At 42.5% G+C, this 72,089-nt stretch overlaps 2 protein-coding genes across 2 annotated transcripts; both read left to right on the top strand.

Annotated features, from left to right (window-relative positions):
- Nucleotides 1–13,758: 13,758 nt before the first annotated feature.
- LOC311134810 (NLR family CARD domain-containing protein 3-like) lies at nucleotides 13,759–62,016 on the top strand (the record flags this gene model as incomplete). The annotated part of the gene is made up of 10 exons (XM_084168592.1): nucleotides 13,759–13,891; nucleotides 16,460–16,576; nucleotides 51,267–51,383; nucleotides 54,120–54,236; nucleotides 54,554–54,638; nucleotides 54,768–54,996; nucleotides 55,421–57,176; nucleotides 57,466–57,639; nucleotides 59,660–59,833; nucleotides 61,827–62,016. The coding sequence occupies exons 1-10, from the start codon at nucleotides 13,824–13,826 to the stop codon at nucleotides 62,014–62,016; spliced, it is 3,027 nt and encodes a 1,008-aa protein (XP_084024718.1). The 5' UTR covers nucleotides 13,759–13,823.
- LOC311134786 (stonustoxin subunit beta-like) lies at nucleotides 22,845–30,703 on the top strand (the record flags this gene model as incomplete). The annotated part of the gene is made up of 4 exons (XM_084168571.1): nucleotides 22,845–22,894; nucleotides 27,442–27,615; nucleotides 28,015–28,061; nucleotides 28,592–30,703. The coding sequence occupies 4 exons, from the start codon at nucleotides 22,845–22,847 to the stop codon at nucleotides 29,113–29,115; spliced, it is 795 nt and encodes a 264-aa protein (XP_084024697.1). The 3' UTR covers nucleotides 29,116–30,703.
- Nucleotides 62,017–72,089: the final 10,073 nt, after the last annotated feature.

Raw genomic sequence — 72,089 nt, 5'->3', positions numbered from 1 at the left:
GTAGAGAGTGTTCCAGAGTAAAGAGAGTGTTCCAGAGTAGACAGTGTTCCAGAGTAGTGGGTGTTCCAGACTAGAGAGTGTTCCAGAGTAGAGAGTGTTCCAGAATAGAGAGTGTTCCAGAGTAGAGAGTGTTCCAGAGTAGAGAGTGTTCCAGAGTAGAGTGTTCCAGAGTAGAGAGTGTTCCAGGGTAGACAGTGTTCCAGAGTAGACAGTGTTCCAGAGTAGACAGTGTTCCAGTGTGAGAGAGTGTTCCAGAGTAGAGAGTGTTTCAGAGTAGAGAGTGTTCCAGAGTAGAGAGTGTTCCAGAGTAGAGAGTGTTCCAGAGTAGAGAGTGTTCCAGAGTAGAGAGTGTTCCAGAGTAGAGAGTGTTCCAGAGTAAAGAGAGTGTTCCAGAGTAGACAGTGTTCCAGAGTAGTGGGTGTTCCAGACTAGAGAGTGTTCCAGAGTAGAGAGTGTTCCAGAGTTGAGAGTGTTCCAGAGTAGAGAGTGTTCAAGAGTAGAGAGTGTTCCATGGTAGAGAGTGTTCCAGAGTAGACAGTGTTCCAGAGTAGAGAGTGTTCCAGAGTAGAGAGTGTTCCAGAGTAGAGAGTGTTCCAGAGTAGAGAGTGTTCCAGAGTAGAGAGTGTTCCAGGGTAGAGAGTATTCCAGAGTAGAGAGTGCTCCAGAGTAGACAGTGTTCCAGAGTAGAGAGTGTTCCAGAGTAGACAGTGTTCCAGTGTAGAGAGTGTTCCAGGGTAGAGAGTGTTCCATGGTATAGAGTATTCCAGAGTAGAGAGTGCTCCAGAGTAGAGAGTGTTCCAGAGTAGAGAGTGTTCGAGAGTAGAGAGTGTTCCAGAGTAGAGAGTGTTCCAGAGTAGAGAGTGTTCCAGAGTAGAGAGTGTTCCAGAGTAGAGAGTGTTCCAGAATAGAGAGTGTTCCAGAGTAGAGAGTGTTCCATAGTAGAGAGTGTTCCAGAGTAGAGAGTGTTCCAGAGTAGAGAGTGTTCCAGAGTAGAGAGTGTTCCATAGTAGAGAGTGTTCCAGAGTAGAGAGTGTTCCAGAGTAGAGAGTGTTCCAGAGTAGACAGTGTTCCAGAGTAGAGAGTGTTCCAGAGTAGAGAGTGCTCCAGAGTAGAGAGTGTTCCAGAGTAGAGAGTGTTCCAGAGTAGAGAGTGCTCCAGAGTAGAGAGTGTTCCAGAGTGAGAGAGTGTTCCAGAGTAGAGAGTGTTCCAGAGTGAGAGAGTGTTCCAGAATAGAGAGTGTTCCAGAGTAGAGAGTGTTCCAGAGTAGACAGTGTTCCAGAGTAGAGAGTGTTCCAGAGTAGAGAGTGTTCCAGAGTAGACAGTGTTCCAGAGTAGAGAGTGTTCCAGAGTAGAGAGTGTTCCAGAGTAGAGAGTGTTCCAGAGTAGACAGTGTTCCAGAGTGAGAGAGTGTTCCAGAGTAGAGAGTGTTCCAGAGTGAGAGAGTGTTCCAGAATAGAGAGTGTTCCAGAGTAGAGAGTGTTCCAGAGTAGACAGTGTTCCAGAGTAGAGAGTGTTCCAGAGTAGAGAGTGCTCCAGAGTAGAGAGTGTTCCAGAGTAGAGAGTGCTCCAGAGTAGAGAGTGTTCAAGAGTAGAGAGTGTTCCAGAGTGAGAGAGTGTTCCAGAGTAGAGAGTGTTCCAGGGTAGGGAGTGTTCCAGAGTAGATAGTGTTCCAGAGTAGAGAGTGTTCCAGAGTAGAGAGTGTTCCAGAGTAGAGAGTGTTCCAGAGTAGAGAGTGTTCCAGGGTAGAGAGTGTTCTAGAGTAGAGAGTGTTCCAGAGTAGAGAGTGTTCCAGAGTAGAGAGTGTTCCAGGGTAGAGAGTGTTCCAGAGTAGAGAGTGTTCTAGAGTAGAGAGTGTTCCAGAGTAGAGAGTGTTCCAGAGTAGAGAGTGTTCCAGGGTAGAGAGTGTTCCAGAGTAGAGAGTGTTCCAGAATAGAGAGTGTTCCAGAATAGAGAGTGTTCCAGAGTGAGAGAGTGTTCCAGAGTAGACAGTGTTCCAGAGTAGAGAGTGTTCCAGAGTAGAGAGTGTTCCAGAGTAGAGAGTGTTCCAGAGTAGAGAGTGTTCCAGAGTAGAGAGTGTTCCAGAGTAGACAGTGTTCCGGAGTAGAGAGTGTTCCAGAGTAGAGAGTGTTCCAGAGTAGAGAGTGTTCCAGAGTAGAGAGTGTTCCAGAGTAGAGAGTGTTCCAGGGTAGAGAGTGTTCCAGAGTAGAGAGTGTTCCAGAATAGAGAGTGTTCCAGAGTGAGAGAGTGTTCCAGAGTATAGAGTGTTCCAGAGTAGAGAGTGTTCCAGAATAGAGAGTGTTCCAGGGTAGAGAGTGTTCTAGAGTAGAGAGTGTTCCAGAGTAGAGAGTGTTCCAGAGTAGAGAGTGTTCCAGGGTAGAGAGTGTTCCAGAGTAGAGAGTGTTCCAGGGTAGACAGTGTTCCAGAGTAGATAGTGTTCCAGAGTAGAGAGTGTTCCAGAGTAGAGTGTTCCAGAGTAGAGAGTGTTCCAGGGTAGACAGTGTTCCAGAGTAGATAGTGTTCCAGAGTAGAGGGTGTTCCAGAGTAGAGAGTGTTCCAGAGTAGAGAGTGTTCCAGAGTAGAGAGTGTTCCAGAGTAGAGTGTTCCAGAGTAGAGAGTGTTCCAGAGTAGACAGTGTTCCAGAGTAGAGAGTGTTCCAGAGTAGACAGTGTTCCAGAGTAGAGAGTGTTCCAGAGTAGAGAGTGTTCCAGAGTAGAGAGTGTTCCAGAGTAGAGAGTGTTCCAGAGTAGGGAGTGTTCCAGAGTATAGAGTGTTCCAGAGTAGAGAGTGTTCCAGAGTAGACAGTATTCCAGAGTAGAGAGTGTTCCAGAGTAGACAGTGTTCCAGAGTAGAGAGTGTTCCAGAGTAGAGAGCGTTCCAGAGTAGAGAGTGTTCCAGAGTAGAGAGTGATCCAGAGTAGAGAGTGTTCCAGAGTAGAGAGTGTTCCAGAGTAGAGAGTGTTCCAGAGTAGACAGTGTTCCAGAGTAGAGAGTGTTCAAGGGTAGACAGCGTTCCAGAGTAGAGAGTGTTCCAGAGTAGAGAGTATTCCAGGGTAGACAGTGTTCCAGGGTAGAGAGTGTTCCAGAGTAGAGAGTGTTCCAGAGTGAGAGAGTGTTCCAGAGTAGAGAGTGTTCGAGAGTAGAGAGTGTTCCAGAGTAGAGAGTGTTCCACGGTAGAGAGTGTTCCAGAGTAGACAATGTTCCAGAGTAGAGAGTGTTCCAGAGTAGAGAGTGTTCCAGAGTAGAGAGTGTTCCAGAGTAGGGAGTGTTCCAGAGTAGAGTGTTCCAGAGTAGAGAGTGTTCCAGAGTAGAGAGTGTTCCAGAGTAGACAGTGTTCCAGAGTAGACAGTGTTCCAGAGTGAGAGAGTGTTCCAGAGTAGAGAGTGTTCCAGAGTGGAGAGTGTTCCAGAGTAGAGAGTGTTCCAGAGTAGAGAGTGTTCCAGAGTAGACAGTGTTCCAGGGTAGAGAGTGTTCCAGAGTAGAGAGTGCTCCAGAGTAGAGAGTGTTCCAGAGTAGAGAGTGTTCCAGGGTAGAGAGTGTTCCAGAGTAGAGAGTGTTCCAGAGTAGAGAGTGTTCCAGAGTAGAGAGTGTTCCAGAGTAAATAGTGTTCCAGAGTAGAGAGTGTTCCAGAGTAGAGAGTGTTCCAGAGTAGACAGTGTTCAAGAGTAGAGAGTGTTCCAGATTAGAGAGTGTTCCAGAGTAGAGAGTGTTCCAGAATAGAGAGTGTTCCAGAGTAGAGAGTGTTCCAGAGTAAAGAGTAGAGAGTGTTCCAGAGTAAAGAGTAGAGAGTGTTCCAGAGTAGAGAGTGTTCCAGAGTAGACAGTGTTCCAGAGTAGTGGGTGTTCCAGACTAGAGAGTGTTCCAGAGTAGAGAGTGTTCCAGAGTTGAGAGTGTTCCAGAGTAGAGAGTGTTCCAGAGTAGAGAGTGTTCCAGAGTAGAGAGTGTTCCAGAGTAAAGAGAGTGTTCCAGAGTAGACAGTGTTCCAGAGTAGTGGGTGTTCCAGACTAGAGAGTGTTCCAGAGTAGAGAGTGTTCCAGAATAGAGAGTGTTCCAGAGTAGAGAGTGTTCCAGAGTAGAGAGTGTTCCAGAGTAGAGTGTTCCAGAGTAGAGAGTGTTCCAGGGTAGACAGTGTTCCAGAGTAGACAGTGTTCCAGAGTAGACAGTGTTCCAGTGTGAGAGAGTGTTCCAGAGTAGAGAGTGTTTCAGAGTAGAGAGTGTTCCAGAGTAGAGAGTGTTCCAGAGTAGAGAGTGTTCCAGAGTAGAGAGTGTTCCAGAGTAGAGAGTGTTCCAGAGTAAAGAGAGTGTTCCAGAGTAGACAGTGTTCCAGAGTAGTGGGTGTTCCAGACTAGAGAGTGTTCCAGAGTAGAGAGTGTTCCAGAGTTGAGAGTGTTCCAGAGTAGAGAGTGTTCAAGAGTAGAGAGTGTTCCAGGGTAGAGAGTGTTCCAGAGTAGACAGTGTTCCAGAGTAGAGAGTGTTCCAGAGTAGAGAGTGTTCCAGAGTAGAGAGTGTTCCAGAGTAGAGAGTGTTCCAGGGTAGAGAGTATTCCAGAGTAGAGAGTGCTCCAGAGTAGAGAGTGTTCCAGAGTAGAGAGTGTTCCAGAGTAGACAGTGTTCCAGTGTAGAGAGTGTTCCAGGGTAGAGAGTGTTCCATGGTATAGAGTATTCCAGAGTAGAGAGTGCTCCAGAGTAGAGAGTGTTCCAGAGTAGAGAGTGTTCCAGAGTAGACAGTGTTCCAGAGTAGAGAGTGTTCCAGAGTAGATAGTGTTCCAGAGTAGAGAGTGTTCCAGGGTAGAGAGTGTTCCATAGTAGAGAGTGTTCCAGAGTAGAGAGTGTTCCAGAGTAGAGAGTGTTCCAGAATAGAGAGTGTTCCAGAGTAGAGAGTGTTCCATAGTAGAGAGTGTTCCAGAGTAGAGAGTGTTCCAGAATAGAGAGTGTTCCAGAGTAGAGAGTGTTCCAGAGTAGAGAGTGTTCCAGAGTAGAGAGTGTTCCAGAGTAGAGAGTGTTCCAGAGTAGACAGTGTTCCAGAGTAGAGAGTGTTCCAGAGTAGAGAGTGCTCCAGAGTAGAGAGTGTTCCAGAGTAGAGAGTGTTCCAGAGTAGAGAGTGCTCCAGAGTAGAGAGTGTTCCAGAGTGAGAGAGTGTTCCAGAGTAGAGAGTGTTCCAGAGTGAGAGAGTGTTCCAGAATAGAGAGTGTTCCAGAGTAGAGAGTGTTCCAGAGTAGACAGTGTTCCAGAGTAGAGAGTGTTCCAGAGTAGAGAGTGTTCCAGAGTAGACAGTGTTCCAGAGTAGAGAGTGTTCCAGAGTAGAGAGTGTTCCAGAGTAGAGAGTGTTCCAGAGTAGACAGTGTTCCAGAGTGAGAGAGTGTTCCAGAGTAGAGAGTGTTCCAGAGTGAGAGAGTGTTCCAGAATAGAGAGTGTTCCAGAGTAGAGAGTGTTCCAGAGTAGACAGTGTTCCAGAGTAGAGAGTGTTCCAGAGTAGAGAGTGCTCCAGAGTAGAGAGTGTTCCAGAGTAGAGAGTGCTCCAGAGTAGAGAGTGTTCAAGAGTAGAGAGTGTTCCAGAGTGAGAGAGTGTTCCAGAGTAGAGAGTGTTCCAGGGTAGAGAGTGTTCCAGAGTAGAGAGTGTTCCAGAGTAGAGAGTGTTCCAGAGTAGAGAGTGTTCCAGAGTAGAGAGTGTTCCAGAGTAGAGAGTGTTCTAGAGTAGAGAGTGTTCCAGAGTAGAGAGTGTTCCAGAGTAGAGAGTGTTCCAGGGTAGAGAGTGTTCCAGAGTAGAGAGTGTTCTAGAGTAGAGAGTGTTCCAGAGTAGAGAGTGTTCCAGAGTAGAGAGTGTTCCAGGGTAGAGAGTTTTCCAGAGTAGAGAGTGTTCCAGAATAGAGAGTGTTCCAGAATAGAGAGTGTTCCAGAGTGAGAGAGTGTTCCAGAGTAGACAGTGTTCCAGAGTAGAGAGTGTTCCAGAGTAGAGAGTGTTCCAGAGTAGAGAGTGTTCCAGAGTAGAGAGTGTTCCAGAGTAGACAGTGTTCCGGAGTAGAGAGTGTTCCAGAGTAGAGAGTGTTCCAGAGTAGAGAGTGTTCCAGAGTAGAGAGTGTTCCAGAGTAGAGAGTGTTCCAGGGTAGAGAGTGTTCCAGAGTAGAGAGTGTTCCAGAATAGAGAGTGTTCCAGAGTGAGAGAGTATTCCAGAGTAGAGAGTGTTCCAGAGTAGAGAGTGTTCCAGAATAGAGAGTGTTCCAGGGTAGAGAGTGTTCTAGAGTAGAGAGTGTTCCAGAGTAGAGAGTGTTCCAGAGTAGAGAGTGTTCCAGGGTAGAGAGTGTTCCAGAGTAGAGAGTGTTCCAGGGTAGACAGTGTTCCAGAGTAGATAGTGTTCCAGAGTAGAGAGTGTTCCAGAGTAGAGTGTTCCAGAGTAGAGAGTGTTCCAGGGTAGACAGTGTTCCAGAGTAGATAGTGTTCCAGAGTAGAGGGTGTTCCAGAGTAGAGAGTGTTCCAGAGTAGAGAGTGTTCCAGAGTAGAGAGTGTTCCAGAGTAGAGTGTTCCAGAGTAGAGAGTGTTCCAGAGTAGACAGTGTTCCAGAGTAGAGAGTGTTCCAGAGTAGACAGTGTTCCAGAGTAGAGAGTGTTCCAGAGTAGAGAGTGTTCCAGAGTAGAGAGTGTTCCAGAGTAGAGAGTGTTCCAGAGTAGGGAGTGTTCCAGAGTATAGAGTGTTCCAGAGTAGAGAGTGTTCCAGAGTAGACAGTATTCCAGAGTAGAGAGTGTTCCAGAGTAGACAGTGTTCCAGAGTAGAGAGTGTTCCAGAGTAGAGAGCGTTCCAGAGTAGAGAGTGTTCCAGAGTAGAGAGTGTTCCAGAGTAGAGAGTGTTCCAGAGTAGAGAGTGTTCCAGAGTAGAGAGTGTTCCAGAGTAGACAGTGTTCCAGAGTAGACAGTGTTCCAGAGTAGAGAGTGTTCCAGAGTAGAGAGTGCTCCAGAGTAGAGAGTGTTCCAGAGTAGAGAGTGTTCCATAGTAGAGAGTGCTCCAGAGTAGAGAGTGTTCCAGAGTGAGAGAGTGTTCCAGAGTAGAGAGTGTTCCAGAGTGAGAGAGTGTTCCAGAATAGAGAGTGTTCCAGAGTAGAGAGTGTTCCAGAGTAGACAGTGTTCCAGAGTAGAGAGTGTTCCAGAGTAGAGAGTGTTCCAGAGTAGAGAGTGCTCCAGAGTAGAGAGTGTTCAAGAGTAGAGAGTGTTCCAGAGTGAGAGAGTGTTCCAGAGTAGAGAGTGTTCCAGGGTAGAGAGTGTTCCAGAGTAGAGAGTGTTCCAGAGTAGAGAGTGTTCCAGAGTAGAGAGTGTTCCAGAGTAGAGAGTGTTCCAGAGTAGAGAGTGTTCCAGGGTAGAGAGTGTTCTAGAGTAGAGAGTGTTCCAGAGTAGAGAGTGTTCCAGAGTAGAGAGTGTTCCAGGGTAGAGAGTGTTCCAGAGTAGACAGTATTCCAGAGTAGAGAGTGTTCCAGAGTAGACAGTGTTCCAGAGTAGAGAGTATTCCAGGGTAGACAGTGTTCCAGGGTAGAGAGTGTTCCAGAGTAGAGAGTGTTCCAGAGTGAGAGAGTGTTCCAGAGTAGAGAGTGTTCGAGAGTAGAGAGTGTTCCAGAGTAGAGAGTGTTCCACGGTAGAGAGTGTTCCAGAGTAGACAATGTTCCAGAGTAGAGAGTGTTCCAGAGTAGAGAGTGTTCCACGGTAGAGAGTGTTCCAGAGTAGACAGTGTTCCAGAGTAGACAGTGTTCCAGAGTAGACAATGTTCCAGAGTAGAGAGTGTTCCAGAGTAGAGAGTGTTCCAGAGTAGACAATGTTCCAGAGTAGAGAGTGTTCCAGAGTAGAGAGTGTTCCAGAGTAGACAGTGTTCCAGAGTAGAGAGTGATCCAGAGTAGAGAGTGTTCCAGAGTAGAGAGTGTTCCAGGGTAGAGAGTGTTCCAGAGAAGAGAGTGTTCCAGAGTAGAGAGTGTTCCTGAGTAGAGAGTGTTCCAGAGTAGAGAGTGTTCCAGAGTAGAGAGTGTTCGAGAGTAGAGAGTGTTCCAGAGTAGAGAGTGTTCCAGAGTAGACAATGTTCCAGAGTAGAGAGTATTCCAGAGTAGAGAGTGTTCCAGAGTAGACAGTGTTCCAGAGTAGAGAGTGTTCCATAGTAGAGAGTGTTCCAGAGTAGAGAGTGTTCCAGAGTAGACAGTGTTCCAGAGTAGAGAGTGTTCCAGAGTAGAAAGTGTTCAAGAGTAGAGAGTGTTCCAGAGTAGAGAGTTTTCCAGAGTAGAGAGTGTTCCAGAGTAGACAGTGTTCCAGGGTAGAGAGTGTTCCAGAGTAGAGAGTGTTCCCGAGTAGACAGTGTTCCAGAGTAGAGAGTGTTCCAGAGTAGACAGTGTTCCAGAGTAGAGAGTGTTCCAGAGTAGAGAGTTTTCCAGGGTAGAGAGTGTTCCAGAGAAGAGAGTGTTCCAGAGTAGAGAGTGTTCCTGAGTAGAGAGTGTTCCAGAGTAGAGAGTGTTCCAGAGTAGAGAGTGTTCGAGAGTAGAGAGTGTTCCAGAGTAGAGAGTGTTCCAGAGTAGACAATGTTCCAGAGTAGAGAGTGTTCCAGAGTAGAGAGTGTTCCAGAGTAGACATTGTTCCAGAGTAGAGAGTGTTCCATAGTAGAGAGTGTTCCAGAGTAGAGAGTGTTCCAGAGTATACAGTGTTCCAGAGTAGAGAGTGTTCCAGAGTAGAGAGTGTTCCAGAGTAGAGAGTGTTCAAGAGTAGAGAGTGTTCCAGAGTAGAGAGTTTTCCAGAGTAGAGAGTGTTCCAGAGTAGACAGTGTTCCAGGGTAGAGAGTGTTCCAGAGTAGAGAGTGTTCCCGAGTAGACAGTGTTCCAGAGTAGAGAGTGTTCCAGAGTAGAGAGTGTTCCAGAGTAGAGAGTGTTCCAGAGTAGAGAGTGTTCCAGAGTAGAGAGTGTTCCAGGATAGAGAGTGTTCCAGAGTAGACAGTGTTCCAGGGTAGAGAGTGTTCGAGAGTAGAGAGTGTTCCAGAGTAGAGAGAGTTCCAGAGTAGAGAGTGTTCCAGAGTAGAGAGTGTTCCAGAGTAGAGAGTGTTCCAGGGTAGAGAGTGTTCCAGAGTAGAGAGTGTTCCAGAGTAGACAGTGTTCCAGAGTAGAGAGTATTCCAGAGTAGAGAGTGTTCCAGAGTAGTGAGTGTTCCAGAGTAGAGAGTGTTCCAGAGTAGAGAGTATTCCAGAGTAGAGATTTTTCCAGAGTAGAGAGTGTTCCAGAGTAGAGAGTGTTCCAGAGTAGACAGTGTTCCAGAGTAGAGAGTGTTCCAGAGTAGAGAGCGTTCCAGAGTAGAGAGTGTTCCAGAGTAGACAGTGTTCCAGAGTAGAGAGTGTTCCAGAGTAGAGAGTGTTCCAGGGTAGACAGTGTTCCAGAGTAGAGAGTGTTCCAGAGTAGACAGTGTTCCAGAGTAGAGAGTTTTCCAGAGTAGAGAGTGTTCCATGGTAGAGAGTGTTCCAGAGTAGAGATTGTTCCAGAGTAGAGAGTGTTCCAGAGTAGAGAGTGTTCCATGGTAGAGAGTGTTCCAGAGTAGAGAGTGTTCCAGGGTAGAGAGTGTTCCAGAGTAGAGAGTGTTCCAGAGTAGACAGTGTTCCAGAGTAGAGAGTATTCCAGAGTAGAGAGTGTTCCAGAGTAGAGAGTGTTCCAGAGTAGAGAGTGTTCCAGAGTAGAGAGTATTCCAGAGTAGAGAGTGTTCCAGAGTAGAGAGTGTTCCAGAGTAGAGAGTGTTCCAGAGTAGACAGTGTTCCAGAGTAGAGAGTGTTCCAGAGTAGAGAGCGTTCCAGAGTAGAGAGTGTTCCAGAGTAGACAGTGTTCCAGAGTAGAGAGTGTTCCAGAGTAGAGAGTGTTCCAGGGTAGACAGTGTTCCAGAGTAGAGAGTGTTCCAGAGTAGACAGTGTTCCAGAGTAGAGAGTTTTCCAGAGTAGAGAGTGTTCCATGGTAGAGAGTGTTCCAGAGTAGAGATTGTTCCAGAGTAGACAGTGTTCCAGAGTAGACAGTGTTCCAGAGTAGAGAGTGTTCCAGAGTAGAGAGCGTTCCAGAGTAGAGAGTGTTCCAGAGTAGAGAGTGTTCCAGGGTAGACAGTGTTCCAGAGTAGACAGTGTTCCAGAGTAGACAGTGTTCCAGAGTAGAGAGTGTTCCATGGTAGAGAGTGTTCCAGAGTAGAGAGTGTTCCAGAGTAGACAGTGTTCCAGAGTAGAGAGTGTTCGAGAGTAGAGAGTGTTCCAGAGTAGGGAGTGTTCGAGAGTAGAGAGTGTTCCAGAGTAGAGAGTGTTCCAGAGTAGAGAGTGTTCCAGAGTAGAGAGTGCTCCAGAGTAGAGAGTGTTCCAGAGTAGAGAGTGTTCCAGAGTAGAGAGTGTTCCAGAGTAGAGAGTGTTCCAGAGTAGAGAGTGTTCCAGAGTAGGGAGTGTTCCAGAGTAGACAGTGTTCCAGAGTAGACAGTGTTCCAGAGTAGAGAGTGTTCCAGAGTAGACAGTGTTCCAGAGTAGAGAGTGTTCCAGAGTAAAGAGTGTTCCAGAGTAGAGAGTGTTCCAGAGTAGAGAGTGTTCCAGAGTAGAGAGTGTTCCAGAGTAGACAGTGTTCCAGAGTAGAGAGTGTTCCAGAGTAGAGAGTGTTCCAGAGTAGAGAGTGTTCCAGGGTAGACAGTGTTCCAGAGTAGAGAGTTTTCCATAGTAGACAGTGTTCCAGAGTAGAGAGTGTTCCAGAGTAGAGAGTGTTCCAGAGTAGACAGTGTTCCAGAGTAGACAGTGTTCCAGAGTAGAGAGTGTTCCAGGGTAGAGAGTGTTCCAGAGTAGAGAGTGTTCCAGAGTAGAGAGTGTTCCAGAGTAGAGAGTGTTCCAGAGTAGAGAGTGTTCCATGGTAGAGAGTGTTCCAGAGTAGAGAGACCCACAGTAGCAATAATTGAGTACTGACAGTGTCTGCTGTGGCAGGTGGGAATCTCTCAATGTTCTAATCTCTCAATATTCATCTCAAAGTGCATCAAATTCCTGCATTTATCTGTTGAAATGCCCTGGACCCCCCATACTGGCTTTGTCTTCAAATCCTAGAAAAGCCCCTGGACATGCCTCACTCCAGTCACAGCTACAACCACCACCACCGACCACCACTACTGTTACCTCTGGGAGAGAGGAACTTCTACCCCTGGGGAGAAAGGAGCTGCTACCCCTGGAGAGAAAGGAGTTGCTACCCCTGGGGAGAGAGGAGCTGCTACCCCTGGGGAGAGAGGAGCTGCTACCCCTGGGGAGAGAGGAGCTGCTACCCCTGGGGAGAGAGGAGCTGCTACCCCTGGAGAGAAAGGAGTTGCTACCCCTGGGGAGAGAGGAGCTGCTACCCCTGGGGAGAGAGGAGCTACTACCCCTGGGGAGAGAGGAGCTGCTACCCCTGGGGAGAGAGGGGCTGCTACCCCTGGGGAGAGGGGAGTTGCTACCCCTGGGGAGAGAGGAGTTGCTACCCCTGGGGAGAGATGAGTTGCTACCCCTGGGGAGAGAGGAGTTGCTACCCCTGGGGAGAGAGGAGTTGCTACCCCTGGGGAGAGAGGAGTTGCTACCCCTGGGGAGAGAGGAGTTGCTACCCCTGGGGAGAGAGGAGCTGCTACCCCTGGGGAGAGAGGAGTTGCTACCCCTGGGGAGAGAGGTGCTGCTACTAGGAGAGACTGCGACCCTGCTCGGGAAGAGCTTAACGATTGGTGATTGTTGGGGCACGTTTGGCAGGACCTTCAGTGATGAAAACTGCTCAACTTGCCGATGTTTCACGATGTGCCATGGCCGTCTCAGTCACCAGGTCCCAACCCAATTGAAAACTTATGGGAGATTCTGGAGAGACGCCTGAAACAATGTTTTCCACCACCATCAACAAAACACCAAATGATGTCACATCCCTCCAATAGAGTTCCAGACACTTGTAGAATGTATGCCAAGACACATCTACACCAAGGAGCATTGTTCTGGCGGCTCGTGGAGGCAAAACGCCCTTTATTCACAAGGCACATTGTAAGAGCTATAAGGAGACAGGGAGTGGAGAACAGGTAGAACCTGATATGGAAATTAGTTGAGCAACCGAAAGTAACTTTCGACGACCGAATGATTATTCTAGACTCTGCTTCTGTTGAGAGAGAAATAAAAGGTAAGACGACGATTGTTATGTCTTTTAATATAGTTGATGATAGTGTCAGGTGTTTTAATATAGTTGATGATATTGTTATGTGTATTAATATAGTTGATGATATTGTTATGTGTTTTAATATAGTTGATGATATTGTTATGTGTAATAATATAGTTGATGATATTGTTATGTGTTTTAATATAGTTGATGATATTGTTATGTGTTTTAATATAGTTGATGATATTGTTATGTGTTTTAATATAGTTGATATTTTTGGTAGACAGAGTGTTATAATTGGCCTACTCTCCTTAAAATGTATTTGAAGTCAGTTTGATGCGGAAATGGGGGTGAATTCGTTCCGTGCCCTCCTGTGTTCCCTAGGATGGTCTCCTACTGTATCATAGACCTATAGACTGTGTTCCCCAGGGTGATCTCCTACTGTATCATAGACCTATAGACTGTGTTCCCCAGGGTGATCTCCTACTGTATCATAGACCTATAGACTGTGTTCCCCAGGGTGATCTCCTACTGTATCATAGACCTATAGACTGTGTTCCCCAGGGTGATCTCCTACTGTATCATAGACCTATAGACTGTGTTCCCCAGGGTGATCTCCTACTGTATCATAGACCTATAGACTGTGTTCCCCAGGGTGATCTCCTACTGTATCATAGACCTATAGACTGTGTTCCCCAGGGTGATCTCCTACTGTATCATAGACCTGAGTCTCTCTGGGGAGAGAGAGGAGGGGGGCCCTGCCTCTAAAATGAGTCTCTCTGGGGAACATGACACCAAAACTAAGAGGTGAGTTTACAGTTTTGTTTAAGAATTATTAATTACATTTCCAAAACTATATGTCCACAATTTTGTCACATTAGTTTTTTCATCAGAAATTATTGCTTATGGATACCTTCAATATTACGCTTTGAACACACCGACTGCGTCATTGATAAAACAGTAGCAGCATCATCTAAATATGTGTGCAACAAAAGTTCAACATTCACCTTCTGCTACCATTTCTGTCAAGCCGTCTACGCAGATAGTTTGACGCATACGTTCGATAAATCCAAGGTATGCACCACAAATTGGAAATGAATGGACTTCTGGTGACCAAAATGCAATGACGCAGTCGGTGTGTTCAAGGCGTTACTGATCTCAGATTTTTTATTAATCGATTTTAGAGGTGTATGAAAATGTGTTTTTTTGCAAAACACTATATATCCAATGTTTAGCTGGAATGGGATGTTCGTATCCTGTATATTTGATTGTGATATGTGGTTGTCTCACTTAGCTATCTTAAGATAAATGCACTGTCACGCTCGTTGAGTACAGGATTGGACCAAGGTGCAGCGTGGAATGCATACATGTTTATTCACGAAGTTAACACAGGACAAAACAACAAAAGCAACGTAACGTGAAGCTCACAATGGCTACACACAAACAAGCCAAACAAGATGCAAGATCCCACAACATAGGTAGGCAAAATGGCTGCCATGATTAGATAGTGAGAAAACACAACCATTTATTTGATAATTTCTTTAAACAATAGAAGTTCATTTACGAACATTTCTGAAAATGGATATATAGCGTTTTGGAATGAAACTCTTCCTCTGTTTCCCCATCTGAGCTCAGAGTAGATGAGAGACGTAATGTTTGTCTCTGTTGTGTTGAAGTCCAATCAAGCAGGAGAGACCAGCCTCCCCTGTACCCAGCTGTGTGTCCATGAAGAGTGACCAGTCTATGCAACTTCCTTTAATGTTTAGAGAGGGAGACTTTTCTACTGAACAAAGGTAAGAAGAACTCATGGGTCATGGTCAGTGAGTTAAACAACACTGTCTCTAGTCATTTCTCCTCTCTCATTTTCCCATTTATTTTTGATGTTTTTATAATCCATTGGTGAATCCTTTTTTCAATTTTCATAGTCCTAAAACAATATTAAACAAACACTACATTCCCTCCCTGTGTGTGTTAGTGCTTGTGTGTGTGTGTGTGTGTGTGTGTGTGTTAGTGCTCGTGTGTGTGTGTGTGTGTGTGTTAGTGCTCGTGTGTGTGTGTGTGTGTGTGTGTGTGTGTGTGTGTGTGTGTGTGTGTGTGTCTGTCAGTGAGTGTGTCTGTCAGTGTGTGTGTGTGTGTGTGTTAGTGCTTGTGTGTGTGTGTGTCTGTCTGTCTGTCTGTCTGTCTGTGTGTGTGTGTGTGTGTGTGTGTCTGTCAGTGAGTGTGTGTGCACTCCCTGGATGAGGAGATGTAATCTCTATCCTGATTGCCTAGTCACTTTTAACCCTACCTACATGTACATATTACCTCAACTACCAACACTGCTGCTACTCTGTTTATTATCTATCCTGATTGCCTAGTCACTTTTACCCCTACCTACATGTACATATTACCTCAACTACCTGGTACCCTGCACGCTGACTCAGTACTGGTACTCCTTATAGCCTCATTATTGTTATTTTAATGTGTTACTATTTCCTTTTTTTATTTAGCTAATTTTGTTACTTTTTAACTGCATTGTTGGGAAATGGCTCGTAAGTAAGCATTTCACGGTAAAGTGTACCCCTTTTGTATTCGGCGCATTTTACTTCTTTGACTTCTCAAACCCTAAACCCTAGCCTGGTCTGCTTAATATGAGTACCCAATAATAATTTTTTACATCCGCAGTTGTCACAAAGTGCTTATATAGAAACCCAGTCTAAAACCCCAAAAAGAGAAACCTAGAGAGGAACCAGGCTCTGAGGGGTGGAGGGAGAAACCTAGAGAGGAACCAGGCTCTGAAGGGTGGCCAGTCCTATTCTGGCTGTGGCGGGTGGAGATTATAAGAGTATATGGCCATTAAGGACAGATCGTTCTTCAAGATTTTAAAATGTTCATAGATGACCAGCAGGGTCAAATAATAATCACTGTGGTTATAGAGGGTGCAACACGTCAGCACCTCAGGAGTAAATGTCAGTTGGCTTTTCATAGCTGAGCATTCAGAGGTCGAGACAGCAGGTGTGGTAGGGAGAGAGAGAGAGGGTCGAAACAGCAGGTTCGGGACAAGGTCGCACGTCCGGTGAACAGGTCAGAGTTCCATATCCGCAGGCAGACCAGTAGAAACTGGATCAGAGCACGGCAAGGTATCACGTCCGGTGGAGCATGTATCGATACTGATAGGATCGAAAGAAGGGGAGCGCTGCTCTCGGATCAGTTTTCTCCATTAAAATCTTTCCTTAACATTATAATTATTTCACAATGCTGACCACGGATCAGCTTCTAGAAAGATATTACTACCTACGGCTGCAAATATTGAGGTAGTTTATTCTAAAAATGCACTAAATCACAGATTTGGCACATCATTGTTCACATGTTAGGCTACATATCATGAAATATATTGAGACAAATTACAGACAGTAGCCTACTAGTAGCAAAATAAAACTAAATATATTGAACATTGAATATATTTCAATATGATTGAAATAGGCCTATAGCCTGCTGTTTATATTTTAATGCAGTCATCTCAGTTTTCATTTGAAGCAAATTTGTGTACTTCCCTTGTTTGAATCAATTGCAAAGACATTGTCAACTTTGTATTTGTACTCAACTTTGTTCTGAATCTATCGGCATCACAGAGAGACGGATAAACCATGTGATTCTATGTTTAGCAGAGATCTTCTGTGGATAAAGTCACGCGGAAGGGCAAAAAAGCATCTAACGACTCACTCAGCTGTTCTACGAGTGGTCTGAGGCAGGTGTTAGATTACGAGCGTTTTCAAGTGCAACATTAATAACGATGGTTTTTTGAAACCGCTCAGAGATTTAACAATGCTCCTAGAAGATTCTAATGATGAACTTGGCCATAAAATGATTTTGGGAATCCGGACCCTGGAAAAAATACATCTGCTAAATGTCAAATGTAAATGTTTTACATACAGATCTCATATTACTGTATTGAATTACTTTTTTAAAATATTTAAATATTGATGTCACAAGTGTATCATTTGTACTTTATTAAAAATGTAGTTATTTGTTACATTTCATTTGTTACATTTAACTGTGTAAAATCTATCAGTACTACTTGTTTCTCTGAGAGTGAGGGAGGTACATAGCATTTTGCAAAAACAACATTTGTCTCTCTGAAATGAAGCCTTTAAGTGATCGATTTTAAACAAACACATGTCTGTCTTTGAGAACCCCCTGCCATGATTAGATAGTGAGAAAACACAACCATTTATTTGATAATTTCTTTAAACAATAGAAGTTAATTTACGAACATTTCTGAAAATGGATATATAGCGTTTTGGAATGAAACTCTTCCTCTGTTTCCCCATCTGAACTCAGAGTAGATGAGAGATGTAATGTTTGTCTCTGTTGTGTTGAAGTCCAATCAAGCAGGATAGACCAGCCTCCCCTGTACCCAGCTGTGTGTCCATGAAGAGTGACAAGTCTATGCAACTTCCTATACTGTTTAGAGAGGTAGACTTTTCTACTGAACAAAGGTAAGAAGAACTCATGGGTCATGGTCAGTGAGTTAAACAACACTGTCTCTAGTCATTTCTCCTCTCCCATTTTCCCATTTATTTTTGATGTTTTCATAATCCATTGGTGAATCATTTTTTCCATTTTCATAGTCCTAAAACAATATTAAACAAACACTACATTCCCTCCCTGTGTGTGTGTGTGTGTGTGTGTGTGTGTGTGTGTGTGTGTGTGTGTGTGTGTGTGTGTGTGTGTGTGTGTGTGTGTGTGTGTGTGTGTGTGTGTGTGTGTGTGTGTGTGTGTGTGTGTGTGTGCACTCCCTGGATGAGGAGATGTAATCTCATGTTTTGTCCACAGAAACCAACAGGAGAGATCAGAGTCAGAGATTCTCAGTGGTCAGTCTTCCCAGAGTCATCAAACAGACCTGGCCTCCATATTCAGTGTATGTGGTCCTGTTATGTTCATGTGTTTTTGTTTACCTCAAGTAAAGTTGATCTGTCAATCATTCATTAATGTGTTCATAAGAAAGCATTTCTTCTCTTGCTTAACTTATTTACTTTATTTATTTCAGTTGCTTGAAGAGAATATTATGACATTTGTAAAGAACGAGCTGAAGATGTTCAAGAGGATTCTTAGTCCAGAACTCCCAGAAGGCTTTGAGAGTCAGAAGCAGGATAAGGAAGTGGTGGATGCTGAAGATGAGAAGCAGGAGAGCAGTGCCAGAGAGGGGGCTCTGAAGATCACACTGCACGTCCTGAGGAAAATGAACCAGAAGGAGCTTGCTGACACACTGGAGAAAAGTAAGAGCTGTCTGCCTCATGTTGAATGCTGTTTTATAACAAACATTTAAACGTTTTTAGCTAAAGTACAGCCAAAGTAGCTGTGTAACTCAATGATATTGTAGCAGCCTTAACACAACACCTAGTGACCTCATCTTGTAGCAGCAGGGATGTGTTTTGTTGATTAATTTAGACAGAGGGAGACAACATTAATGATGCCATCAATAATACGAATAATAATAATAATAATAATGATAATCATAGAATCAGTCACTCCAGTGTGGAATGCATTATGAAAACATTTACACATTTATACTGTCAGTTAAGAGAATAAATGATTATAATTTACAACTTTATAACACAGTCTTACAATACTGTAGGCATTAAAACAGACGTAATATTAATATCCTCTGTGTTATTTCTTCATTCAGATGAGCTTGCTATGATTTGCCAACGTGAACTCAAATCTAATCTAAAGAAGAAGTTTCAATGTGTATTTGAGGGGATCGCTGAACAAGGAAACCCAACACTTCTCAATAAGATCTACACAGAGCTCTACATCACAGAGGGTGGAACAGGAGAGGTCAATAATGAACATGAGCTGAGACAGATTGAGACAACAACCAGGAAACAAGCAAGACCAGAGACTGCAATCAAATGTAACGACATCTTCAAACCCTTAACTGGACAAGACAAACTTATCAGAACTGTGCTGACAAAGGGAGTCTCTGGCATTGGAAAAACAGTCTCTGTGCAGAAGTTCATTCTAGACTGGGCTGAAGGAAAAGCAAATCAGGATGTCCAATTTGTATTTTCATTCCCTTTTCGGGAGCTGAATTTGATGAAAGGGGAAAAACACACTTTGATTGAACTTCTCAATCACTTCTCAATGGAAACCAAAGAATCAAGAATCTCCAACTACGACAAGTACAAAGTTCTGTTCATCTTTGATGGTCTGGATGAGTGCCGACTGCCCCTAGACTTCCAGAAGAACAAGATTTGTTGTGACGTCACAGAGTCAACCTCAGTGGATGTTCTGCTGACAAATCTCATCAAGGGAAATCTGCTTCCCTCTGCTCTCCTCTGGATAACTACCCGACCTGCAGCAGCCAATCAGATCCCTTCAGGGTGTGTTGACCAGGTGACAGAGGTACGAGGGTTCAATGACCCACAGAAGGAGGAGTACTTCAGGAAGAGATTCAGTGATGAGGACCTGGCCAGCAGAATCATCTCACACATAAAGACCTCAAGGAGCCTCCACATCATGTGCCACATTCCAGTCTTCTGTTGGATTTATGCAATAGTCCTTGAACACATGCTGAAACATAAGAGAGAAGAGATGCCCAAGACTCTGACTGAGATGTACACACACCTTGTGGAGTTTCATACCAAACAGAAGAATGAAAAGTATCTTGGGAATGAAGAGACAGGTCCACACTGGAATGAAGAGATCATTCTGTCACTGGGAAAACTGGCTTTTCAACAGCTTGTGAATGGCAATCTGATCTTCTGTGAAGAAGACCTGAAGGAGGCTGGCATTGATGTCAATGAAGCCTCAGTGTACTCAGGATTTTGCACACAGATCTTTAAAGAGGAATGTGTGCTTTACGAGGACAAGGTGTACTGCTTCGTGCATCTGAGCATTCAGGAGTTTCTGGCTGCTGTATATGTGTTCCTCTCATTCATCAACAACAATGAGAATCTAATGGCCGAACCGCAAGTTACTGAAGTTACTGTCTACAAGAGTGCTGTGGATAAAGCCTTACAAAGTGAGACAGGAAACCTGGACCTTTTCCTCCGCTTCCTTCTGGGCCTCTCACTGGAGTCCAATCAGAAGCACTTACGAGGTCTACTGACAAAGACAAGAAGCAGCTCACAGAGCCATGAAGAAACAGTCAAGTACATCAAGGAGAAGATCAGGGAGAATCCCTCTCCAGAGAGGTGCATCAATCTGTTCCACTGTCTGAATGAACTGAATGACCATTCTCTAGTGGAGGAGATCCAAAGCTTCCTGAGATCAGGAAGTCTCTCAGAAGCCAAACTGTCACCTGCACAGTGGTCAGCTCTGGTCTTTGTGTTGCTGACTTCAGAAAAGGAGCTGGATGTGTTTGACCCGAAGAAATACTCAAGATCAGAGGAAGGTCTTCTGAGGCTGTTGCCAGTGGTCAAAGCCTCCAGAGCTGCTCTGTGAGTACATAACATGACATTTAAGTACTAATCATCAGGAAGAAATATTCAGTTTAGAGAAATATATGTATTATAATTTGTATATCATATATCATATTAAATTGAAAAGCTTGCTGAATCAGTGCATTGGTGTTCACATTAGTATAACAATATGACCATGCAATTCTAGGAGACGAAAGATGAATCTACAGTGGGGGGAAAAAAGTATTTAGTCAGCCACCAATTGTGCAAGTTCTCCCACTTAAAAAGATGAGAGAGGCCTGTAATTTTCATCATAGGTACACGTCAACTATGACAGACAAAATGAGAAAAAAAAAATCCAGTAAATCACATTGTAGGATTTCTAATGAATTTATTTGCAAATTATGGTAGAAAATAAGTATTTGGTCAATAACAAAAGTTTCTCAATACTTTGTTATATACTCTTTGTTGGCAATGACACAGGTCAAACGTTTTCTGTAAGTCTTCACAAGGTTTTCACACACTGTTGCTGGTATTTTGGCCCATTCCTCCATGCAGATCTCCTCTAGAGCAGTGATGTTTTGGGGCTGTCGCTGGGCAACACAGACTTTCAACTCCCTCCAAAGATTTTCTATTGGGTTGAGATCTGGAGACTGGCTAGGCCACTCCAGGACCTTGAAATGCTTCTTACGAAGCCACTCCTTCGTTGCCCGGGCGGTGTGTTTGGGATCATTGTCATGCTGAAAGACCCAGCCACGTTTCATCTTCAATACCCTTGCTGATGGAAGGAGGTTTTCACTCAAAATCTCACAATACATGGCCCCATTAATTATTTCCTTTACACGGATCAGTCGTCCTGGTCCCTTTGCAGAAAAACAGCCCCAAAGCATGATGTTTCCACCCCCATGCTTCACAGTAGGTATGGTGTTCTTTGGATGCAACTCAGCATTCTTTGTCCTCCAAACACGACGAGTTGAGTTTTTACCAAAAAGTTCTATTTTGGTTTCATCTGACCATATGACATTCTCCCAATCCTCTTCTGGATCATCCAAATGCACTCTAGCAAACTTCAGACGGGCCTGGACATGTACTGGCTTAAGCAGGGGGACACGTCTGGCACTGCAGGATTTGAGTCCCTGGCGGCATGGTGTGTTACTGATGGTAGGCTTTGTTACTTTGGTCCCAGCTCTCTGCAGGTTATTCACTAGGTCCCCCCGTGTGGTTCTGGGATTTTTGCTCACCGTTCTTGTGAACCGTTCTTGTGATCCTTTTGACCCCACGGGGTGAGATCTTACGTTGAGCCCCAGATCGAGGGAGATTATCAGTGGTCTTGTATGTCTTCCATTTCCTAATAATTGCTCCCACAGTTGATTTCTTCAAACCAAGCTGCTTACCTATTGCAGATTCAGTCTTCCCAGCCTGGTGCAGGTCTACAATTTTGTTTCTGGTGTCATTTGACAGCTCTTTGGTCTTGGCCATAGTCGAGTTTGGAGTGTGACTGTTTGAGGTTGTGGACAGGTGTCTTTTATACTGATAACAAGTTCAAACAGGTGCCATTAATACAGGTAACGAGTGGAGGACAGAGGAGCCTCTTAAAGAAGAAGTTACAGGTCTGTGAGAGCCAGAAATCTTGCTTGTTTGTAGGTGACCAAATACTTATTTTCCACCATAATTTGCAAATAAAATCATTGAAAATCCTACAATGTGATTTTCTGGATTTTTTTTCTCAATTTGTCTGTCATAGTTGACGTGTACATATGATGAAAATTACAGGCCTCATCTTTTTAAGTGGGAGAACTTGCACAATTGGTGGCTGACTAAATACTTTTTTCCCCCACTGTATATTTTGTTTAAGAGAATAAACCAAATGCATCTGCCATTGTCCTTCTACACTACTGGTGTTAAATTAACAGTGTGTTTGTGAAATCATGATAATTTCTTTGTCAGGCTGTCATTCTGTGGACTCACAGAGGAAGGCTGTGCTTCTCTGGTCTCAGCTCTGAAGTCAAACCCCTCACACCTGAGAGAGCTGGATCTGAGTAACAATGTCCTGATGGATTCAGGAGTGAAGCTGCTCTCTGCTGTACTGGGGGATCCCCACTGTAAACTGGAGACTCTGAGGTCAGTATTCCTGTATTTGTATTTATTAAGGATCCCCATTTGCTGCTGCCAAGGCAGCAGCTACTCTTCCTGGGGTCCTGCAACATTAAGGCAGTTATGTACAATTTAAATATGACATGACATTATATTTCATAACACTTTACCCAATACATTTAGTGTGTTCCCTCAGGCCACTACTCCACTATCACATATTTACAATCCAACATCCATGTGTACGTGTGTGTAGAGTGAGTGTCTATATGTATGTGTGTATGTGCCTGTGTGTGTGTGTGTCTCATCACAGTCCCCGCTGTTCCACAAGGTGTATTTTTAACTATTTTTGAAATCTGATTCTACTGCTTGATTCAGTTACCTGATGTGGAATAGAGTTCCATGTAGTCATGGCTCTATGTAGTACTGTGCGCCTCCCATAGTCTGTTCTGGACTTGGGGACTGTGAAGAGACCTCTGGTGGCATGTCTTGTGGGGTATGCATGGGTGTCCAAGCTGTGTGCCAGTATTCCAAACAGACAGCTCGGTACATTTATTTTAATTTTTTAATTTTTTTAACTCTCACAAAAACAAGCAGTGATGATGTCAATCTCTCTTCCACTCTGAGCCAGGAGAGACTGACATGCATGTCATCACTGTTGGCTCTCCGTGTACTTTTAAGGGCCAGCCGTGCTGCCCTGTTCTTAACCAACTGCAATTTCCCCAAGTCCCTCTTTGTGGCACCTGACCACACCACTGAACAGTAGTCTAGGTGCGACAAAACTAGGGCCTGTAGGACCTGCCTTGTTGATAGTGTTGTTAAGAAGGCAGAGCAGCGCTTAATTATGGACATACTTCTCCCCATCTTAGCTACTGCTGTATCAAAATGCTTTGACCATGACAGTCTACAATCCAGGGTTACTCCAAGCAGTTTAGTCACCTCTACTTGCTCAATTTCCACATTATTCATTACGAGATGTAGTTGAGGTTTAGGGTTTAGTGAATGATTTGACCCAAATACAATGCTTTTAGTTTAGGAAATATTCGGGACTAACTTATTCCTTGCCACCCATTCTGAAACTGACTGCAACTCTTTGTTAAGTGTTGCAGTTATTTCAGTTGCTGTAGTAGCTGACGTGTATAGTGTTGAGTCATCCGCATACATAGACACACTGGCTTTACTCAAGGCCATTGGCATGTCATTAGTAAAGATTGAAACAAGTAAGGGGCCTAGACAGCTGCCCTGGGGAATTCCTGATTCTACCTGGATTATGTTTGAGAGGCTTCCGTTAAAGAACACCCTATGTGTTCTGATAGACAGGTAACTCTTTATCCACAATATAGTAAGGGGTGTAAAGCCATAACACATACATTTTTCCAGCAACAGACTACGATCGATAATGTCAAAAGCCGCATTGAAGTTTAACAAAACTTCCCCCACAATCTTTTTATCATCAATTTCTCTCAGCCAATAATCAGTCATTTGTGTAAGTGCTGTGCTTGTTGAATGTCCTTCTCTATAAGCATGCTGAAAGTTTGTTGTCAATTTGTTTACAGTAAAATAGCATTGTATCTGGTCAAACACCATTTTTTCCAATAGTTTACTAAGGATTGGTAACAGGCTGATTGGTCGGCTGTTTGAGCCAGTAAAGGGGGCTTTACTATTCTTAGGTAGTTGGTCAACAAGTGATAACTGTTCACCAGATCCACATGTGTTTACCAGGCACACATAGTCCACACCATATGTGTTTGGACAGTGAAGCGTAGTGTTTTAAATTTGGTGCTATGCTCCAGCATTTTGGATTTGAGATAGAATGTTTCATATTAGGCGACAGAACAGAATGTCACCTTTTATTTGAGGTTAATGGTGAGAGGTTAGTATGTTTTGTTGTAGCCTCTGTAACTTTCTCACTCATTATTATTCATGATTCATTCATGATCTTTCTCAATCATGGCATCATCAGGATTACTTTTAGTAGTGTTTAGAAACATGTTATCTACTCACTCAGAAAGAAAACTACTCAACGCCAAAGAATAGCATTGTGGTTTTAATATGATTTGACTCTTTGCAGGCTGTCAGGCTGTCTAGTCACAGAGGAAGGCTGTCCTTCTCTGGTCTCAGCTCTGAAGTCAAACCGCTCACACCTGAGAGAGCTGGACCTGAGTAACAATGACCTGAAGGATTCAGGAGTGAAGCTGCTCTCTGCTGGACTGGGGAATCCCCACTGTAAACTGGAGACTCTGAGGTCAGTATTCCTGTATCACTCAATGAACACACACACACTGGACACACACACACACTGGACAAACACAATGATTAATTGAGTAGTGTTTAGAAACATGTTATCTACTGTTAATAATGATACATTAATTCATTTATATACAGTACCAGTCAAACGTTTGGACACACCTACTCATTCAAGGGTTTTTCTTTATTTTTATTATTTTTTACATTGTAGAATAATAGTGAAGACATCAAAACTATGAAATAATAAATATGGAATCATGTAGTAACCAAAAAAGTGTTAAACAAATCAAAATATAGTTTATATTTGAAATTCTTCAAATAGCCACCCTTTGCCTTGATGACAGCTTTGCACACTCTTGGCATTCTCTCATCCAGCTTCACCTGGAATGCTTTTCCAACAGTCTTGAAGGAGTTCCCACATATGCTGAGCACTTGTTGGCTGCTTTTCCTTCACTTTGCCGTCCAACTCATCCTAAACCATCTCAATTGGGTTGAGGTCGGGTGATTATGGAGGCCAGGTCATCTGATGCAGCACTCAATCACTCTCCTTACACAGCCTGGAGGTGTGTTGGTTCATGTTGTCCTGTTGAAAAACAAATGATAGTCCCACTAAGCCCAAACCAGATGGGATGGCGTATCGCTGCAGAATGCTGTGGTAGCCATGCTGGTTAAGTGTGCCTTGAATTCAAAACAAATCAAAGACAGTGTCACAGGCAAAGCACCCCCACACTATAACACCTCCATGCTTTACGGTGGGAACTACACATGCGGAGATCATCCGTTCACCCACACCGCTTCTCACAAAGACACGGCGGTTGGAACCAAAAATCTCCAATTTGGACTCCAGACCAAAGGACAAATGTCCACCGGTGTTATGTCCATTGCTCGTGTTTGTTGGCCCAAGCAGGTCTCTTCTTCTTATTGGTGTCCTTTAGTAGTGATTTCTTTGCAGCAATTCGACCATGAAGGCCTGATTCACACAGTTCCCTCTGAACAGTTGATGTTGAGATGTGTCTGTGACTTGAATTCTGTGAAGCATTTATTTGGCCCGCAATTTCTGAGGCTGGTAACTCTTATATCCTCTGGAGCAGAGGTAACTTAGGAACTTCCATTCCTGTGGCGGTCCTCATGAGAGCCAGTTTCATCATAGTGCTTGATGTTTTTTGTGACTTTACTTGAAGAAACTTTCAAAGTTCTTGAAATGTTCTGTATTGACTGACCTTCATGTCTTAATGTAATGATGAACTGTCATTTCTCTTTTCTTATTTGAGCTGTTCTTGCCATAATGTGGACTTGGTCTTTTCCAAATAGGGCTATCTTCTGTATACCCCCCTACCTTGTCACAACACAACTGATTGGCTCAAACACATTAAGAAGGAAAGAAATTCCACAAATTAACTTTTAAGAAGGCACACCTGTTAATTGAAATGCATTCCAGGTGACTACCTCATGAAGCTGGTTGAGAGAATGCCAAGAGTGTGCAAAGCTGTCATCAAGGCCAAGGGTCTATTTGAAGAATCTGAAAGATAACATATATTTTGATTTGTTTAACACTTCTTTGGTTACTACATGATTCCATATTTGTTATTTCATAGTTTTGATGTCTTCACTATTATTCTAAAATAGTTTTAATAAATGTTTTAAAAACTTGAATGAGTTGGTGTGTTCAAACATTTTACTGGTAGTGTATATATACATATATGAATAGATATGGCAGGTTTCAGGACTCTGATGTATCTGAAAATGTTGAATAAATATACTGCCACTATTTTCACCACCAAAGAATAGCAGTGTGGTTTTAATATGATTTGACTATTTGCAGGCTGTCAGGCTGTCTAGTCACAGAGGAAGGCTGTGCTTCTCTGGTCTCAGCTCTGAAGTCAAACCCCTCACACCTGAGAGAGCTGGATCTGAGTAACAATGACCTGAAGGATTCAGGAGTGAAGCTGCTCTCTGCTGGACTGGGGAATCCCCACTGTAAACTGGAGACTCTGAGGTCAGTATTCCTGTAGTTGGTAAACAAGTGATAAGGTTTCTTCCTAGGTTTTGCCTTTCTAGGGAGTTTTTCCTAGCCACCGTGCTTCTACACCTGCATTACTAGCTGTTTGGGGTTTTAGGCTGGGTTTCTGTACAGCACTTCGAGATATTAGCTGATGTAAGAAGGGCTATATAAAATAAAATTGATTGATTGATTGAAATTGAAATTGATTGATAACTGTTCACCAGATCCACATGTGTTTACCAGGCACACATAGTCCACACCATATGTGTTTGGACAGTGAAGCTTAGTGTTTTTAATTGGGCGCTATGCTCCAGCATTTTGGATTTGAGATAGAATGTTTCATATTAGGCGACAGTATATAATGTCACCTTTTATTTGAGGATATTTTCAGACATATCTGTGTTACTGTTTAGAAATGAAAGCACTTTATGTATCTAGTTCTCCCATTTGAAAAAGTCGTAATAATTTGGACATATTCACTTATATTGTGTTAAAGTAGTCATAAGTTTAGTATTTGGTCCCATATTCCTTACCCACAGTGATTACATCAAGCCTGTGATTCTACAAACTTGTTGAATGCATTTGCAGTTTGTCTTGGTTGTGTTTTGGATGATGTTTTCCCCAATAGAAACTGAATGGTTAATAATGTCCTGTCATTTTGGAGTCACTTCACTTGTATTGTCAGGAAGAATAGAAGATGTTTCTGAACACTTCTGCATTCATGTGGATGCTACCATGATTATGAATAATCATGAATGAATCGTGAATGATGATGAATGAGAAAGTTACAGAGGAACAAGGATCATACCCCATCTGTTATTGGTAATGGTGAGAGGTTAGCTGTTTTGTTGTAGCCTCTGTAACTTTCTCACTCATTATTATTCATGATTCATTCATGATTTTTCTTAATCATGACATCATCAGGATTAATTTAGTAGTGTTTAGAAACATGTTATCTACTCACTTAGACAGAAGATTAATCCAGTCATCATCCACCATTCAGTTACTATTGGGCAAAACATAACCCAAAACACAACCAAAACAAACTGCAAATGCAACCAACGAGTTTGGGACCAAATACTAAACTTTGGACTACTTTAATACACTATATGTGAATTGGTCAGAATACTTATGACTTCTTCAAATGGGGGGACTAGATACATAAAGACTTTCATTTCTAAACGGTGAAACTGATATGTATGAAAATACCCTCAAATAAAAGGTGACATTATATACTGTCACCTCATATGAAACATTTGATCTCAAATCCAAAATGCTGGAGTACAGAGCCACATTTAAAATGTTAGCTTCACTGTCAAAATAGATATGGTGTGGACTGTATACGCAATACAATCTAAATCTGATACCTCACTGTCTATCTTTTGACTGATACTGCTTTTTAAACTGGTCTGGTCAGTCTACTCAAATATTTGTACTATAAATGTTTCTCTCTACAAGCAATATTATGATAATTTCTAATAATGATACATTCATTTATGAATAGATATGTCAGGTTTCAGGACACTGATATATCTGAACATGTTGAAACAATATACTGCCACTATTTTCACCACCAAAGAATAGCAGTGTGATTTTAATATGATTTGACTCTTTGCAGGCTGTCAGGCTGTCTAGTCACAGAGGAAGGCTGTGCTTCTCTGGTCTCAGCTCTGAAGTCAAACCCCTCACACCTGAGAGAGCTGGACCTGAGCTACAATCACCCAGGAGACTCAGGAGTCAGACTGCTCTATGCTGGACTGGAGGATCCACACTGCAGACTGGAGAAACTCAAGTATGTAGAGGGTTTATGTCAATGTTCATATCAGACATGTTGGAGTTATCAGGCTAGTTAAGACAAACATTCTGACCACCACTTGGACTAAGTTATATGCTGACTGTGTGTGTGTGTGTGTGTCCAGTGTGTGTGTGTGTGTGTGTCCAGTGTGTGTGTGTGTGTGTGAGAGTGTGTGAGTGTGTGTGTGTGTGTGTGTGTGTGTGTGTGTGAGTGTGTGAGTGTGTGAGTATGTGTGTGTGTGTGTGTGTGTGTGTGTGTGTGTGTGTGTGTGTGTGTGTGTGTGTGTGTGTGTGTGTGTGTGTGTGTGTGTGTGTGTGTGTGTGTGTGTGTGTGTGTGTGTGTGTGAGTTCATGTGTATCCCTCAATGACTGTCTGTTCTTCTGCTTACCGCTACAGTGTGGAACATGGTGGAGAGAACACAATGAAACCTGGACTTAGAAAATGTGAGTGTTGACTGCTGTGAAGAATATGACTAAGAATACGTTTTAATTCAAGTGAAGTCAAAGTCAAAGACCACCATCATTACTTACTTGGTCATATTAAATATCAGCTGTAGTTCTACAGAAGCACAAATCAGGGACACCAAAGTTTACAAAGAGTTGCTTTGACAATGTGTGTGTGTGTGTGTGTGTGTGTGGCGTGTTCCTGTTAAAATAGAAATGTGTGTGTGTGTTCATGAAGGTGTGTGTGTGTCCAGTGTGTGTGTGTTCATGATGTGTGTGTGTGTGTGTGTTTGTTCAGGACGTGTGGCCAGTGTGTGTGTGTGTGTGTGTGTGTGTGTAATTAAAGGGAATAAGTGTGTTTTATATTACCATACAGTATAACATATGATCATTCAACAAGTCTCAAGTTACCTTAACTTCTCCTTTTGATACCTAGAAACATCTACATTAAATGAATTAGTGAAAAGTGAGATAACATTCTAATGTGAATGATGATGATTTCTAATATTGTGTCTGGTTTCATCCATCAGATGTCTGTGATCTCACACTGGACCTAAACACAGTAAACAGACGCCTCTCTCTGTCTGAGGAGAACAGAAAGGTGACATGTAAGATAGAGGAGCAGCCGTATCCTGATCACCCAGAGAGATTTGAGATCTGGAGACAGGTGCTGTGTAGAGAGGGTCTGACTGGGCGCTGTTACTGGGAGGTAGAGTGGAGTGGGAGATGGGTTGATATAGGAGTGACATATAAAGGAATCAGCAGGAAAGGAAGGGATGGTGACTGTAGGATTGGATGTAATGACAAGTCCTGGAGTCTGACATGCTTTGACGACAGTTACTCTGCTTGTCACAATAATAAGTCCACTACCATAAAGGTCCCCTCCTCCAGCCCCCACAGAGTAGGAGTGTATCTGGACTGGCCAGCCGGCACTCTGTCCTTCTACAGAGTCTCCTCTGACACACTGACCCACCTGAACACATTCTACACCACATTCACTGAGCCCCTCTATCCAGGGTTTAGAGTTCAGGTTGACTCCTCAGTGTCCCTGTGAATAATAACCATGGTAACACTGACACACACACACACACTGGAGACACACACACACACACACACACACACACAAACACACTGGGAACAAACACACAGTGAACATACACTGGAAACACACAAACCCACACACACACACGCACACTAGACACATACTGAACACACACACACTGGACACACACACACACACACACACTGGACACACACTGAACACACACACACGCTGGACACACACACACACTGGACACACACACTGAACACTCACACAAACACTGGACACACACACACACACACACACACACACTGGACACACACACACACTGGACACACACACACACACTGGACACACACACTGAACACACACACTGGACACACACACTGGACACACACACACACATACTGAACACACACACACGCACTGAACACAAACACACACTGGGGACACACACACACTGGACACACACACACACACACACACACACACACACACACACACACTGGACACACACACACACTGAACAAACACCCACTGGACACACCCACACACATACTGGACACAAACACACACACACACACACACACACACACACACACACACACTGGACACATACACACTGAACACACACACACACACACACATACACACACACACACTGGACACACACACACACTGAACACACACACACTGGACACACACACACACTGAACACAAACACACTGAACACACACACACACTGGGGACACACACACACTGAACACACACACACACACACACACACACACACACACACTGGACACACACACACATACTGGACACACACACAAACTGGACAGACACACACACTGAACAAACACCCACTGGACACACACACACACATACTGGACACACACACACACACACACACTGGACACACACACACACACACACTGGACACACACACACACACACACTGGACACACACACACTGGACACATACACACTGAACACACACACACACACACACACACACACACTAGACACTCACACATACTGGACACACACACACACACACACTGGACACAAACACACTGGACACACACACACACACACACTGGACACACACACACTGGACACACACACTGGACACACACACAAACAGTGGACACACACACACACACACTGGACACACACACTGGACACATGTCCACGTTCTGGATTTTGATGAAAGGAAATCCCATATAGCCTACTGGACAGGACTTTGTTATGGCATCTTCTGTTTGGGTGTCTCAGGTCAGGTCTGAGCCATGATCAGAATGTGTCTCTGTGTCTATTTCCAGCCCTGCCATTTCTACCTGTCCTGATCTAGTGTTTCACCCCTGACCTCCTCACACCGTCTCACTGTCCATGTCTGCTTTTAGCTCCCACCTCTACTTCACTGTGTTATAATGGACCTTATGCTTGTTATGTCACCTCTGTAACCAGTTATCAAACATACTGACCTTTCTGACCCTATCCCATGGCCCTACTTTCTACAACTGAACATTTAAATTCCTCTATGAGTTTTTTTTTGTATCCATTTACTTATGTATGTATTTGTTGTATATTGGGGTTGTGCCGCAGAGCATCATGGGGGTTTGTATGTGTTGAGATGATCACATTCCGGATAAATGGTTGAACTGATTCCTGTCTCCCGTCTCATCATTATTGAATTGTTATACAGACGTGGTTATGAAACCCACGAGACATAACAAAAGATTGGTGATGAGTAAGTCTGAATCTACAGGAACTATTCTGTCTGGAAGAAGTGGGTTTTTACAACTGTTTAAAACTGTTATTTTCTGTGGTCCAGTCTAGGCTATTGTTAGCACAGTGTATTGATAGCAGAGGCAAGTGCTTAGTCCAGCTAGCTAAGAAAGAGAGTTAACCAGTAGTGTAAAGTAGTTAAGTAAAAATACTTTAACGTACTACTTAAGTCGTTTTTTGGGGTATCTGTACTTGACTTTACTATTTAAATTTTTGACAACTTTTACTTTTACTTCACTACATTCATAAAGAAAATAATGTACTTTTTACTCCATACATTTTCCCTGACACCCAAAAGTACTCGTTACATTTTGAATGCTTAGCAGGACAGAAAATGGTCCAATTCACACATTTATCAAGAGAACATCCCTGGTCATCCCTACTGCCTCTGATCTGGTGGACTCACTAAACACAAATGCTTTGTTTGTAAATTTCTGAATGTTGGAGTGTGCCTCTGGCTGAACGTACATTTTAAAAACAAGAACATCGTCTGGTACATACAGTGAATAAAGGAAAGGACATTTATTCAACTGTGAAGACAAACCTTTTAATTAAAACTGCTAAATGAGCGAACTTAGGAGGAAACGTCAGTGAGTGAAGTGAATGAAGATCACGTGACTGAGGAAAATATTGCTGTGGTTGAGGACAATATTGAAGTGAGTGACAATCAGGAGCTTATTGAGAAACGAAAAATGATTGGAATTGTTGGAAACATTGGACAGTTTGATGAAAGTATAGAGCAGTGGAGCTCATATACAGAACGGTTTGAATATTTTGTTCTTGTAAATGACATTCATGAGGACAACATTGTGCCTACATGTTTTAGTGTAATGGGGCCAAAGACATTTAATTTACTAGGCAGCCTGCTACAGCCAAACAGAACAGGTAATAAGACGTATGGGGATATTGTGGAGATACTTAAAGGACATTTTTCACCAGAACAACTAGTTAATGCTGAAAGGTTCAGGTTCCACAGGAGACATCAGGAAGAGGGAGAATCAGTAACAATGTTTGCTGCTGCATTAAAGAAACGACCAGAACACTGAGTTTAATGCTGTTCTAAATGACATCATTAGAGACAGACTAGTATGTGGGCTACGGAGTGAAGCTACACAAAAGAGACTGTTGACTGAAAGTCATCTGACCTTGGCAAAGGACATTGAAATCAGTGTGTCCATGGAACTAGCTGCTAAAGAGGCTCACCGGTTGAGTTCATCAGGAACTTAGTGGGTTCATCTAACAATCCTAATCATCAGCTGGTACATTTTAATCTCTTACACAGGGTATACCTTCCACCTAGAAAACATCATTTAATAGAAATCACAACTGCTCCTCTGTGTGATCTATGTAATCAAGGTGCCTTGGGCTCATTTAGTCATATGTACTGGGAGTGACCAGGGGACATGTTTTGGAAAGAGGTATCCTCATACCTTGTTCCCCCAAACTGTTATTACTGAATGATAATTCACCGCTGTCATTACAGCAAAGACGTATAATGTTGTCAGGTTGGACAGCAGCTAAAAAGATGTTGGAACTAAGATGGCAACCACCACACCTCATTGGATCAGCACTTTTATAGATATCATTTATTTAGAACGATCCACTGCTAGGATCCATGGGGCTAGCCAAACAACAATTGCAGCTGAAACCATAAAATAACTCCTGTAGTGGGTTTGGAAGTAAGCATTTCACTGCAATGTCTGCACCTGTTGTATTCGGCGCATGTGACCAATAAAATTTGATTTGATTTGATTTGATTTGATTTACCCAACAGATTGACCGTTAATTATCATTTTTGTGCAAATGTGTACCTTGATTTAGTATTTAATTTAATGGAGATCAGGATAGGTTTGTTGGGGTGGTCCCAGGAAGGGTTGGAGGGTGGGTAGGGGTGGTCCCAGGAGGGGTTGGAGGGTGGGTTGGGGTGGTCCCAGGAGGGGTTGGAGGGTGGGTAGGGGTGGTCCCAGGAGGGGTTGGAGGGTGGGTAGGGGTGGTCCCAGGAGGGGTTGGAGGGTGGGTTGGGGTGGTCCCAGGAGGGGTTGGAGGGTGGGTAGGGGTGGTCCCAGGAGGGGTTGGAGGGTGGGTTGGGGTGGTCCCAGGAGGGGTTGGAGGGTGGGTGGGGTGGTCCCAGGAGGGGTTGGAGGGTGGGTAGGGGTGGTCCCAGGAGGGGTTGGAGGGTGGGTAGGGGTGGTCCCAGGAAGGGTTGGAGGGTGGGTTGGGGTGGTCCCAGGAGGGGTTGGAGGGTGGGTAGGGGTGGTCCCAGGAGGGGTTGGAGGGTGGGTTGGGGTGGTCCCAGGAGGGGTTGGAGGGTGGGTAGAGGTGGTCCCAGGAGGGGTTGGAGGGTGGGTTGGGGTGGTCCCAGGAGGGGTTGGAGGGTGGGTAGGGGTGGTCCCAGGAGGGGTTGGAGGGTGGGCTGGGGTGGTCCCAGGAGGGGTTGGAGGGTGGGTTGGGGTGGTCCCAGGAGGGGTTGGAGGGTGGGTAGGGGTGGTCCCAGGAGGGGTTGGAGGGTGGGCTGGGGTGGTCCCAGGAGGGGTTGGAGGGTGGGCTGATGCAGCTGAGGTGGGTGATTGTATATGTGGTTTATTATAATTGTATTTATCAGCAATAACTAGTTTCCATAATATACTGATACATATTTTAACAATATTGTGTCTCTAGCTGTATAACCATTCCTGCTGTGATTTGTTCTTGTCTGCTTTGAAAATAAATAAAAAAGTTTATCATAAAAAAAGGAAAAGTGCCCAGTTTCAACTGAAAATCAGAGACCAGGAAATCAAGTCACATGCCTCACAGGTCCTCAACTGGCAGCTTCATTAAATAGCACCCGCAAAACACCAGTCTCAATGTCAACAGTGAAGAGGCAACTCCGGGATGCTGACCTTCTAGGCAGAGTTGCAAAGAAAAAGCCATATCTCAAACTGGCCAATAAAAAGAAAAGATTAAGATGGGCAAAAGAACACAGACACTGGACTTTTTCTTTGCAACTCTGCCTAGAAGGACAGCATCCCAGAGTCGCCTCTTCACTGTTGACATTGATTCTGGTGTTTTGTGGGTGCTATTTAATGAAGCTGCCAGTTGAGGACCTGTGAGGCGTCTGTTTCTCAAACTAGACACTCTAATGTATTTGTCCTCTTGCTCAGTTGTACACCGGGGCCTCCCACTCCTCTTTCTATTCTGGTTAGAGCCAGTTTGCGCTGTTCTGTTTAGGGAGTAGTACACAGATCTTCAGTTTGTTGGCAATTTCTCGCATGGAATAGCCTTAATTTCTCAGAACAAGAATAGACTGAAGAGTTTCAGAAGAAAGTTATTTGTTTCTGGCCATTTTGAGGCTGTAATCGAACCCACAATTGCTGATGCTCCAGATACTCAACTAGTCTCAAGAAGGCCAGTTTTATTACTTCTTTAATCAGCACAACAGTTTTCAGCTGTGCTAACATAATTGCAAAAGGGTTTTCTAATGATCAATTAGTCTTTTAAAATGACACACTTGGATTAGCAAACACAACGTGCCATTGGAACACAGGACTGATGGTTGCTGATAATGGGCCTCTGTACGCCTATGTAGATATTCCATTAAAAATCAGCCGTTTCCAGCTACAATAGCAATTTACAACATTAACCATGTCTACACTGTATTTCTGATCAATTTGATGTTATTTTAATGGATCAAAAAATTGCTTTTCTTTCGAAAACAAGGACATTTCTAAGAGACCCCAAACTTTTGAACGGCAGTGCATATTGTTGAGAAAATTGAAATTTGGAAATAGAGCTGCACCTCTTGAATTTTGAGAGTTATTTGATAAAGGTAAGTGTCATAGAACCTGCAGAATATGCTCTTTCAGATACAGTACTATATAGAAATCTAAATATTTTACCTGCATGTGACTCTGGATTTGATAAAGAGATGCTCCTTTCCCTGCATCTTTACGTTCTGTTTCAGCTCAGCCGTCTCCCCACCCTGATAATAAAGTGTTTTATCTGTATCTTCCACTAGATGGCAGTAAACACCTGCTGTAGCTAAACTTTACAATCGTATGTGTCCAGTTTCTTGGTCCTGGTGACTCCTGGGCCCTTATTCATAAAGGCAGTGTGTCTCAGAGTAGGAGTGTTGATCTAGGATCAGGTCCCCCCCTGTCCATCTAATCTGTTTCATTATGATCTAAAAGTCAAAACTGATCCTAGATCAGGACTCCTACTCTTTATGAATACTGTCACAGGTGACTCCTCAAGATGAGGCTCATGATTTATAAGTTATATTCTTCAAGAATCAATTAATATCATTAATTGAACTGCTTTGACATGAACAGATCTGTGAGGTCTTAACTTAAAGGTACTATATATACCTTATGGTTATTTTAATGGGGTTGAACATCCATCCCATCAGATTGGGTAACGGATTTTAGGAGTTCGGAAAAATACTGACTGACCTCACCCTCTCTGACCTCTCACCCTGCTGAAACACACTCAAGTAAAGACCACATAGCTACAGTTATACGCTTGTCTGGTTTTACCCACTTTTACAGCCAATGTATGGACTGGCATCCATATGAATCAGTGGAATATACTGACTAGTTAACCACCTCCCAATAAGGGTTCATCAAATCTATTTTATTGGTCACATACACATATTTAGCAGATGCTATGGAGGGTGTAGCAAAATGCTTGTGTTCCTAGCTCAGTGCAGTAATATCTAACAATACACAACAATACACACAGATCTAAGACGTAAAACAATGTAATGAAGAAATATAGAATTATTAGGAGGACATCAAGCATACAGCACTAAACAGACAGACATCTCAGGACATCAACAACTCCTGGGGGGCATATCAACATTCTACATGGACTTCCTCTCCTTGTCTCCTCTCCTTGTCTCCTATCCTTGTCTCCTCTCATTGTCTCCTCTCCTTGTCTCCTCTCCTTGTCTCCTCTCCTTGTCTCCTCTCCTTGTCTCCTCTCCTTGTCTCCTTCCCTTCATCTCAACTACATGAGAGAACTGGACAGGTGAAAGCAATGTTTCCACACGTAGTACTATCTTAAGGGGCCAAGACAAATGTGCTGTAAGACGTTGGTACCCAGGTGATAATGTGTCTCTCTCCTCACTGGTTGAATGATGTCAATGGATGAATGGGCGATAGGAACGGATAATGGGGCACGTTACTTTACAATTACATTTGAATGAACTGAACGATGAGGAGGATGAAGAGGGTGAATTTAATTTAGAACAATGGTGTGATGATGATGAAGACTTGTGGGTGGTCTAATTATTTTATTATGAAAGGCTGGAAAGGGTATGTAATCTCCCCTCAGAGAGAATCAAATCAGACCCTGAGTACAACGTACAACATCTGTAGTTAACAATGGCAAGCCCAACCAAACGAACGGACGCTGACAGCATTGCAGATGTTACCGAATTTAGATGAGCTGGAGTCTAATGGAGGATTGGATATTAAGCCCAACCAAACGAACGGACGCTGACAGCATTGCAGATGTTACCGAATTTAGATGAGCTGGAGTCGAATGGAGGATTGGATATTAAGCCCAACCAAACGAACGGACGCTAACAGCATTGCAGATGTTACAGAATTTAGATGAGCTGGAGTCGAATGGAGGATTGGATATTTTAGCCCAACCAAACGAACGGACGCTGACAGCATTGCAGATGTTACCGAATTTAGATGAGCTGGAGTCGAATGGAGGATTGGATATTAAGCCTGACAAAGCGGGTAAAAAAATAATTGTGGCCCCGCTCTTCACGGCTGAGATAGAAAAACAAAAAAAGTTAATTTCCTGCAATTCTACACATTTTGCCATGTGGCGTAGAGAAAATATTGCAGTTTTAAAGCAAGTATTCTGCAGTTCTACATATTTTGCATTGGGGTGGAGAGAAAATGTAGCAATTTTATAACCAATTTCATGCAATTCTACTCATTTTGCCATGGGGCAGAGAGACATTTTTGCAGTTTTAAAGCAAATGTCCTGCAATTTTACCCATTTTGACAAGATTTCTTGAGTTATCTTAATAAAATGGACAAATAGTACTATTGCCGCTTTTTTCACATTTTTCAAGCGAAGGTCTTTTAAGGTCTTTTTAAGGGAGTACACAAGAACACTCGTTGGGTTTGGCTGCAGAGTTCAGCGCCAGCCGAACTGAAGCATTATTCATGAGATTGATTCATGAGTTAAAACACGGGTAAGGCCACAATACAGGGTCCCATACAATCAATAAATTACTCTTGTTTTCAAATCTTTTCATGGATATCTTTTCACCGATATTTATTTATGTAATTCATCCTTTCCAATTGTTTCTGCACTATTTATCAAGCTTTGGCACTCATGTTTACAGCAAATAATATGACTGTGAGCCTTGCGGGTTGATATAATTCTCTTTACGTTTTACTTTGTAAAAAGAAGCTGTTACTGGACTGTATTATTTACTATGACTCTATTACTAATCAAATCTATAAATACAATTCATCAAATGTATTACATTGTCATGTTTTTATTGTATGGGAAACGAAAAAGTATGCTACACTACTATATTACTACAATAGTACTCTACTATACTACTACACTACTATATTACTATAATAGTACTATACTATACTACTACACTACTATATTACTATAATAGTACTCTACTATACTACTACACTACTATATTACTACAATAGTACTCTACTGTACTATTACACTACTATATTACTATAATAGTACTCTACTATACTACTACACTACTATATTACTACAATAGTACTCTACTATACTACTACACTACTATATTACTACAATAGTACTCTACTATACTACTACACTAATATATTACTATACCGCTATATTACTATACTGCTATACTACTATACTACTATACTACTACACTACTATATTAACACAATATCACTCTACTATACTACTGTATTACTATATTACTACAATAGTACTCTACTATACTACTACACTACTATATTACTACAATAGTACTCTACTATACTACTACACTACTATATTACTACAATAGTACTCCACTATACTACTACACTACTATATTACTACAATAGTACTCTACTATACTACTACACTACTATATTACTACAATAGTACTCTACTATACTACTACGCCACTATATTACTACAATAGTACTATACTATACTACTACACTACTATATTACTACAATAGTACTCTACTATACTACTACACTACTATATTACTACAATAGTACAATACTATACTACGACACTACGATATTACTATACTGCTATATTACTATACTGCTATACTACTATACTGCTATACCACTATACTACTATAATACTATACTACTATACTACTACACTACTATATTACTACAATAGTACTCTACTATACTACTACACTACTATATTACTACAATAGTACTCTACTATACTACTGCACTACTATATTACTACAATAGTACTCTACTATACTACTACACTAATATATTACTACAATAGTACTCTACTATACTACTACACTACTATATTACTACAATATTACTATACTATACTACCACACTACTATATTACTACAATAGCACTATACTATACTACTACACTAATATACTGCTATACAACTATACAACTATACTACTATACTACTATACTACTATACTACTACACTACTATATTACTACAATAGTACTCTACTATACCACTACACTACTATATTACTACAATATTACTCTACTATACTACTACACTACTATATTACTACAATAGTACTATACTATACTACTACACTAATATATTACTATACTGCTATACTACTATACTACTACACTGTTATACTACTATACTACTATACTACTCCACTACTCCACTACTATACTACTCCATTACTCCACTAATATACTACTCCACTACTCCACTACTATACTACTCCACTACTATACTACTCCACTACTCCACTACTATACTACTCCACTACTCCACTACTATACTACTCCACTACTCCACTACTATAATACTATACTACTATACTACTCCACTACTCCACTCCTATACTACACCACTACTATACTACTACACTACTATACTACTCCACTACTATACTACTCCACTACTACACTACTCCACTACTATACTAATCCACTACTCCACTACTCCACTACTATACTAATCCACTACTCCACTACTCCACTACTATACTACTCCACTACTCCACTACTATACTACTCCACTACTCCACTACTATACTACTCCACTACTACACTACTCCACTTCTACACTACTCCACTACTACACTAATATCTTACTATACTACTACACTAATATATTACTACAATAGTATACTACTACACCACTATACGACTATATTACTACAATATTACACTACTATACTACTCCACCACTACACTACTCCACTACTCCACCACTATACTACTCCACCACTCCACTATTATACTACTCCACTACTCCACCACTATACTACTCCACTTCTACACTATTATACTACTCCACTACTCCACTACTATACTACTCCACTTCTACACTACCATACTACGCCACTACTATACTACTCCACTTCTACACTACTCCACTACTCCACTACTATACTACTCCACTACTATACTACTCCACTTATACACTACTCCACTACTATACTACTCCACTACTATACTACTCCACTTATACACTACTCCACTACTATACTACTCCACTACTCCACTACTACACTACTACACTACTACACTACTCCACTACTATACTACTCCACTACTATACTACTCCACTACTATACTACTCCACTACTCCACTACTACATTACTCCACTACTATACTACTCCACTACTATACTACTCCACTACTCCACTACTCCACTACTCCACTCCTATACTACTCCACTACTCCACTACTATACTACTCCACTACTACACTACTATACTATTCCACTACTATACTACTCCACTACTCCACTACTATACTACTCCACTACTATACTACTCCACTACTATACTACTCCACTACTATACTACTCCACTACTCCACTTATATACTACTCCACTACTCCACTACTATACTACTCCACTTCTACACTACTCCACTACTCCACTACTATACTACTCCACTACTATACTACTCCACTTCTACACTAATATCTTACTATACTACTACACTAATATATTACTACAATAGTATACTACTACACCACTACACCACTATACGACTATATTACCACAATATTACACTACTATACTACTCCACTACTATACTACTCCACTTATACACTACTATACTACTCCACTACTATACTACTCCACTACTATACTACTCCACTACTATACTACTCCACTACTCCACTACTATACTACTCCACTACTATACTACTCCACTTATACACTACTTCACTACTATACTACTCCACTACTATACTATTCCACTACTATACTACTCCACTACTATACTACTCCACTACTATACTACTCCACTACTCCACTACTATATTACTCCACTACTATACTACTCCACTTATACACTACTCCACTACTATACTACTCCACTACTATACTACTCCACTACTCCACTACTCCACTACTATACTACTCCACTACTACACTACTACACTACTACACTACTCCACTACTATACTACTCCACTACTCCACTACTACACTACTATACTACTCCACTACTATACTACTCCACTACTCCACTACTCCACTACTATACTACTCCACTCCTATACTACTCCACTACTCCACTACTATACTACTCCACTACTCCACTACTATACTACTCCACTACTATACTACTCCACTACTATACTACTCCACTACTCCACTACTCCACTACTCCACTACTATACTACTCCACTACTATACTACTCCACTACTCCACTACTATACTACTCCACTACTATACTACTCCACTTATACACTACTCCACTACTATACTACTCCACTACTATACTACTCCACTACTCCACTACTATACTACTCCACTACTATACTACTCCACTTATACACTACTCCACTACTATACTACTCCACTACTCCACTACTCCACTACTATACTACTCCACTACTCCACTACTACACTACTCCACTACTATACTACTCCACTACTATACTACTCCACTACTATACTACTCCACTACTCCACTACTACACTACTCCACTACTATACTACTCCACTACAATACTACTCCACTACTCCACTACTCCACTACTCCACTCCTATACTACTCCACTACTCCACTACTATACTACTCCACTACTCCACTACTATACTACTCCACTACTATACTACTCCACTACTATACTACTCCACTACTCCACTACTCCACTACTCCACTACTCCACTACTATACTACTCCACTACTATACTACTCCACTACTCCACTACTCCACTACTACACTACTCCACTACTCCACCACTATCCTGCTACACTAGTACACTCCAGCACTGTCTGCTTTATAGGTAAGATGTCACAGTGAACAGTCTATTCCTGTCAAATCGCAAAACTAAACAAGACCTGCTAGTAGCACAGAATGGATGAATAGAAAATACTGAATGTTTTAGCTAAATGTTTTTAATCACTTTCCTCCCCCTCCTCCAGTGGAATACCCCGGTGGTGACTCACTGCTCTCACATGACTGTTTGGTTGTTTACTCTGCTCTGTTGCCACGACTACAGCCATTTCTGGTCTAACTAAAAATGCACCACAGAGGGAGTGAGAGAGAGAGAGACGGAGGGAGAGAGAGAGAGAGAAAGGAGGAGAGAGAGATCAGCCAAATAATGTTTCAGCCTCACTGAGTTTGACTTTTCTGTGTTCCTTGATGTTATCTGCTGTCGAGAGAGCTGAGAGAGTTTAATGTTATCTGCTGTCGAGAGAGCTGAGAGAGTTTAATGTTATCTGCTGTCGAGAGAGCTGAGAGAGTTTAATGTTATCTGCTGTCGAGAGAGCTGAGAGAGTTTAATGTTATCTGCAGCTCAGGAATCTGTTAGGGACCCACCCTGGTGTTATCACTGACCCTGTTTCACAGGTCATAGTCAATGATTGCTTTCGCAATGTACCCTAATAGTACCCTAATAGTAGACGGTTACACACACAGGTCTGATAGTTACCTTGAATATCCCTGAGTAGCCATTTTCTATACCGAACTCACTGCATTCCTTTACCTTTAAACAGACACTCCCTAGCAACCCAACTCATTGAATTATGCTATACAATTTGTAAGTCGCTCTGGATAAGAGCGTCTGCTAAATGACGAAAATGTAAAGGTACTAGACACTCCCTAGGGAAAGGTTCTCCAACCTTTTCTAGCATGAGATTAGCCTTTTTTTAAATGAGACGTAGCGAGCTACAATTTTTTTCTTCTAGCTTTCAAAAAGGCACAGTCTTCTCCTCTCCCGGGTCCTTAGTGGACAAGAGAAAGTAGTGCACTATGTTTTCTGACATTTACATTTTAGTCATTTAGCAGACGCTCTCATCCAGAGCGACTTACAGTTAGTGAGGGCATACATTATTTTATTTATTTTATTTATGTTTTTCTCATACTGGCCCCCCGTGGGAATCGAACCCACAACCCTGGCGTTGCAAGCGCCATGCTCTATCAACTGAGCTACACGGGGCCATAGTGAGTGAGGGAGAGGGGGAGAGAGAGAGATCAGCCAAATAATGTTTCAGCCTCACTGAGTTTGACTTTTCTGTGTTCCTTGATGTTATCTGCTGTCGAGAGAGCTGAGAGAGTTTTATGTTATCAAGGCTTATAAATCCTTCTTTAACCTGTCTCCTCCCCTTCATCTGCACTGATTGAAGTGGATTTAACAAGTGATGTCCATAAGGGATCATAGCTTTCTCCTGGATTCACCTGGTCTTCTATGTCATGGAAAGAGCGGTAGTTTTTAATGTTGTGTAAACTTGGTGTATATACAGTGAATTCTGAAAGTATTCAGACCTGTTCTTCAACACCATGTTCTCTACTGTGAGACAGAGCCCCTCCCATGATTATATTATTATTGATATTATATGTATTCAGGATTCACTTTTTCCACATTTTTTACGTTATTTTAAAATGTATTAAATTGTTTTTTTCCCTCATCAATCTACACACAATACCCCATAATGACAAAGCGATAACAGGTTTTTTTTTTCAAATGTTTGCTAATTTATAAAAAATAAAAAAGAGATACCTTATTTACATAAGTATTTGGACCCTTTCGAACCCTTTGAGATGAGACTCGAAATTGAGCTCAGGTGCATCTTGTTTCCATTGATCGTCCTTGAGATGTTTCTACAACCCTGTGGTTGTGGGCAGTGCAGTTGCCATACCAGGCGGGGCCAAGCCACATTTCTTCAGCCTCCTGAGGCTGTTGCGCCTTCTTCACCACACCGTCTGTGTGGGTGGACCATTTCAGTTTGTTGGTGATGTGTACGTCAAGGAACTTGAATCTTTCCACCTTCTCCACTGCGGTCCCGTCGATGTGGATAGGGGCGTGCTCCCTCTGCTGTTTCCTGAGGTCCACGATCAGCTCCTTCGTTTTTTTTTAGGTTGAGTGAGAGGTTATTTTCCTGGCCCCACTCTTTCAGGGCCCTCACCTCCTCCCTGTAGGCTGTCTCATCGTTGTTGGTAATCAGGCCTACTACTGTTGTGTCGTCTGCAAACTTGATGATTGAGTTGGAGGCATGCTTGGCCAATGCAGTCATGGGTGAACAAGGAGTACAGGAGGGGGCTGAGCACGCACCCTTGTGGGGCCCCAGTGTTGAGGATCAGCGAAGTGGAGATGTTGTTTCCTACCTTCACCACCTGGGGGCGGCCCGTCAGGAAGTCCAGGACACAGTTGCACAGGGCAGGGTTCAGACCCAGGGCCTCGAACTTAATGATGAGCTTGGAGGGTACTATGGAGTTGAATGCTGAGCTATAGTCAATGAACAGCATTCTTACATAGGTATTCCTCTTGTCTAGATGGGATAGGGCAGTGTGCAGTGCGATGGTGATTGTGTTATCCGTGGATCTGTTGGGGCAGTATGCAAATTGAAGTGGGTCTAGGGTGACAGGTAAGGTAGAGGTGATATGATCCTTGACTAGCCTCTCAAAGCACTTCATGATGACAGAGGTGAGTGCTACGGGGCGATAGTCATTGAGTTCAGTTATCATGTACTCATATTCCATCAATATTATGTTATCAAATCAAAATCAACGTTTAGTTGGCATAGCTGCAGATTGGTTAAATCACATTATCTGGTGTACCAAAGACTTTTGGTATCCATTACTGGGAGTTACAGGACAGGTACTGTTTGGTGTAGCACGTGCGATGCTGTCTTCGTCCTTGATTCGTGGAAACAGGAGTCTCATAAAACGTCTGGGTCCAGTTGCAGGGCGTCCGTTATAAATGTTGTGTTATTAAAATAAATAATTGTTTTCTAAATTCAAAACAGACCCCCTGCTGAGGAGAGGAGACAGGCCTGTTGATTGGATTAGAGGAGGAGAGGAGACAGGCCTGTTGATTGGATTAGAGGAGGAGAGGAGACAGGCCTGTTGATTGGATTAGAGGAGGAGAGGAGACAGGCCTGTTGATTGGATTAGAGGAGGAGAGGAGACAGACCTGTTGATTGGATTAGAGGAGGAGAGGAGACAGGCCTGTTGATTGGATTAGAGGAGGAGAGGAGACAGGCCTGTTGATTGGATTAGAGGAGGAGAGGAGACAGGCCTGTTGATTGGATTAGAGGAGGAGAGGAGACAGGTCTGTTGATTGGAGGATTCTTCTGTTCTGCCTGTACATGTTTTATCATCGCCACTCCCTCTGAAAGGCTCTGTACCGGTACCCCCTGTACAGTGGGGAAATAAGTATTTAGTCAGCCACCAATTGTGCAAGTTCTCCCACTTAAAAAGATGAGAGGCCTGTAATTTTCATCATAGGTACACGTCAACTATGACAGACAAATTGAGAAGAAAAAAATCCAGAAAATCACATTGTAGGATTTTTAATGAATTGATTTGCAAATTATGGTGGAAAATAAGTATTTGGTCAATAACAAAAGTTTCTCAATACTTTGTTATATACCCTTTGTTGGCAATGACACAGGTCAAACGTTTTCTGTAAGTCTTCACAAGGTCTACACAGCCCTGTAGGCCCTGGTCAAAAGTAGTGCACTATGGAGGGAATAGGGTGCCATTTGGGATGGAACCTCAGACTTGAATCACTGGTCCTGGAGACTGCAAGTTGTTCATACCATATTGTTTTTAATGATTAACCTTTTACTGCAGTGGGCTAAATCTGGGTCACACAGAGTGTTTCTTGGAAGTCTTAAACACATCTACATTGAAACGAATGTATACACCTCACACACATGGTTATGGGCTTTAAAAAAAGAAGACACCTGTACCGTGTCAGATATAGAGTTGAAATGTATTCCATTGTGAGTTTGCATCCCAATATTACACTTTATATACTTCACAGAAGACTGAAATATAACAAAACCGTTTGACATAGAAACACCAGATTTTTAATTAAAAAGAATTCTAATTTTTATTAATGATGAAATGATGAAAGATATAAATGCCATTCCATCCATGAGACCTCTAGCAGTAGCTACACAGCCATGTTGGAAACCCATGGTTTTTCTCCTAAACAGGTTCAACTGGTTTTCTGATTATTCTTACATGGGGTCAATGTCACTAGACTTTAGCAGATGTTAAGTTAATCAGTAACAAATTACACAAAGTCACTTGACATTGGGGGGGTGAATAAACTTTTCCCAAGGATTCAAATCAAATCAAATCAAATCAAATCAAATCAAATCAAATTGTATTGGTCACATGCGCCGAATACAACAGGTGCAGACATTACAGTGAAATGCTTACTTACAGCCCTTAACCAACAGTGCATTTATTTTAACAAAAAAAGTAAAAATAAAACAACAACAAAAAAAGTGTTGAGAAAAAAAGAGCAGAAGTAAAATAAAATAACAGTAGGGATGCTATATATACAGGGGGTACCGGTGCAGAGTCAATGTGCGGGGGCACCGGCTAGTTGAGATAATTGAAGTAATATGTACATGTGGGTAGAGTTAAAGTGACTATGCATAAATAATTAACAGAGTAGCAGCAGCGTAAAAATGATGGGGTGGGGGGGCAGTGCAAATAGTCCGGGTAGCCATGATTAGCTGTTCAGGAGTCTTATGGCTTGGGGGTAAAAGCTGTTGAGAAGTCTTTTGGACCTAGACTTGGCACTCCGGTACCGCTTGCCGTGCGGTAGCAGGGAGAACAGTCTATGACTAGGGTGGCTGGAGTCTTTGACAATTTTGAGGGCCTTCCTCTGACACCGCCTGGTATAGAGGTCCTGGATGGCAGGAAGCTTGGCCCCAGTGATGTACTGGGCCGTACGCACTACCCTCTGTAGTGCCTTGCGGTCGGAGGCCAAGCAGTTGCCATACCAGGCGGTGATGCAACCAGTCAGGATGCTCTCGATGGTGCAGCTGTATAATTTTTTGAGGATCTGAGGACCCATGCCAAATCTTTTCAGTCTCCTGAGGGGGAATAGGCTTTGTCGTGCCCTCTTCACGACTGTCTTGGTGTGTTTGGACCATGATAGTTCGTTGGTGATGTGGACACCAAGGAACTTGAAGCTCTCAACCTGTTCCACTACAGCCCCGTCGATGAGAATGGGGGGGCGTGCTCAGTCCTCTTTTTTTTCCTGTAGTCCACAATCATCTCCTTTGTCTTGGTCACGTTGAGGGAGAGGTTGTTTCTTTCTCAGCACAAAGGAAAATCTACCTTTACCTTCCTGTAGTTGGCCATTTGGAAGGATTCTAAATGGAGGAATGGTCTAAGATCACTCCTAATGTGTTCTCCAACTCATAAAACATTTTAGCAAAAGGCTCAGTGCCGTTATCCTCACAACGTGAGGTATTGAAAGGGGGTGTCAATTTTGACCCCTACCTTTTTGAGAAAAAAAGTATTACTTGTTAAACAAAATCTTTCTCTGAGCAAATGTTTTAGCATACAAAATAGCTCAGTATTTGAATTATTTATTGTATACAGTCATTTTTACTCATCTTTATCAAGGGTGTTAATAATTTGGGGCCCCACTGTATACTTCAAAGGTAGAGATATGTTGAAACTGGATCCATCATAATGATTCTACATTTTATAGTGTGCCATGACCATTACTGGACAAAGGTTAAACTGCTGTTCTGTTAATGCTATACTATGGTGTTGTGCCACTAGACTTTGACCAGATATTATTGCATCCAAAGATCAACTGTACCTAGAACATAGATACAGAGCCACTTGTCATCAGGAAGGTGCTCTCTCAGCACAACGGAAAATATCTCAATGACTTGACATGTTCTGTTTGTGAATACAGGCTACAAGGTAAGAATCTTCCAAGGGATTATTGTAAAGTGTGTAGAGAAATTAAATATATGGTGTTATTATAGTATAGAGAATGACAGTAAAACACTCAGACCTAACAGTCCATTTCACCTGGGCCAGGTACGTGACAGTTCAATTATACAAAATGGCGCTAACTGGGCGTAGGCAAGTCAAATTCAAAAACATATTGTTCATATCTCGTATTATAGGATTCGTATATCGTGGTTATTTTACAATTTGTAAAAATGTTAATGTATCATAGTTCTAAATCATCTTTCAGAATATCAGAACATTTGTGGTTTTCAAAATGACAGTGAGCTCCTACTTCCTGTGTAATTTGGGATGAAACCTGAACGTACTTTTCTTAACATTGATATTATGAATTAAATTCAACAATATCATAATAATTGCAGATCTGTTGAACAAAGCGACACACTAGAATGAGTGAAATTATTACAAGAGAAAGTGAGACATTATTATCATTATTATTATTAATATTATTATTATTATTAATATTATTATTTATAGCTTCACTACATGGAGAAAAGGTGAAAAATATCAGTCATGATACATGTTCCTGTGATTGCATTAAATCACCTGACTGTTTGGACGTGTCTGTTAGTAAATGTTTGATTTCTAAGAGATAAAATAAAACAAATTGACCTTCAATAATTAGTTGTCACTGTGTTCACCAAAACCAACATGCTGCATCTCTGTTTAGGGGTCAGTGCTCTAAAATGAGTCTCTCTGGGGAGAAAGAGGAGGGGGGCCCTGCCTCTAAAATGAGTCTCTCTGGGGAGAGAGAGGAGGGGGGCCCTGCCTCTAAAATGAGTCTCTCTGGGGAGAGAGAGGAGGGGGGCCCTGCCTCTAAAATGAGTCTCTCTGGGGAACATGACACCAAAGCTAAGAGGTGAGATGACAATGTTGTTTAAGAATTTATAAGGAGATTATTTCTAAAACGTTATATACACAATTTTTTCACGTTTGTTATTTTACATCAGAAATGATTGCTTATGGGTAACTTCATGTGTCTATAAAATATTGTTGTTCTGAGATTTTAATTAATATATTTTTGGGTATTAATTTTTGTATTGCAAAACGCTATATAGCTGGAATGAAATGTTTGTATCCTGTATATTTGACTGTGATATGTGGATGTCTCACCAGCACACACACACACACACACACACACACACACACACACACACACACACACACACACACACACACACACACACACACACACACACATCTTTACCAGCATACACACACACATCTATAGAAGTTTTACATGACATAATCATTTATCCTACTCTTAATTATTGTCTAATATGATGTCATGCATAACCTTGTTGTTTTTACTCATTCTGATGGTTGTTACAAGCGGAATTTTGACAATATTACCGTTATATCAACACACTCTTCACTCCTGTTTAAACCAAAAAGGGTTCTATCGCTTGCTTAATATATGGAACCACTAAAAGTTATATATAGAACCCTGCGTGGTGCCATTTATGAATTATGTCTACTACTATTAAATAGGACTTTTTTTGTTAAGAATATAATTTATAGGACAATAGAAATGGTTGAAAATCCCAATATTCATTAAAAATTATCCTTAGAAATAGCAGTGCTGGGCATTTGGATAGCCATAGTCAGTCACTCAACAACAGAATACTCTTATGAAAAATATTGATCTTTAACTTACAGTCTGTGGATACTATGCGACTAGAAAGGTTAAAAATGCATGTAAGACATCACAGCACAGTTGAAAAATATATGGCAGGTGGAAATCAAGAGGATGGTTCTACGGAGATAGGTGGGCGGGGCTGAGAGTAGCAGAGGGGTGGGATTAAAAAAGATAATGATCGGTAAAAGTCATTACTGTAAACACTATAGATGTCTGAGTACTTTATATCCAAAATGTAATGTGTATAATTAATTATTATTATTATTATTATTATTACAATAAAAAAAGTAATTACTGTGTGTTTATAAAGCCCTTTATACATCAGCAGATGTCACAAAGTGCTATACAGAAACTCTAACACTACATATAACCTATTTTAGCCTTAACCCTTAACCCTAATTCTAGGGTAGGGTAGCGTAGAACACTTTTATAAACTATTTTAATAATAATATTATGTTAGTAAATACAATTATAGTATTAAAAAGCGTTTTGATTTTTTCGTTAATCAAAACCTGTCAACGCATTTTGCTTTTTTTGTTGTTATTTTATTATATGTATAATTGCAAGGCAGAACACTTGATAAACAAGCCACATTAGTTTTATTTTTCAAATGTGGTTTGAACTGGGTGACCTAGTAACCTCTATGTAAAAGTCCAGCAATTGGCGTGGGATAGGTGGGGTAGGTTTGAGACTGATCTAAGGAATTAACAAGAAAAATACACTTTATTCTCAGCTGCCTCACCAATGTCTGTACGTGAATTAATAACTTGTAATTGCTAAATTTCCAATAGATGGCAGCATAAGACCACGAAGAATCAGTTATAGGCTACAAGCAGCAATATGGGGAGTGGTGGTGTATCCAGGGAGAAAACTAAGCTGATCTTCTGAAATGTCATTCATGGTCTTATGCTGTCATCTACTGGAATTATTTAGCAACTGCAGTAGTACTGAATAAAGTATATCCTTACTGAAGTAGTAATTACTCAGAATTGCAAAATATGACATTTTCTAGTTCATTTTACCACTTACAACCATAAAATAACAATTTATAGCATAACAAACAATGAAACTGACATAAACCAAAAACACCATACATTTAGTTAATTATATATTTTTAAACTATCTAAATAGATGGGTGACATTATCTGCCAAAGTAACACCACTAGATAAAGAAGAGCTCTCCAGTGGGTGTACCAAAACATTCAAAGACCCTTTTCTTCAAATCAAATCAAATCAAATCAAATTGTATTGGTCACATGCGCCGAATACAACAGGTGCAGACATTACAGTGAAATGCTTACTTACAGCCCTTAACCAACAGTGCATTTATTTTAAAAATTAAAACAACAACAAAAAAAGTGTTGAGAAAAAAAAGAGCAGAAATAAAATAAAATAACAGTAGGGAGGCTATATATACAGGGGGGTACCGGTGCAGAGTCAATGTGCGGGGGCACCAGCTAGTTGAGGTAGTTGAGGTAATATGTACATGTGGGTAGAGTTAAAGTGACTATGCATAAATAATTAACAGAGTAGCAGCAGCGTAAAAAGGATGGGGTGGGGGAGCAGTGCAAATAGTCTGGGTAGCCATGATTAGCTGTTCAGGAGTCTTATGGCTTGGGGGTAGAAGCTGTTGAGAAGCCTTTTGGACCTAGACTTGGCACTCCGGTACCGCTTGTCGTGCGGTAGCAGAGAGAACAGTCTATGACTAGGGTGGCTGGAGTCTTTGACAATTTTGAGGGCCTTCCTCTGACACCGCCTGGTATAGAGGTCCTGGATGGCAGGAGGTTACAAGTTTATCATCTTTCAAAGCAGAATTACTTTCCCATTGTTCCTCAACTGTAGTGTATGATATAAATTTTTCTAGCTGAGTCTCCACTTTTATCCAATGTAAAAAACACAATTTCAAATGTTCCTACATGAGTCCGAATCGAGCCGGTCGGTCACATTTGACTGTGTAAAACCTAGCAGTACTACTTATTTCTCTGAGAGTGAGGCATATATATATTATTACTGTGTAAAACCTAGCAGTACTACTTATTTCTCTGATAGTGAGGCAGATATATAGCATTTTGCAAAAAAACATGATTATTTGTCTCTCTGAAATGAAACCATCAAGTGATCGATTTTAAACAAACACATGTCTGTCATTGAAAACCCCCCATGCCATGATTAGATAATGAAAAAACACAACCATTTATTTGATAATTTCTTTAAACAATAGAAGTTAATTTACGAACATTTCTGAAAATGGATATATAGCGTTTTGGAATGAAACTCTTCTTCTGTTTCCCCATCTGAACTCAGAGTAGATGAGAGACGTAATGTTTGTCTCTGTTGTGTTGAAGTCCAATCAAGCAGGAGAGACCAGCCTCCCCTGTACCCAGCTGTGTGTCCATGAAGAGTGACCGGTCTATGAGTCGTCCTATATACTTCAGAGAGGGAGACTTCTCTAATGAACAAAGGTAAGAAGAACTCATGGGTCATGGTCAGTGAGTTAAACAACACTGTCTCTAGTCATTTCTCCTCTCCCATTTTCCCATTTATTTTGGATGTTTTCATAATCCATTGGTGAATCCTTTTTTCCATTTTCATAGTCCTAAAACAATATTAAACAAACACTACATTCCCTCCCTGTGTGTGTGTGTGTGTGTGTGTGTGTGTGTGTGTGTGTGTGTGTGTGTGTGTGTGTGTGTGTGTGTGTGTGTGTGTGTGTGTGTGTGTGTGCACTCCCTGGATGAGGAGATGTAATCTCTATCCTGATTGACTAGTCACTTTTACCCCTACCTACATGTACATATTACCTCAACTACCTGGTACCCTGCACATTGTCTCAGTACTGGTACTCCTTATAGCCTCATTATTGATATTTTAATGTGTTACTATTTCCTTTTTTTATTTAGCTAATTTTGTTACTTTTTAACTGCATTGTTGGGAAATGGCTCGTAAGCAAGCATTTCACGTTAAAGTGTACCCCTTTTGTATTCGGCGCATGTGACAAATACAATTTAATTTGATTTAATTTGAAGCTCATGCGTAAAAACATGTCATCAGGTCGAACGGTCGTCTCACGCCGTACTGCACATGTGCAGGCCGTCAAATCAAAGGCACTCCTTCCATATAAAGTTGTTTTTGACTAACATGAAAACGTGTCAGTTTGTCACTTTCACGAGGTTGGAGTAGTAATGTGTTCAACTACTTACGACAGAACATTTAGAAAATGAACAAATCAATCAAACCAAATGTGATTTGTCACATGCGCCGAATACAACATGTGTAGACCTTACAGTGAAATGCTTACTGACAAGCCCTTAACCAACAATGCAGAGTTTTTTAAAAAGTAACTAAGAAATTTTTTGACTTCTCAAATTTATTTGACTTCTCAAACCCTAAACCCTAGCCTGATCTGCTTAATATGAGTACCCAATTATAATGTTTTACATCCGCAGTTGTCACAAAGTGCTTATATAGAAACCCAGTCTAAAACCCCAAACAGCAAGCAATGCAGATGTAGAAGCACAGTGGCTAGGAAAAACTCCCTAGAAAGGCAGGAACCTAGGAAGGAACCTAGAGAGGAACCAGGCTCTGAGGGGTGGCCAGTCCTCTTCTGGCTGTGCTGGGGGGAGATTATAAGAGTATATGGCCATTAAGGACAGATCGTTCTTCAAGATTTAAAAATGTTCATAGATGACCAGCAGGGTCAAATAATAATCACTGTGGTTATAGAGGGTGCAACACGTCAGCACCTCAGGAGTAAATGTCAGTTGGCTTTTCATAGCCGAGCATTCAGAGGTCGAGACAGCAGGTGTGGTAGAGAGAGAGAAGGAGAGAGAGAGGGAGAGAGAGAGAGGGGCGAAACAGCAGGTTCGGGACAAGGTCGCATGTCCGTTGAACAGGTCAGAGTACCATATCCGAAGGCAGACCAGTAGAAACTGGATCAGAGCACGGCAAGGTATCACGTCCGGTGGAGCATGTATCGATACTGATAGGATCGAAAGAAGGGGAGCGCTGCTCTCGGATCAGTTTTCTCCATTAAAATCGTTCCTTATAATTATTTCACAATGCTGACCACGGATCAGCTTCTAGAAAGATATTACTACCTACGGCTGCAAATATTGAGGTAGTTTATTCTAATGCTTACACAATAAAAATGCACTAAATCACAGATTCGGCACATCATTGTTCACATGTTAGGCTACACATCATGAAATATATTGAGACAAATTACAGACAGTAGCCTACAAGTAGCAAAATAAAACTAAATATATTGAACATTGAATATATTTCAATATGATTGGAATAGGCCTATAGCCTGCTGTTTATCTTTTAATGCAGTCATCTCAGTTTTCATTTGAAGCAAATTTGTGTACTTCCCTTGTTTGAATCAATTGCAAAGACATTGGCAACTTTGTATTTGTAGTCAACTATGTTCTGAATCTATTGGCATCACAGAGAGACGGATAAACCATGTGATTCTATGTTTAGCAGAGATCTTCTGTGTATAAAGTCACGCGGAAGGGCAAAAAAGCATCTAACGACTCACTCAGCTGGTCTGAGGCAGGTGTTAGATTACGACCGTTTTCAAGTGCAACGTTAATAACAATGTTTTTTTGAAACAGCTCAGAGATTTAACAATGCTCCTACGAAGATTCTAATGATGAACTTGGCCTTAAAATTATTTTGGGAATCCGGACCCTGGATAAAATACATCTGCTAAATGACTAAAATGTCAAATGTAAATGTTTTACATACAGATCTCATATTACTGTATTGAATTACTTTTTTAAAATATTTAAATATTGATGTCACAAGTGTATCATTTGTACTTTATTAAAAATGTAGTTATTTGTTACATTTCATTTGTTACATTTAACTGTGTAAAATCTATCAGTACTACTTGTTTCTCTGAGAGTGAGGGAGGTATATAGCATTTTGCAAAAACAACATTTGTCTCTCTGAAATGAAGCCATTAAGTGATCGATTTTAAACAAACACATGTCTGTCTTTGAGAACCCCCTGCCATGATTAGATAGTGAAAAAACCCAACCATTTATTTGATAATTTCTTTAAACAATAGAAGTTAATTGACGAACATTTCTGAAAATGGATATATAGCGTTTTGGAATGAAACTCTTCCTCTGTTTCCCCATCTGAACTCAGAGTAGATGAGAGATGTAATGTTTGTCTCTGTTGTGTTGAAGTCCAATCAAGCAGGAGAGACCAGCCTCCCCTGTACCCAGCTGTGTGTCCATGAAGAGTGACCAGTCTATGCAACTTCCTATACTGTTTAGAGAGGGAGACTTTTCTACTGAACAAAGGTAAGAAGAACTCATGGGTCATGGTCAGTGAGTTAAACAACACTGTCTCTAGTCATTTCTCCTCTCCCATTTTCCCATTTATTTTTGATGTTTTCATAATCCATTGGTGAATCCTTTTTTCCATTTTCATAGTCCTAAAACAATATTAAACAAACACTACATTCCCTCCCTGTGTGTGTGTGTGTGTGTGTGTGTGTGTGTGTATGTGTGTGTGTGTGTGTGTGTGTGTGTGTGTGTGTGTGTGTGTGTGTGTGTGTGTGTGTGTGTGTGTGTGCACTCCCTGGATGAGGAGATGTAATCTCATGTTTTGTCCACAGAAACCAACAGGAGAGATCAGAGTCAGAGATTCTCAGTGGTCAGTCTTCCCAGAGTCATCAAACAGACCTGGCCTCCATATTCAGTGTATGTGGTCCTGTTATGTTCATGTGTTTTTGTTTACCTCAAGTAAAGTTGATCTGTCAATCATTCATTAATGTGTTCATAAGAAAGCATTTCTTCTCTTGCTTAACTTATTTACTTTATTTATTTCAGTTGCTTGAAGAGAATATTATGACATTTGTAAAGAACGAGCTGAAGATGTTCAAGAGGATTCTTAGTCCAGAACTCCCAGAAGGGTTTGAGAGTCAGAAGCAGGATAAGGAAGTGGTGGATGCTGAAGATGAGAAGCAGGAGAGCAGTGCCAGAGAGGGGGCTCTGAAGATCACACTGCACGTCCTGAGGAAAATGAACCAGAAGGAGCTTGCTGACACACTGGAGAAAAGTAAGAGCTGTCTGCCTCATGTTGAATGCTGTTTTATAACAAACATTTAAACGTTTTTAGCCAAAGTACAGCGAAAGTAGCTGTGTAACTCAATGATATTGTAGCAGCCTTAACACAACACCTAGTGACCTCATCAAGTAGCAGCGGGGATGTGTTGTGGTGATTAATTTAGACAGAGAAGAGGAGAGAGAGGAGAGAGACAACATTAATGATGCCATCAATAATTCGAATAATAATAATCATAATGATAATCATAGAATCAGTCACTCCAGTGTGGAATGCATTATGAAAACATTTACACATTTATACTGTCAGTTAAGAGAATAAATGATTATAATTTACAACTTTATAACACAGTCTTACAATACTGTAGGCATTAAAACAGACATAATATTAATATCCTCTGTGTTATTTCTTAATTCAGAAGAGCTTGCTATGATTTGCCAACGTGAACTCAAATCTAATCTAAAGAAGAAGTTTCAATGTGTATTTGAGGGGATCGCTGAACAAGGAAACCCAACACTTCTCAATAAGATCTACACAGAGCTCTACATCACAGAGGGTGGAACAGGAGAGGTCAATAATGAACATGAGCTGAGACAGATTGAGACAACAACCAGGAAACAAGCAAGACCAGAGACTGCAATCAAATGTAACGACATCTTCAAACCCTTAACTGGACAAGACAAACTTATCAGAACTGTGCTGACAAAGGGAGTCTCTGGCATTGGAAAAACAGTCTCTGTGCAGAAGTTCATTCTAGACTGGGCTGAAGGAAAAGCAAATCAGGATGTCCAATTTGTATTTTCATTCCCTTTTCGGGAGCTGAATTTGATGAAAGGGGAAAAACACACTTTGATTGAACTTCTCAATCACTTCTCAATGGAAACCAAAGAATCAAGAATCTCCTACTACAACAAGTACAAAGTTCTGTTCATCTTTGATGGTCTGGATGAGTGCCGACTGCCCCTAGACTTCCAGAAGAACAAGATCTGTTGTGACGTCACAGAGTCAACATCAGTGGATGTTCTGCTGACAAATCTCATCAAGGGAAATCTGCTTCCCTCTGCTCTCCTCTGGATAACTACCCGACCTGCAGCAGCCAATCAGATCCCTTCAGGGTGTGTTGACCAGGTGACAGAGGTACGAGGGTTCAATGACCCACAGAAGGAGGAGTACTTCAGGAAGAGATTCAGTGATGAGGACCTGGCCAGCAGAATCATCTCACACATAAAGACCTCAAGGAGCCTCCACATCATGTGCCACGTTCCAGTCTTCTGTTGGATTTCTGCAACAGTCCTTGAACACATGCTGAAACATAAGAGAGAAGAGATGCCCAAGACTCTGACTGAGATGTACTCACACCTTGTGGAGTTTCATACCAAACAGAAGAATGAAAAGTATCTTGGGAATGAAGAGACAGGTCCACACTGGAATAAAGAGATCATTCTGTCACTGGGAAAACTGGCTTTTCAGCAGCTTGTGAATGGCAATCTGATTTTCTGTGAAGAAGACCTGAAGGAGGCTGGCATTGATGTCAATGAAGCCTCAGTGTACTCAGGATTTTGCACACAGATCTTTAAAGAGGAATGTGTGCTTTACAAGGACAAGGTGTACTGCTTCGTGCATCTGAGCATTCAGGAGTTTCTGGCTGCTGTATATGGGTTCCTCTCATTCATCAACAACAATGAGAATCTAATGGCCGAACCACAAGTTACTGAAGTTACTGTCTACAAGAGTGCTGTGGATAAAGCCTTACAAAGTGAGACAGGAAACCTGGACCTTTTCCTCCGCTTCCTTCTGGGCCTCTCAATGGAGTCCAATCAGAAGCACTTACGAGGTCTACTGACAAAGACAAGAAGCAGCTCACAGAGCCATGAAGAAACAGTCAAGTACATCAAGGAGAAGATCAGGGAGAATCCCTCTCCAGAGAGGTGCATCAATCTGTTCCACTGTCTGAATGAACTGAATGACCATTCTCTAGTGGAGGAGATCCAAAGCTACCTGAGATCAGGAAGTCTCTCAGAAGCCAAACTTTCACCTGCACAGTGGTCAGCTCTGGTCTTTGTGTTGCTGACTTCAGAAAAGGAGCTGGATGTGTTTGACCCGAATAAATACTCCAGATCAGAGGAAGGTCTTCTGAGGCTGCTGCCAGTGGTCAAAGCCTCCAGAGCTGCTCTGTGAGTACATAAAATGACATTTAAGTACTAATCATCAGGAAGAAATATTCAGTTTAGAGAAATATATGTATTATCATTTGTATATCATATATCATATTAAATTGAAAAGCTTGCTGAATCAGTGCATTGGTGTTCACATTAGTATAACAATATGACCATGCAATTCTAGGACACGAAAAATGAATCTATATGTTGTTTAAAAGAATAAACCAAATCTGCCATATTCCTTCTACACTACTGGTGTTAAATTAACAGTGTGTTTGTGAAATCATGATGATTTCTTTGTCAGGCTGTCATTCTGTGGACTCACAGAGGAAGGCTGTGCTTCTCTGGTCTCAGCTCTGAAGTCAAACCCCTCACACCTGAGAGAGCTGGATCTGAGTAACAATGTCCTGAAGGATTCAGGAGTGAAGCTGCTCTCTGCTGTACTGGGGGATCCCCACTGTAAACTGGAGACTCTGAGGTCAGTATTCCTGTATTTGTATTTATTATGGATCCCCATTAGCTGCTGCCAAGGCAGCAGCTACTCTTCCTGGGGTCCAGCAACATTAAGGCAGTTATGTACAATTTAATTATTACATGACATTATATTTCATAACATTTTACCCAATACATTTAGTGTGTTCCCTCAGGCCACTACTCCACTATCACATATTTACAATACAACATCCATGTGTACGTGTGTGTAGAGTGAGTGTCTATATGTATGTGTGTATGTGCCTGTGTGTGTGTCTCTTCACAGTCCCCGCTGTTCCACAAGGTGTATTTTTACCTATTTTTGAAATCTGATTCTACTGCTTGCATCAGTTACCTGATGTGGAATAGAGTTCCATGTAGTCATGGCTCTATGTAGTACTGTGCGCCTCCCATAGTCCGTTCTGGACTTGGGGACTGAAGAGACCTCTGGTGGCATGTCTTGTGGGGTATGCATGGGTGTCCAAGCTGTGTGCCAGTATTCCAAACAGACAGCTCGGTACATTCAGCTCGTCGACACCTCTCACAAACACAATCAGTGATGATGTCAATCTCTCTTCCACTCTGAGCCAGGAGAGACTGCCATGCATGTCATCACTGTTAGCTCTCCGTGTGCTTTTAAGGGCCAGCCGTGCTGCCCTGTTCTGAGCCAACTGCAATTTTCCCAAGTTCCTCTTTGTGTCACCTGACCACACGACTGAACAGTAGTCCAGGTGCGAAAAAACTAGGGCCTGTAGGACCTGCCTTGTTGATAGTGTTGTTAAGAAGGCAGAGCAGTGCATAATTATGGACATACTTCTCCCCATATTAGCTACTGCTGTATCAAAATGCTTTGGCCATGACAGTCTACAATCCAGGGTTACTCCAAGCAGTTTAGTCACCTCTACTTGCTCAATTTCCACATTATTCATTACGAGATGTAGTTGAGGTTTAGGGTTTAGTGAATGATTTGACCCAAATACAAAGCTTTTAGTTTTTGAAATATTTAGGACTAACTTATTCCTTGTCACCCATTCTGAAACTAACTGCAACTCTTTGTTAAGTGTTGCAGTCATTTCAGTTACTGTAGTAGCTGACGTGTATAGTGTTGAGTCATCCACATTCATAGACACACTGGCTTTACTCAAAGTGGCTTTTGTCGTTAGTAAAAATGGAAAAAAGTAAGGGGCCTAGACAGCTGCCCTGGGGAATTCCTGATTCTACCTGTATTATGTTTGAGAGGTTTCCATTAAAGAACACCCTCTGTGTTCTGATAGACAGGTAACTCTTTATCCACATTATAGCAGGGGGTGTAAAGCCATAACACATACGTTTTTCCAGCAACAGACTATGATCGATAATGTCAAAAGCCACGCTGAAGTGTAACAAAATAGCCCCCACAATCTTTTTATCATCAATTTCTCTCAGCCAATAATCAGTCATTTGTGTAAGTGCTGTGCTTGTTGAATGTCCTTCTCTATAAGCATGCTGAAAGTTTGTTGTCAATTTGTTTACAGTAGAATAGCATTGTATCTGGTCAAACACAATTTTTTCCAATAGTTTACTAAGGGTTGGTAACAGGCTGATTGGTCGGCTGTTTGAGCCAGTAAAGGGGGCTTTACTATTCTTAGGTAGTTGGTCAACAAGTGATGACTGTTCACCAGATCCACATGTGTTTACCAGGCACACATAGTCCACACCATGTGTCTGGACAGTGAAGCTTAGTGTTTTAAATTTGGTGCTATGCTCCAGCATTTTGGATTTGAGATAGAATGTTTCATATTAGGCGACAGAACAGAATGTCACCTTTTATTTGAGGTTAATGGTGAGAGGTTAGCATGTTTTGTTGTAGCCTCTGTAACTTTCTCACTCATTATTATTCATGATTCATTCATGATCTTTCTCAATCATGGCATCATCAGGATTACTTTTAGTAGTGTTTAGAAACATGTTATCTACTCACTCAGAAAGAAAATTACTCAACACCAAAGAATAGCAGTGTGGTTTTAATATGATTTTAATATTTACAGGCTGTCAGGCTGTCTAGTCACAGAGGAAGGCTGTGCTTCTCTGGTCTCAGCTCTGAAGTCAAACCCCTCACACCTGAGAGAGCTGCATCTGAGTAACAATGACCTGAAGGATTCAGGAGTGAAGCTGCTCTCTGCGGGACTGGGGAATCCCCACTGTAAACTGGAGACTCTGAGGTCAGTATTCCTGTATCACTCAATGAACACACACACACTGGACACACACACACACTGGACACACACACTGGACACACACACACTGGACACACACACACTGGACACGGACACACACACACACACACACACACACACACACACACACACACACACACACACACACACACACACACACAATGGACACACACACACTGGACACACACAAGGATTAATTGAGTAGTGTTTAGAAACATGTTATCTACTGTTAATAATGATACATTAATTAATTTATATAAAGTACCAGTCAAACGTTTGGACACACCTACTCATTCAAGGGTTTTTCTTTATTTTTATTATTTTTTACATTGTAGAATAATAGTGAAGACATCAAAACTATAAAATAACAAATATGGAATCATGTAGTAACCAAAAAAGTGTTAAACAAATCAAAATATATTTTTTTATATTTGAAATTCATCAAATAGCCACCCTTTGCCTTGATGACAGCTTTGCACACTCTTGGCATTCTCTCAACCAGCTTCACCTGGAATGCTTTTCCAACAGTCTTGAAGGAGTTCCCACATATGCTGAGCACTTGTTGGCTGCTTTTCCTTCACTCTGCCGTCCGACTCATCCCAAACCATCTCAATTCGGTTGAGGTCGGGGGATTGTTGAGGCCAGGTCATCTGATGCAGCACTCGATCACTCTCCTTCTTGGTAAAATAGCCCTTACACAGCCTGGAGGTGTGTTGGGTCATTGTCCTGTTGAAAAACAAATGATAGTCCCACTAAGCCCAAACCAGATGGGATGGCGTATCGCTGCAGAATGCTGTGGTAGCCATGCTGGTTAAGTGTGCCTTGAATTCGAAATAAATCACAGACAGTGTCACCAGCAAAGCACCCCCACACCATAACACCTCCTCCTCCATGCTTTACGGTGGGAACTACACATGCGGAGATCATCCGTTCACCCACACCGCTTCTCACAAAGACACGGTGGTTGGAACCAAAAATCTCCAATTTGGACTCCAGACCAAAGGACAAATGTCCACCGGTCTAATGTCCATTGCTCGTGTTTCTTGGCCCAAGCAGGTCTCTTCTTCTTATTGGTGTCCTTTAGTAGTGATTTCTTTGCAGCAATTCGACCATGAAGGCCTGATTCACACAGTCCCCTCTGAACAGTTGATGTTGAGATGTGTCTGTGACTTGAACTCTGTGAAGCATTTATTTGGGCCGCAATTTCTGAGACTGGTGACTCTAATGAACTTATGCTCTGCAGCAGAGGTAACTTAGGAACTTCCATTCCTGTGGCGGTCCTCATGAGAGCCAGTTGCATCACAGCACTTGATGTTTTTTGTGACTTTACTTGAAGAAACTTTCAAAGTTCTTGAAATGTTCCATATTGACTGACCTTCATGTCTTAAAGTAATGATGGACTGTCGTTTCTCTTTGCTTATTTGAGCTGTTCTTGCCATAATATGGACTTGGTCTTTTACCAAATAGGGTTATCTTCTGTATTCCCCCCCTACCTTGTCACAACACAACTGGTTGGCTCAAACACATTAAGAAGGAATTAAATTCCACAAATTAACTTTTAAGAAGGCACACCTGTTAATTGAAATGCATTCCAGGTGACTACCTCATGAAGCTGGTTGAGAGAATGCCAAGAGTGTGCAAAGCTGTCATCAAGGCAAAGGGTCTATTTGAAGAATCTGAAAGATAACATATATTTTGATTTGTTTAACACTTCTTTGGTTACTACATGATTCCATATTTGTTAGTTCATAGTTTTGATGTCTTCACTATTATTCTAAAATAGTTTTAAAAAATGTTTTAAAAACTTGAATGAGTTGGTGTGTTCAAACATTTTACTGGTAGTGTATATATACATATATGAATAGATATGGCAGGTTTCAGGACTCTGATGTATCTGTAAATGTTGAATAAATATACTGCCACTATTTTCACCACCAAAGAATAGCAGTGTGGTTTTAATATGATTTGACTCTTGCAGGCTGTCAGGCTGTCTAGTCACAGAGGAAGGCTGTGCTTCTCTGGTCTCAGCTCTGAAGTCAAACCCCTCACACCTGAGAGAGCTGGACCTGAGTAACAATGACCTGAAGGATTCAGGAGTGAAGCTGCTCTCTGCTGGACTGGGGAATCCCCACTGTAAACTGGAGACTCTGAGGTCAGTATTCCTGTAGTTGGTCAACAAGTGATAACTGTTCATCAGATCCACATGTGTTTACCAGGCACACATAGTCCACACCATATGTGTTTGGACAGTGAAGCTTAGTGTTTTTAATTGGGCGCTATGCTCCAGCATTTTGGATTTGAGATAGAACGTTTCATATTAATAAACTACACACTATTACTATATGACTAAAATGTAAATGTAATAATGTCACCTTTTATTTGAGGATATTTTCATACATATCTGTGTTACTGTTTAGAAATGAAAGCACTTTATGTATCTAGTTCTCCCATTTGAAAAAATCTTAATAATTTGGACATATTCACTTATATTGTGTTAAAGTAGTCATAAGTTTAGTATTTGGTCCCATATTCCTTACACACAGTGATTACATTAAGCCTGTGATTCTACAAACTTGTTGAATGCATTTTCAGTTTGTCTTGGTTGTGTTTTGGATGATGTTTTCCCCAATAGCAATTGAATGGTTAATAATGTCCTGTCATTTTGGAGTCACTTCACTTGTATTGTCAGTAAGAATAGAAGCTGTTTCTGAACACTTCTGCATTCATGTGGATGCTATTATGAGTATGAATAATCATAAATGAATCCTGAAGGATGATGAATGAGAAAGTTACAGAGGAACAAGGATCATACCCCCTCTGTTATTGGTAACGGTGAGAGGTTAGCTGTTTTGTTGTAGCCTCTGTAACATTCTCACTCATTATTATTCATGATTCATTCATGATTTTTCTTAATCATGACATCATCAGGATTAATTTAGTAGTGTTTAGAAACATGTTATCTACTCACTTAGACAGAAGATTAATCCAGTCATCATCCACCATTCAGTTACTATCGGGCAAAACATAACCCAAAACACAACCAAAACAATCTGCAAATGCAACCAACGAGTTTGGGACCAAATACTAAACTTTGGACTACTTTAATACACTATATGTGAATTGGTCAGAATACTTATGACTTCTTCAAATGGGGGGACTAGATACATAAAGACTTTCATTTCTAAACGGTGAAACTGATATGTATGAAAATACCCTCAAATAAAAGGTGACATTATATACTGTCACCTCATATGAAACATTTGATCTCAAATCCAAAATGCTGGAGTACAGAGCCACATTTAAAATGTTAGCTTCACTGTCAAAATAGATATGGTGTGGACTGTATACTCAATACAATCTAAATCTGATACCTCACTGTCGGTCTTTTGACTGATGCTGCTTTTTAAACTGGTCTGGTCAGTCTACTCAAATATTTGTACTATAAATGTTTCTCTCTACAAGCAATATTATGATCATTTCTAATAATGATACATTGATTTATGAATAGATATGTCAGGTTTCAGGACACTGATATATCTGAACATGTTGAAACAATATACTGCCACTATTTTCACCACCAAAGAATAGCAGTGTGATTTTAATATGATTTGACTCTTTGCAGGCTGTCAGGCTGTCTAGTCACAGAGGAAGGCTGTGCTTCTCTGGTCTCAGCTCTGAAGTCAAACCCCTCACACCTGAGAGAGCTGGACCTGAGCTACAATCACCCAGGAGACTCAGGAGTCAGACTGCTCTCTGCTGGACTGGAGGATCCACACTGCAGACTGGAGAAACTCAAGTATGTAGAGGGTTTATGTCAATGTTCATATCAGACATGTTGGAGTTATCAGGCTAGTTAAGACAAACGTTCTGACCACCACTTGGACTAAGTTATATGCTGACTGTGTGTGTGTCCAGTGTGTGTGTGTGTGTGTGTGTGTGTCCAGTGTGTGTGTGTGTGTGTCCAGTGTGTGTGTGTGTGTGTGTGTGTCCAGTGTGTGTGTGTGTGTGTGTGTGTGTGTGTGTGTGTGTGTGTGTGTGTGTGTGTGTGTGTGTGTGTGTGTGTGTGTGTGTGTCGAGTGTGTGTGTGTGTGTGTGTGTCCAGTGTGTGTGTGGTGTGTGTGTCCAGTGTGTGTGTGTGTCCAGTGTGACACAAACACAGCATATAACTTTGTCCAAGTGGTGGTAAGAATGTTTGACACACACTGGACACACACACACGCTGGAAACACACACACTGGACACACACACGCTGGACACACACACACTGGACACACACACACTGGACACAAATCCACACACTGGACACACACACACTGGACACACACACACACTGGACACACACACACACACACTGGACACACATCCACACACTGGACACACAGTGTGTCTGTGTGTCCAGTGTGTGTGTGTCTGTGTGTGTCCAGTGTGTGTGTGTGTGAGTGTGTGAGTGTGTGAGTGTGTGAGTGTGTGAGTGTGTGTGTGTGAGTGTGTGTGTGTGTGTGTGTGTCCAGGTGTGTGTGTGTGTATGTGTGAGTTCATGTGTATCCCTCAATGACTGTCTGTTCTTCTGCTTACCGCTACAGTGTGGAACATGGTGGAGAGAACACAATGAAACCTGGACTTAGAAAATGTGAGTGTTGACTGCTGTGAAGAATATGACTAAGAATAAGTCTTAATTCAAGTGAAGTCAAAGTCAAAGACCACCATCATTACTTACTTGGTCATATTAAATATCAACTGTAGTTCTACAGAAGCACAAATCAGGGACACCAAAGTTTACAAAGAGTTGCTTTGACAATGTGTGTGTCTGTGTGTGTGTGTGGCGTGTTCCTGTTACAAATGTGTGTGTGTGTTCATGAAGGTGTGTGTGTGTACAGTGTGTGTGTGTTCATGATGTGTGTGTGTGTGTGTGTGTTCAGGACGTGTGGCCAGTGTGTGTGTGTGTGTGTGTGTAATTAACGGGAATAAGTGTGTTTTACATTACCATACAGTATAACATATGATCATTCAACAAGTCTCAAGTTACCTTAACTTCTCCTTTTGATACCTAGAAACATCTACATTAAATGAATTAGTGAAAAGTGAGTTAACATTCTAATGTGAATGATGATGATTTCTAATATTGTGTCTGGTTTCATCCATCAGATGTCTGTGATCTCACACTGGACCTAAACACAGTAAACAGACGCCTCTCTCTGTCTGAGGAGAACAGAAAGGTGACATGTAAGATAGAGGAGCAGCCGTATCCTGATCACCCAGAGAGATTTGAGATCTGGAGACAGGTGCTGTGTAGAGAGGGTCTGACTGGGCGCTGTTACTGGGAGGTAGAGTGGAGTGGGAGATGGGTTGATGTAGGAGTGACATATAAAGGAATCAGCAGGAAAGGAAGGGATGGTGACTGTAGGATTGGATGTAATGACAAGTCCTGGAGTCTGACATGCTTTGACGACAGTTACTCTGCCTGTCACAATAATAAGTCCACTACCATAAAGGTCCCCTCCTCCAGCCCCCACAGAGTAGGAGTGTATCTGGACTGGCCAGCCGGCACTCTGTCCTTCTACAGAGTCTCCTCTGACACTCTGACCCACCTGAACACATTCTACACCACATTCACTGAGCCCCTCTATCCAGGGTTTAGGGTTCAGGTTGACTCCTCAGTGTCCCTGTAAATAATAACCATGGTAACACTGACACACACACACACTGGAGACACACACACACACACACACAAACCCACACGCACACACGCACACTAGACACATACTGAACACACACACACAGGACACACACACACACACACTGGACACACACACTGAACACACACACACACTGGACACACACACACTGAACACACTGAACACTCACACAAACACTGGGGACACACACACACACACACACACACGCACACACACACACACTGGACACACACACACACACACTGGACACACACACTGGACACACACACACACTGGACAACCACACTGGACACACACACACACACTGTACACACACACACACACCCAGGATACACACACACACACACACACACACACACACACACACGCACACACACACTGAACACAAACACACTGAACACACACACACTGAACACACACACACACTGAACACACACACACACTGGACACACACACACTGGACAAACACACACACACACACACACTGGACAGACACACACACTGAACAAACACCCACTGGACACACCCACACACATACTGGACACAAACTCACACACACACACACACACACACACACACACACACACACTGGACACACACACACACACACATACACACACTGGACACACACACACTGGACACATACACACTGAACACACACACACACACACACACACACACTAGACACACACACACACACACAGACACACAAACACACTGAACACAAACACACTGAACTCACACACACTGGACACACACAAACACACTGAACACACACACACACACACTCACTGAACACAAACACACTGAACACACACACACACTGGAAACACACACACACTGAACACACACACACACACACACACACACACACACACACACACACACACACACACACACATACTGGACACACACACACACTGGACAGACACACACACTGAACAAACACCCACTGGACACACACACACACACATACTGGACACACACACACACACACACTGGACACACACACACACACACACACACACACACACACTGGACACACACACACACACACTGGACACACACACACTGGACACATACACACTGAACAAACACACACACACACACACACATACTGGACACACACACACAGACACACACACACACACTGGAAACAAACACACTGAACACTCTGAACACACACACACACACAAACACACACTGGACACACTTACACTGAACACACACACACTGGACACACACACACACACACACACACTGGACAAACACACACTGGACACACACACAAACAGTGGACACACACACACAAACAGTGGACACACACACACATACTGGACACACAAACACACACTTGACACACAAACACACACTGGACACACACACACTGGACACACACACAAACAGTGGACACACACACACACACTGGACACACACACACACACACTGGACACACACACTGGACACATGTCCACGTTCTGGATTTTGATGAAAGGAAATCCCATATAGCCTACTGGACAGGACTTTGCTATGGCATCTTCTGTTTGGGTGTCTCAGGTCAGGTCTGAGCCATGATCAGAATGTGTCTCTGTGTCTATTTCCAGCCCTGCCATTTCTACCTGTCCTGATCTAGTGTTTCACCCCTGACCTCCTCACACCGTCTCACTGTCCATGTCTGCTTTTAGCTCCCACCTCTACTTCACTGTGTTATAATGGACCTTATGCTTGTTATGTCACCTCTGTAACCAGTTATCAAACATACTGACCTTTCTGACCCTATCCCATGGCCCTACTTTCTACAACTGAACATTTAAATTCCTCTATGAGTTTTGTTTAGTATCCATTTACTTATCTATGTATTTGTTGTATATTGGGGTTGTGCTGCAGAGCATCATGGGGGTTTGTATGTGTTGAGATGATCACGTTCCAGATGAATGGTTGATCTGATTCCTGTCTCCCGTCTCATCATTATTGAATTGTTATACAGACGTGGTTATGAAACCCACGATACATAACAAAAGATTGGTGATGAGTAAGTCTGAATCTACAGGAACTATTCTGTCTGGAAGAAGTGGGTTTTTACAACTGTTTAAAACGGTTATTTTCTGTGGTCCAGTCTAGGCTAATGTTAGCACAGTGTATTGCTAGCAGAGGCAAGTGCATAGTCCAGCTAGCTAAGAAAGAGAGTTAACCAGTAGTGTAAAGTACTTAAGTAAAAATACTTTAACGTACTACTTAAGTCGTTTTTTGGGGTATCTGTACTTGACTTTACTATTAAAATTTTTGACTACTTTTACTTTTACTTCACTACATTTTTAAAGAAAATAATGTACTTTTTACTCCATACATTTTCTCTGACACCCAAAAGTACTCGTTACATTTTGAATGCTTAGCAGGACAGAAAATGGTCCAATTCACACATTTATCAAGAGAACATCCCTGTCATCCCTACTGCCTCTGATCTGGCGGACTCACTAAACACAAATGCTTTGTTTGTAAATTGTCTGAATGTTGGAGTGTGCCTCTGGCTGAACGTACATTTTAAAAACAAGAAAATCGTCTGGTTTGCTTTATGTAGGGAATTTGAAATGATTTATACTTGTACTTTTACTTTTGATACTTAAGTATATTTTAGCAATTACATTTACTTTTGATACTTAAGTATATAACCAAATACTTTTAGGCTTTTACTCAAGTAGAATTTTACTGGGTGACTTCCTCATTTACTTGAGTCATTTTCTATGAAGGTATCTTTACTTTTACTCAAGTATGACAATTGGGTACTTTTTCCACCACTGGAGTTAACATCGTCATGGACGGCAGAAAAGGACTCGAGACGGACATCGGAGCGGGAAAACACCGTGATTAAAAGGGAGGAACATACAGTGATTAAAGGAAAGGACATTTATTCAACTGTGAAGACAAACCTTTTAATTAAAACTGCTAAATGAGCGAACTTAGGAGGAAACGTCAGTGAGTGAAGTGAATGAAGATCACGTGACTGAGAAAAATATTGCTGTGGTTGTGGACAATATTGAAGTGAGTGACAATCAGGAGCTTATTGAGAAACGAAAAATTATTGGAATTGTTGGAAACATTGGACAGTTTGATGAAAGTATAGAGCAGTGGAGCTCATATACAGAACGGTTTGAATATTTTGTTATTGTAAATGACATGGATGAGGACAACATTGTGCCTACATGTTTTAGTGTAATGGGGCCAAAGACATTTAATTTACTAGGCAGCCTGCTACAGCCAGACAGAACAGGTAATAAGACGTATGGGGATATTCTGGAGATACTTAAAGGACATTTTTCACCAGAACAACTAGTTAATGTTGAAAGGTTCAGGTTACACAGGAGACATCAGGAAGAGGGAGAATCAGTAACAATGTTTGCTGCTGCATTAAAGAAACTACCAGAACACTGAGTTTAATGCTGTTCTAAATGACATCATTAGAGACAGACTAGTATGTGGGCTACGGAGTGAAGCTACACAAAAGAGACTGTTGACTGAAAGTCATCTGACCTTGGCAAAGGACATTGAAATCAGTGTGTCCATGGAACTAGCTGCTAAAGAGGCTCACCGGTTGAGTTCTCAGGAACTTAGTGGGTTCATCTAACCATCCTAATCATCAGCTGGTACATTTTAATCTCATACACTGGGTAAACCTTTCACCTAGAAAACATAATTTAATAGAAATCATATCTATGTAATCAAGGTGCCTTGGGCTCCTTTAATCATATGTACTGGGAGTGAACAGGGGACATGTTTTGGAAAGAGGTATCCTCATACCTTGTTCCCCCAAACTGTTATTACTGAATGATAATTCACCGCTGTCATTACAGCAAAGACGTATAATGTTGTCAGGTTGGACAGCAGCTAAAAAGATGTTGGAACTAAGATGGCAACCACCACACCTCATTGGATCAGCACTTTTATAGATATCATTTATTTAGAACGATCCACTGCTAGGATCCATGGGGCTAGCCAAACAACAATTGCAGCTGAAACCATAAAATAACTCCTGTAATGGGTTTTACCCAACAGACTGACCGTTAATTATCATTTTTGTGCAAATGTGTACCTTGATTTAGTGTTTAATTTAATGGAGATCAGGTTAGGTTTGTTGGGGTGGTCCCAGGAGGGGTTGGAGGGTGGGCTGGGGTGGTCCCAGGAGGGGTTGGAGGGTGGGTAGGGGTGGTCCCAGGAAGGGTTGGAGGGTGGGTAGGGGTGGTCCCAGGAGGGGTTGGAGGGTGGGTTGGGGTGGTCCCAGGAGGGGTTGGAGGGTGGGTAGGGGTGGTCCCAGGAGGGGTTGGAGGGTGGGTTGGGGTGGTCCCAGGAGGGGTTGGAGGGTGGGTAGGGGTGGTCCCAGGAGGGGTTGGAGGGTGGGTAGGGGTGGTCCCAGGAGGGGTTGGAGGGTGGGTAGGGGTGGTCCCAGGAGGGTTGGAGGGTGGGTAGGGGTGGTCCCAGGAACGGTTGGAGGGTGGGTAGGGGTGGTCCCAGGAGGGGTTGGAGGGTGGGTTGGGGTGGTCCCAGGAGGGGTTGGAGGGTGGGTAGGGGTGGTCCCAGGAGGGGTTGGAGGGTGGGTAGGGGTGGTCCCAGGAGGGTTGGAGGGTGGGTAGGGGTGGTCCCAGGAAGGGTTGGAGGGTGGGTAGGGGTGGTCCCAGGAGGGGTTGGAGGGTGGGTTGGGGTGGTCCCAGGAGGGGTTGGAGGGTGGGTAGGGGTGGTCCCAGGAGGGGTTGGAGGGTGGGTAGGGGTGGTCCCAGGAAGGGTTGGAGGGTGGGCTGGGGTGGTCCCAGGAGGGGTTGGAGGGTGGGCTGGGGTGGTCCCAGGAGGGGTTGGAGGGTGGGTTGGGTGGGTGGGGTGGTCCCAGGAGGGTTGGAGGGTGGGTAGGGGTGGTCCCAGGAGGGGTTGGAGGGTGGGTAGGGGTGGTCCCAGGAGGGGTTGGAGGGTGGGTAGGGGTGGTTCCAGGAGGGGTTGGAGGGTGGGTTGGGGTGGTCCCAGGAGGGGTTGGAGGGTGGGTAGGGGTGGTCCCAGGAGGGGTTGGAGGGTGGGTAGGGGTGGTCCCAGGAAGGGTTGGAGGGTGGGCTGGGGTGGTCCCAGGAGGGGTTGGAGGGTGGGCTGGGGTGGTCCCAGGAGGGGTTGGAGGGTGGGTTGGGTGGGTGGGGTGGTCCCAGGAGGGTTGGAGGGTGGGTAGGGAAAGTCCCAGGAGGGGTTGAAGGGTGGGTGGGGTGGGTGGGGTGGTCCCAGGAGGGTTGGAGGGTGGGTAGGGGTGGTCCCAGGAGGGGTTGGAGGGTGGGTTGGGGTGGTCCCAGGAGGGGTTGGAGGGTGGGCTGGGGTGGTCCCAGGAGGGGTTGAAGGGTGGGTAGGGGTGGTCCCAGGAGGGTTGGAGGGTGGGTAGGGGTGGTCCCAGGAGGGGTTGGAGGGTGGGTAGGGGTGGTCCCAGGAAGGGTTGGAGGGTGGGTAGGGGTGGTCCCAGGAGGGGTTGGAGGGTGGGTAGGGGTGGTCCCAGGAGGGTTGGAGGGTGGGTAGGGGTGGTCCCAGGAGGGGTTGGAGGGTGGGTAGGGGTGGTCCCAGGAGGGTTGGAGGGTGGGTAGGGGTGGTCCCAGGAGGGTTGGAGGGTGGGTAGGGGTGGTCCCAGGAAGGGTTGGAGGGTGGGCTGATGCAGCTGAGGTGGGTGATTGTATACAGTGGGGAAAAAAAGTATTTAGTCAGGCACCAATTGTGCAAGTTCTCCCACTTAAAAAGATGAGAGAGGCCTGTAATTTTCATCATAGGTACACGTCAACTATGACAGACAAATTGAGAAAAAAAATCCAGAAGGATTTTTAATGAATTTATTTTCAAATTATGGTGGAAAATAAGTATTTGGTCACCTACAAACAAGCAAGATTTCTGGCTCTCACAGACCTGTAACTTCTTCTTTAAGAGGCTCCTCTGTCCTCCACTCGTTACCTGTATTAATGGCACCTGTTTGAACTTGTTATCAGTATAAAAGACACCTGTCCACAACCTCAAACAGTCACACTCCAAACTCCACTATGGCCAAGACCAAAGAGCTGTCAAAGGACACCAGAAACAAAATTGTAGACCTGCACCAGGCTGGGAAGACTGAATCTGCAATAGGTAAGCAGCTTGGTTTGAAGAAATCAACTGTGGGAGCAATTATTAGGAAATGGAAGACATACAAGACCACTGATAATCTCCCTCGATCTGGGGCTCCACGCAAGATCTCACCCCGTGGGGTCAAAATGATCACAAGAACGGTGAGCAAAAATCCCAGAACCACACGGGGGGACCTAGTGAATGACCTGCAGAGAGCTGGGACCAAAGTAACAAAGCCTACCATCAGTAACACACTACGCCGCCAGGGACTCAAACCCTGCAGTGCCAGATGTGTCCCCCTGCTTAAGCCAGTACATGTCCAGGCCCGTCTGAAGTTTGCTAGAGTGCATTTGGATGATCCAGAAGAGGATTGGGAGAATGTCATATGTTCAGATGAAACCAAAATATAACTTTTTGGTAAAATGCTGAGTTGCATC

Source organism: Coregonus lavaretus, assembly GCF_964263955.1.
Source record: "Coregonus lavaretus genome assembly, chromosome: 9".
Taxonomy (NCBI): Eukaryota; Metazoa; Chordata; class Actinopteri; order Salmoniformes; family Salmonidae; genus Coregonus; species Coregonus lavaretus.
This window is presented reverse-complemented; position numbering and strand designations above follow the sequence as displayed.